The sequence below is a fragment of the Chrysochloris asiatica genome, unplaced genomic scaffold (genome assembly GCF_000296735.1).
Source record: "Chrysochloris asiatica unplaced genomic scaffold, ChrAsi1.0 scaffold00140, whole genome shotgun sequence".
NCBI classification, from domain to species: Eukaryota; Metazoa; Chordata; class Mammalia; order Afrosoricida; family Chrysochloridae; genus Chrysochloris; species Chrysochloris asiatica.
Window position 1 is genome coordinate 2302843 of NW_006408658.1, and position 69004 is coordinate 2371846.

The following is a 69004-nucleotide window of genomic DNA, read 5'->3' on the forward strand; positions in this document are numbered from 1 at the left end:
ACGAGTTCTGTTCCGGTTGTTCTGTTTCCATTAATCTGGTTTCCCTGCTGTCTTACATTTTTGTCTTTGTTTCAAAGTATACCTGTTGACTATTTAGTCTCATATACGTCGGTTTTTTGGTTTTTTTTAAATGAGCACAGTATTGATGGATGATGTTCATTATTTTTTTTAGCCAATTTGTTGTTTTAACTACAAGATGATGACCTCAGAGACAGTAAAGATTTTGGAAGAAGAGTAGTATCATTTTCATTTTCTCAAAAGATGTTTTTGTTAGAGTGTAGGACAGTCGTTCTGTAATGGGGTGATTTTGTCCCCCAGAGTCCATTTTTTGTCATGACTGGCAGAATGATACTGGCATCTAGTGGGTAGAGACCAGGAATGCTGCTCAACATCCTACAACAAAGAATTATCCAGTCTAAAATGTAAATAGTGCTGAGGTTGTAAAACCATGGTGTAAAGGATGGATTGGAGGGTCAGACACTACAGGCAGAAAGACCTATGAGAAGGGAATTTAGTAGTCCAGGGGAGAGATAACACAGGCCTAAATCAGTACAGCGATAATGATGATGGAGAGGAGTAGACAAGTAGAAGAGATAATTAGGACTTACTTAGTCCCTGGTTGATTGATATAATGGGTGAGGAAAAGGGAGGAAGAGAGTTCTGGCTTGGGAGCTTTGTGGATGGAAGAGTCATTAAGAGCAGATTTGGAATGATCTTGAGTTTAGTTTGGGACAGTTTGAATTTAAGATGCCTGTGGGACATCTAAGTAGAGAAGTTGAACAGACATCTGGATATACAAGTCTGGAACTCAGAGGAGTGGTCCATGGTGAAAGTACAGATGATGGTTGAAGACAGGGAAATGGAAGTGAGGACCCTGAGGGAGGACTTTAAGCCTTTCCACAGTAAGAAGAGGCCAAGGAGAAATCACAGTAAACAACAATGTCTAAGGGCAGGCAGAGTAAGCAGAGAGCTCAGGAGTGGTAAAGCGGTGGGAAGAGAAGAAGAGTATCCTGTCACAAAGTCAAAGCAGGAAGTACACTGGGAAGGAAATCAGAATAGGTGGCTGCAGAAGTTTTGTGGTCTGGAGGGAATTTCAGAATTCATAGATAAGGCTCTTTATCTTTTCCTTCAAAATAGTACAGCCGCTGAAAACCAGGAGCGGGGTGAGAGCCACAGGAGAAAGGTGAGGTGTGTCATATTTTGTGGCTGAGTAGGAGAGAGCTGACCAAGGCTTGGGTGTGAAACCCGCCTGAGAGCCCTTTGAGATTGGAGACTGCTTTTGCAGTGAAACTGATGAGCAGGGGCTGCACAGGCCAGGAAAGTCACGTCTGCCTCGGTCATTTCCAGTCAGTGGCCCCTGTGCCTTTTGGGGTCACATCCTGACAACTTCCCCCGACTGCTATTTATTGCTTTCTTCCTGCAGTGAGTCAAAGGGCAAAGGTCTTTAGCAGCTTCTAGAGATGGTGCAGCAGCTGTGCAGCTGCCCGCCTGGATTGATGCCGGGGGAGGTTTGTCTCCTGGGATATGTGGGCCCATCGCCACAGCAAAGAGTTGGAGCAGGAGCTGTTTCCACGGCTCAGCCATGGCAGGAGTTTAGTGTCTCGTAGGAGGGTAAACAATGGCACAAATCACTTCTGTCAAGGGCCTAGGCAACAATTAGAAGTCCTTGGCTAGGCTTCTCTCAGAGCAACATTTTCTAGCTAAGGAAGGGGAACTCTCCAGCTTCCTCTTACAGCATATCATGACCCTGAGACCCATGTATCCACAAAGAGCACTTTGTCACCGGCTGAAGCAGCCAGCACCAGCTAACCCACTATTGAGGGCCTAATGTGCACCCAATGTTTAGAACTTAGTGTGAAAGAAGTTTTTGTTACAAGGCAGGGCAGTCAGAATGTCCGTTTACTCAATGAACAAATATGCATAGAGCACCCACTGTGTGCCTGGCCCTACCCTAGGTTTGAGAGCGCTCAGATGGTGTCTCCTGCTGACCTGGCTCTGAAATGATCAGAGGCTCTTGGCATGTTGTTCAATTGTTCAACTTTTCTGGGAGCTAACCAAAATTCAACTGGGAAAGCCTCTCTATACTAAGTTTTGGGGAGTTCCCATGACTTAATGACCTCAGTATTGCCCCATAGGCTTACAATTCTTCTTCCACTCCCAATGCTGTTCCTCTGGGAGGCTGGCTGGGGAGGGGAAGAATTGCTAAAGGTACGTAGAACAGACCCTGAGTGATCAATTTCCATAATAACAAGAATGTGTAATGATTAAACTCAGTAAAGATCAGACCCATAGCAGAAGACTAAATGATTCTATCAATCAGTTAAGATGATTATGAGAGGCGGTGATAGTGTTAATTTCTTGTGATCTACCAGGATTTTGTGGTCACCACCGTTAGCACTCTTTTTTGTTAAGTATTTGTTTGTGCATCTTGCTTCATCCCTTTACACGGAGCTCACTGGGAGCAAGGGTGCATCTTGGTCACTGTTATGTGTCCATGGTATTGAGGTTGGCATGGAGTTGGTGCTCAGTATTTGTTGAAAAAAAGATAAAGAGTGAGCTCTGGAGCAGCAAGCACATTCCTGGGGAGACCCACTTTTGCTGACTTAATGCAGTCATCTTTCAACAGAAGTTTATTGTACTCCTACTACGTGTGCCAGGCATCACAATGACAACAGTGATCAAAAGAATCTAGCCCCTGCTTTCAGTCTGGCCTCTGGAATACAGGGCTAGCTGCTCAGTGTCAGAGCACAAGGCTCTGTGGAAGCAGAAGAAAAAGGATTTGTCTGGGACTGGAGAGTTAGGGAAGACCTCATGGGGGGAAAGGTGACATCTGATCTGGTTAATGAAAGAAAGGGCAGGTCTTTAAAAAGAGTATGGAGTGGGTAGTATCCCATGCACAAAAAAACCCAAAGACATGGAAGTGTGACATATTTAAAAAGCACTTGTTTTTTCAGCATGACTAGAGCCTCTGATGCTGATGCGGGGGGGAAGTGGTGAGAAATCAGGCTGAAAAGGTGGATACAAATGTCAGATCATGCAGGGTCTTGTAGCCCAGGCTAGGGAGCTTGAGAATGGCCATCCAGAGATAGCCCATAGATGCAGAAAAGGTTGGGTAATGGAGGAAGAAACCATGACACGTGATGTCACAGAACCAAATAAAGACTATTTCAAGGAGGCAGGGATCTGTGAGGGAAATGCACATTGTTTAATAATATGGAGAAGCACTGTTATTCTTAGCAAAAGCAGTTTCACTTATTGTCTCAGGAAATGCAGAAGAGTCAGTGAATGTAGCCAAGATATTTAGCTTTGAAAGTGAGTAGAGAGCAAGGGCCTCAGCTGCAGAGGGATGTAAGATCCAGGGACGCTTTGCTCTTTTGCTTTTGGGAGTGTTTTGTGTGAAGAGGAAGAGAGCAGAGAGGGGCTGATCAAAAATGTGAAGACCTCAAGGAAGGAGGACATGGAAGCCTTAACATCAGAGAAGGATCGACAGTGACTGGCGGGAAGAAATGGATGGATGCAGACAGATGCAGATAGATGTGTGAATCTGTTTATGGAAAGTGGAGACAGTCCTTATTCTGCGGGTTGGCCACTTGTTCTTTCAGATCCTGGAAAGTAGGTCTCTAACACACAAGCGCCTCTGAGACATGTCCCTCATCCCATGCATTCATGCATGCATTTGGGGAATGGGCTGGCGGTGGCGTTCTCACTCGGTAACTAGAGGAATGAGGCTTGGGCACAGGTTGGGTTTTGGCCATGTCATACTAGTCCTGTCAGCTGTGTCCATCATCCAGAGACTGGGCATCAGCTGCACTAGGGCCTTCTAACTGCCACTTGCCTCTGGCCATCCTGTCCAAGAAGAGGTGGCATCACTCATCACAGCCTTTCCCCAGGTGACAGCCACAGATGCGGACAGTGGCCCATTTGGCCTCCTCTCCTATTCCTTGGGTGCTGGACTTGGGACTTCAGGGCCACCCCCATTCCGCATCGATGCTCACAGTGGTGACGTGTGCACAACCCGGACCCTGGACCGTGACCAGGGACCCTCAAGCTTCGACTTTACAGTGACAGCTGTAGATGGGGTGAGTGGGAACATCATGGGCAGGTGTGTAGGGTATTGGGATAAGGTGCTCACAAAGACTCACCTGACATGTGGGTGCATGTTCCATCAGGGCGGTCTCAAGTCCATGGTATATGTGAAGGTGTTTGTCTCCGATGAGAATGACAACCCACCTCAGTTTTATCCACGGGAGTATGCTACCAGTCTGAGTGCCCAGAGTACACCCGGCACAGCTGTGCTGAGGGTGCGTGCCCATGACCCTGACCAGGGACCTCATGGCCGGCTCTCCTACCATATCCTGGCTGGCAATAACCCCCCGCTGTTTGCCTTGGATGAGCATTCAGGTAAGGAGTCTCCCGTTCCCAGGACCTGCCCCCAGAGCCTGCCCCACTCCTGCCTGAATGATGTGCTACCTCCCCTCCCATAACCCTTTGCCTGTGCTGTTCTTCTATCCCTTCCCCCAGGACTGTTGTCAGTTGCCTGGCCCTTAGCCAGAAGGGCCAGCTCTGTGGTGCAGCTGGAGATCGGAGCTCAGGATGGAGGTGGTCTGCAGGCAGAACCCAGTGCCCGAGTCAACATCAGCATTGTGCCAGGAACTCCCACACCACCTGTATTTGAGCAACTACAATATGTCTTTTCTGTGCCAGAGGATGTGGCTCCAGGCACCAGTGTGGGCATAGTCCAGGCACACAACCCACCAGGTATTATTTGGCATTGTTCTCACTGGAAGCCACACCCAGATACCCCAATGTGACTCTCATGCAGCATCTCAAGGTAGCCTGGGTAGCCACAGAGAGCTCCAGTTAAAACACAACCTCTAACATCTCCTTTGGCACAGTCTTCCAGGCACACTGTCCATCCCAGGCATTATGAGTATCACCCCAGTACTACCTGGCTTCTCTACTAACACCTGGGAGCATATGATCCTACTAATGTGCTGAAAAGTACAGATGTGGGCATTGCCTAGTCCTTTTGGGGGATCAGATTCTGGGACCCAGCTCAATAGGTGCCCCCGCTTCTTTGCTGACCCCTCTCTTCCTTCCCAGGTCGCTTGGGACCTGTAACACTCGCCCTATCTGGTGGGGATCCCCGGGGACTCTTCTCCCTGGATGGGGCCTCAGGGCTGTTACAAACGCTTCGCCCTCTGGACCGGGAGCTGCTGGGACCAGTGTTGGAGCTGGAAGTGCGAGCGGGCAGTGGTGTGCCCCCGGCTTTTGCTATGGCTCGGGTGCGTGTACTGTTGGATGACGTGAATGACAATACACCTGCCTTTCCCGCACCTGAAGACACAGTGTTGCTGCCACCAAATACTGCCCCAGGAACCCCTATCTATACTCTGCGGGCTTTGGACCCTGACTCAGGTGTTAACAGTCGAGTCACCTTTAGTCTGCTTGCTGGAGGTGGTGGGGCCTTCACCGTAGACCCCAACACAGGCCATGTGCGGCTCATGAGACCTCTGGGGCTCCCAGGGGGGCCAGCCCATGAGCTGGAGCTAGAGGCCCGGGATGGGGGCTCCCCACCACGCACCAGCCATTTTCGACTGAGGGTGGTGGTGCAGGACTTGGGGGCCCATGGGTTGGCTCCCCACTTTGACAGCACTACCTACCGTGTGGACCTACCCTCGGGCACTACCCCTGGGACCCAGGTCCTGCAAGTGCAAGCCCGAGCACCTGATGGGGGCCCCATCACCTACCACCTGGCAGCAGATGGAGCAAGTAGCCTCTTTGGCCTGGAGCCACAGAGTGGGTGGCTGTGGGTGCGTGCAGCATTGGACCGTGACGCCCAGGAGTTGTACACACTGAAGGTAATGGCAGTTTCTGGATCCAAAGCTGAGTTGGGGCAACAGACGGGCACGGCCACTGTGAGGATCAGCATCCTCAACCAGAATGACCACAGTCCCCGCTTGTCTGAGGAGCCCACCTTCCTAGCTGTGGCTGAAAACCAGCCCTCAGGGACCAGCGTGGGCCGGGTCTCTGCCACTGACCGAGACTCGGGTCCCAATGGACGTCTGACCTACAGTGTGCGACAACTGTCAGAAGACAGCAAGGCCTTCCACATCCACCCCCAAACTGGTGAGCTCTGGGACCCAAATCCTGAAGTCTCACAGCCCCATTCCCAGAAATGGTGAGCACCCAGACAGGATCTCCCAATCCAGAACCCTGGGCATTCCTGACATTCCCTCCCACACTCCGCAAACTCCAGGCCTCAGGCTACGCATCCCTAGCTATCTCATACATGATCCGCTTTCTGCACTCCCAGGAGAAGTGACCACACTACAAACCTTGGACCGAGAGCGACAGAGCAGCTACCAGCTCCTGGTTCAGGTGCAGGATGCGGGGAGCCCACCCCGCAGCACCACAGGCACTGTGCACGTTGCAGTGCTTGACCTCAATGACAACAGCCCCACCTTCCTGCAGGCCTCAGGGGCTGCTGGGGGTGGCCTTCCTGTACAGGTATGTAAAGCAGCTCATCTTTGCCCTGAAGTGTGAGAGGGAGTGGGCTCTTCCCATGGAGCTGAAGGCATAGGTAGGGAGACTGCTCCTGCAGTGTGTATGAGCCAAAAAGGGGCTTTGCCTGCAACGCAGAGGGACAACTCCATCTGGAGTTTTCTCCAGAATGGGAGGAGACAACTGTAGGTGAGTTGTATCCCCACAGGTCCCAGACCGTGTGCCTCCAGGAACACTGGTAACAACTCTGCAAGCCAAGGATCCGGATGAGGGGGAGAATGGAACCATCCTGTACACCCTAACAGGTATGTAGGGGTGGAGCAACCTAGCTGGTGAGTGATGGCGTGTCTTCGTGGCCTGTACAGCTTTGGAACCCAGCACTCCCCCTTGGCCCATTTCTAGGTCCTGGTGCAGAGCTTTTCTCTCTGCACCCTCATTCTGGGGAGCTGCTCACCGCAGCACCCCTAATCAGAGCAGAGAGGCCCCACTATGTGCTGACGCTGAGCGCTCATGACCAAGGGAGTCCCCCTCGAAGTGCCAGCCTCCAGCTGTTGGTGCAGGTATGGCTGCCCTTCCTACCCCTTCGCTAACCCTGTGGACCCCCTCCAGCGGCTTTATGAACCTTCTAGTCAGGTGACGCTGACCACTCTTCCCTCATACCCAGCGGGCCAGTCTGTACCTCATTTTACACGGGTCCCTCTGATTCAGCCCCTTTTGTACCACAGGTGCTTCCTTCTGCTCGCTCCGCTGAGCCCCTGCCGGATCCCGCTCTGCCGGACCCTGCCGCGCCGGTGCCTGTGGTGCTGACCGTGACAGCAGCGGAGGGGCTGAGGCCCGGTTCCCTTTTAGGGTCGGTGGCGCCGTCAGAACCTACGGGGGTGGGCGCACTCACTTACACACTGGTGGGCGGCGCCGATCCCGAGGGCACCTTCGCTCTGGACGCGGCCTCAGGTAGATTGTACTTGGCGCGGCCACTGGACTTCGAGGCAGGGCCGGCGTGGCGCGCGCTCACTGTGCGCGCCGAGGGCCCGGGAGGTGCGGGCGCTCGGCTGCTGCGAGTGCAGGTGCGCGTGCAGGATGAGAACGAGCACGCGCCCACCTTCGCACGCGACCCGCTGGCCCTGGCGCTGCCGGAGAACCCCGACCCAGGCGCTGCGCTTTACACGTTCCGCGCGTCGGACGCCGACGGCCCGGGCCCCAACAGTGACGTGCGCTACCGCCTGCTGCGCCAGGAACCGCCTGTGCCCGCGCTGCGCCTGGACGCGCGCACTGGGGCGCTTAGTGCTCCACGGGGCCTGGACCGAGAGACCACACCCGCGCTGTTGCTGCTTGTGGAAGCGACTGACCGGCCCACCAACGCCAGCAGCCGACGAGCAGTGCGAGTATCCGCGCGCGTGTTCGTCACGGATGAGAATGACAACTCGCCGGTCTTTGCTTCGCCCTCGCGGGTGCGCCTCTCAGAGGATCAGCCTCCTGGGTCCGCGGCGCTGCATGTGATAGCCCGGGACCCGGATCTGGGTGAGGCTGCACGAGTGACCTATCGCCTGGCAGCTGGCGGAGATGGCCACTTCCGGCTGCATTCGAGCACTGGTGAGAGCTGGGGTGGGTGTGGAGGGTGGGAGCAGAGAGGGTCTAATGTGAAGGAAATGTGGAGGTTTCCAGATGTCCAACCTGCCCTACCCTCATCTAGGAGCGCTGTCGGTGGTGCGGCCTTTGGACCGAGAGCAGCGAGCTGAACACGTCCTGACTGTGGTGGCCTCAGACCATGGCACCCCTCCGCGCTCGGCTACGCAGCTCCTGACTGTCAGCGTCGCTGATGTCAACGATGAGGCACCTGCTTTCCCGCAACAGGAATACAAGGTCCTTTTGCGTGAGAACAGCCCACCTGGCACAACTCTGCTCACTCTGAGGGCAACTGACCCAGATCTGGGTAAGCCCCAGGGAAGGGGGGATGAACTGAGGATGCTCTAGGCCAAGTAAGATACATTTACCCTCTAATCTTCCTCCATGTTTTCCTTCCTTAGGGGCCAACGGGCAGGTGACTTACGGAGGTATCTCAGAAGAAGGTTTCTCCCTGGACCCAGACACGGGAGTTCTCAGGACTCTTCGGATCTTGGATCGGGAGGAGCAGGAAGAAATCAACCTAACAGGTACAGGTTGATAAAACCACAAGGGCAGAAAGTGTTGTAAGCACCAGTGTTACATGGGCAGAACCTTCTAGAGGCCTCCATCTATTACAGCACAACAGTTAAATTTTAGGATGCCATTGGAGAGTCAGGCTTCCTGGGTGGGCTACTTGCTGAAAGTTTGGAGGTTCAAACCCTCCCAGTGATACCATAAAAGCAAGACTTGGCGATATACTTTTGTAAAGATTGTTGTAAGTACCGTCAAATTGGTTCCAACTTATAGCGACCCTGTATACGGTTTCTGAGGCGCCGTTGGTGAGTTTAAACCACGGATCTTGCAGTCCAGTGCTTATCCTACAGCACCACATCCCTGTAAATATTACAGCCAAGAAATTGGTGGAGCTCAATTCTATTCTGTAGCACGCAGGGTACCCATGAGGCAACTGACTAGATGACAATGTCTTGTTTTTTGTTTTTTGGGAGTCAAGAGTTTGGCAGGGTGCAAAATGAACTGACTTCTATATTGTCAACATGGTGACCACAGAAACTTCTCAAGTGCATAATCTCACAGCTACCCCCCCCCCCCAAGATTCCCTCAGAACAAATTGTCAAAGTAGTTAAGCAACTTGCTCAAACAAACACATCTTGAATGGGGCAGGTCTGGGACTCAAACTCAGATCTTTCGACACCTCATTTAGTGTCTTTTCTGCCCCACCACCATTCAGCCAAGATATATTTTGCATCCATCAAGCACGGGGAATGAGAAAGGAAAGAACATTTTCTGTCGCATGTATGTTTATGTTTGCTTATACATTGATGTGGCATTGTAGGATAAGCACTGAACTGCTAACCGCAAGGTTGACTATGAGTCAGAACTGATGTGATGGCACTTAACAACAACAACAACATTAACAACATAACAACAACAGCATGTGTGTGCCTTGTGAACATATATAAATACTGTGCAATATGGACTTCCCCGTGGGATGGAAGCAGACAACTCTTACTGATTTTGCGTCCTCACAGTGTATGCCCGGGACAGAGGCTCACCCCCCCTGTTAACCCATGTCACTGTTCGGGTGGCTGTGGAGGATGAAAATGACCATGCCCCAACCTTTGGGAGTACTCACCTTTCTCTGGAGGTGCCTGAGAGCCAGGATCCCCAGACTCTAACCACACTGCGGGCCTCTGACCCCGATGTGGGAGCCAACGGGCAGCTGCAGTACCGCATCCTGGGTGAGAACCGTCTCACATTTACTAATCCCTGTTCTTGTCCTCTTGTTGATCCTCATGGGCTTGTATCAGCCTCAATCAGGGTGTCTGGGTCTGTTTTCCCCCCTCTTCTTTCTTTCACACATGTATTTGTTTCTCTGGATATCTCTCTGTGTGACTCTCCGGTTCTTTATCTCCTTCTGGGTTTGTTTATGGCTCCCTTTTCCATTCTTTTCCACTCTCATTGTCTCTCCCTGAATAGCAGACATTCTCAAACTTGTTTTGGTCTCAAAACCCCTTAAAACTGTTAAAAGTTAATGAGAACTGCTGCAAAGAGCTTTTAATTATATGGGCTATAGCTACCAATATTTACTGTATTAGATTTTAAAACAGGAAATTCATAAATACCATTTCAAAACAAGGCAATGAAATACACTTTGGATGTTTCTGTGAAGGCATAAGACAGTTCCAGAATTTCAAATAATAAATTATTGGGCAGTAATGAAGTTGCAGATATTATAGCAGGTGTGACTAAAGGTAGCTAAAAAGAGCCTAAGAGTACCTCTCTAGAAACATGCCTATTTAGATTCAAAACCTATTACCTGGAATATTTTAGAAAACATGAGTACTTACTTTTGTGTTTGAATGATGACATAGTCATGTGTTATGCAACATCTGGAACTTTCACTGTACATTTGTGAGATAATGAGAAGGGAGGAGGCATATCATGTCCTAGTACTACTAAGAGTCTGCAGGGGAAAGTTGAGGCTTTCTGATCCTGTAAAGAGTCACAGGGTTGCCATGAGTCAGTACCGATTTGGTGGCACTCAATCACCACCACTGCTAAGAAAATAGTTTTGATCATATGAACTTCCTGAAAGGGTCTCAGGAGACCCCCAGACTAGAATAAGAATAGCTGTTTGTTGTACAGTATCTACCTTATAGGTTTCTCTTTCTTTGTCGTTATCTTTTTGTCTGTTCCTCTACCTTTCTCCCAGCTCTGTGTCTCTGCTGTTCACTGTATAGCCCCTCCACCTCAGTGAATGAACTGCCCTTCTTTGCAGATGGGGACCCCTCAGGAGCCTTTGTCCTAGATGTGACTTCTGGGGAGTTAGGTACCATGAGGCCACTAGACCGGGAGGTGGAGCCAGTATTCCAGTTGAAGATCGAGGCCCGGGACGGAGGCCAGCCAGCTCTCAGTGCCACTCTGCTGGTGACAGTGACAGTGCTGGATGCCAATGACCACGCACCAGCCTTCCCTGTGCCAGCGTATTCCGTGGAGGTGCCTGAGGACGCACCTGCAGGGAGCCTGCTGCTGCGGTTACAGGCTCATGACCCTGATGCTGGGCCCAATGGCCGCGTGACATACTACTTGGGTGCGGGGGCAGCAGGAGCCTTCTCACTGGAGCCAGGCTCTGGGGAACTGCGCACAGCTGTGGCCTTGGATCGAGAGCAGTGTCCCAGCTATGCCTTTTCTGTGAGTGCTGTAGATGGTGCAGCTGCTGGGCCGCTGAGCACCACAGTGCCTGTCACCATCACAGTGCGTGATGTCAATGACCACGCCCCCACCTTCCCCACCAGTCCCCTGAGGCTGCGTCTGCCCCGCCCAGGCCCCAGCCTCAGCACTCCATCCTTGGCTCTGGCCACACTTCGAGCTGAAGACCGTGATGCGGGTGCCAATGCCTCCATCCTATACCGCCTGGCGGGCACACCGCCGCCTGGCACAACTGTGGACTCTTACACTGGTGAGATCCGTGTGGCTCGCTCCCCTGCAGCTCTGAGCCCTCGGGATCGAGTCCTCTTCATCGTGGCCACTGACCTTGGACGTCCAGCTCGCTCTGCCACTGGCGTGGTAGTGGTTGGGCTGCAGGGAGAGTCTGAGCGTGGACCCCGCTTTCCCCGGGCTAGTAGCGAGGCCATGCTCCGTGAGAATGCACCACCAGGTGGGTCCCCAGCCATGTCCCCAGCTTTGTATCCTGGATAAGCTGGGGTTACTCACAGAAAATGCCACCCTAGTGCTTAGAGTCCCACCAATATGTTTTTTGCAGGGACTCCCATCGTCTCCCCAAAGGCTGTCCATGCAGGGGGCTCAACTGGACTGATCACCTACAGCATTCTTAGTGGGAATGAGAGAGGGGTATTCTCCATCCAGCCTAGCACAGGTAAGGGGCAGGAACAGGGGGACTGTTGGGGGGTGGGGGCAAACTTCCAGGAGGGAACAGATACTTTGGCTCAGAGGAGGCTTGGATGGGGATGGGGAGCGGGGGCAGGCTGCTGTTAGTGAGAGGCCTCAGGGAGGGAGGCTGCAGGGCGAGCAAGCTGGCTGTCACTGATGCATCTACTTCTCTGGCAGGTGTCATCACAGTTCGCTCAGCAGAGGGATTGGACTTTGAGGCAAGTCCACGGCTGCGGCTGGTGTTGCAGGCAGAGAGTGGAGGAGCCTTTGCCTTCTCAGTACTAACCCTGACACTGCAAGATGCCAATGACAATGCTCCCCGCTTCCTTCGGCCCCACTATGTGGCCTTTCTGCCTGAGTCCCGGCCATTGGAGGGGCCCCTGCTGCAGGTATGGTGATAGGAGGATGGGGACAGGGACTGGTAGGACTTGTTTATGGCCAGGCCAGTGCCTAGCAGCCTCCTACCCCCACCAGGTGGAGGCAGATGACCTGGACCAAGGCTCCAGTGGACAGATCTCCTATAGCCTGGCTGCATCCCAGCCAGCCCGGGGATTGTTCCATGTAGACCCAGCCACAGGCACCATCACTACCACTGCCATCCTGGATCGTGAGATCTGGGCGGAAACACGGTGAGGTCTGGCCCCATAGACCCCAAGAGCCCATCAGTCGAGTTCTAAACCTGATCCTAAATGGCCCTCAATCCCTAAGCCACGTTCTAAGTCTTCTCATCTTTAGGCTCTGCTCTGTGCTGAGCCCTCCTAATCTTGCCCAGGATTCCCCCTTATGCTTAGTCCTTGCTTCTACTCCTTGATTGTGCTCTGTGTCCAGGCTTGTACTGATGGCCACAGACAGAGGAAGCCCAGCCCTAGTGGGTTCAGCTACCCTGACAGTGATGGTCATCGATACCAATGATAATAGCCCCACCATTCCTCAGCCTTGGGAGCTCCGAGTGCCAGAGGGTGAGGACTGGGGAAAGTGAGAGGGCCAAAGGGTGGCAGGGAGACATGGATTCCTACCCAAAGGCTCAGAAGTACCTTGGATTTGCCAAGCACACTCATTCATTTGTTGCAGATGCACTGTTGGGCTCAGAGATTGCCCAGGTTACAGGGAATGATGTGGATTCAGGACCAGTGCTGTGGTATGTGTTAAGCCCATCTGGGCCCCAGGATCCTTTCAGCGTTGGTCGCTATGGGGGCCGCGTCTCCCTCACAGGCCCCCTGGACTTCGAGCAGCACGATCGCTACTATCTGCAGCTGCTGGCACACGATGGCCCTCACGAGGGTCGTGCCAACCTCACAGTGCTTGTAGAGGATGTCAATGACAATGCACCTGCCTTCTCTCAGAGCCTCTACCAGGTACCAATGGCCCTGAGCATCCCCACCCCTGGGCCTAGGGTTGTTCCCATTGGGTTAAAGTAACCAGGCTAGAAGGATCTAGGATGGGCTGGACTTTGGAACTGAACTAGGGATGGCACTCTGGAAATGAGAGGTCCTTTCTCAGACCAGCCTCGCCAAGTCCTCCAAGTGGACTGTGTCCAGTCTCTGCACCCTGAGCACAGAAAGGGAGGAAGGGGGGATGCTTTTATTTGAATGTTGAGTATGCTTAGCAGGGATCAGGAGGCAAACTCCAGGCTGAGTGAGTGCCAGAGCAGCTGGACAGCTTGACCATAAATGCTTCCTTCACACCCCAGGTGACCCTGCTGGAGCAGACACCTCCAGGCAGTGCCATTCTCTCTGTCTCTGCCACTGACCGGGACTCGGGTGCAAATGGTCACATCTCCTACCACCTGGCTTCCTCTGCTGAGGGTTTCAGTGTTGACCCCAACAACGGTGCGTCTTTCCTAGGATCTGACTCTAACTTTTTACCATGTTGGGCCCTATCCTGACCTCATGTCTTGAATTTGTAGCCCAAACTCATAACCCCTGTATTTGACTCAGGAAGGACATTTCTTCTTCTCTGTAATATAAGCTTTTTCCTGATTGCTTGGCTAAACGTCAGTCCCTGAACTTTGAGTCCTGCAGGCCATTTCCTGGACCCCCAGTCTCCTGTTCCCCAGAGCTTCTGCTGAATGCCTATTTCTTTCTATCCCCTTCTTATCTCAGGGACCTTGTTCATGACAGTGGGAACGGTGGCCTTGGTCCAGGAGGGACCAGGAGTGGTGGATGTCGTGCTGGAAGCACGCGACCATGGGATGCCTGGCCGGGCAGCACGCGCCACAGTGCATGTGCAGTTGCAGGACCAGAATGACCATGCCCCCAGCTTCACATTGCCACACTACCGCGTGTCTGTGACCGAAGACCTGCCCACTGGTTCTACTCTACTTACGCTGGAGGCTACTGATGCCGACGGAAGCCGCAGCCATGCCACTGTGGACTATAGCATCATCAGTGGCAACCGGGGCCGAATCTTCCAGCTGGAGCCCCGGCTGGCTGAGGCTGGGGAGGGTGCTGGACCAGGTCCCCGAGCACTGGGCTGCCTGGTGCTGCTTGAGCCTCTGGACTTTGAGAGCATGGCCCAGTACAATCTAACCGTGGCTGCAGCTGACCGGGGACAGCCACCCCGTAGCTCAGCAGTGCCGGTCACAGTCACTGTGCTGGATGTCAATGACAATCCACCCGTCTTCACCCGAGCTGCCTACCGCATGGCAGTACCTGAGGACACGCCTGTGGGGGCCGAGCTGCTGCATGTGGAGGCCTCCGATGCCGACCCTGGTCCTCATGGCCTTGTGCGCTTTACCCTCAGCTCTGGTGACCCATCAGGGCTCTTTGAGCTGGATGAGAACACAGGGGCCTTGCGCCTGGCCCGCCCCCTAGACTGTGAGACCCAGGTTCAGCATCAACTTGTAGTACAGGCTGCTGACCCAGCCGGGACACATTTCGCTTTAGCACCAGTGATAATCGAGGTCCAGGATGTGAATGACCATGGCCCAGCCTTCCCGCTGAACTTGCTCAGCACCAGCCTGGCAGAGAACCAGCCTCCAGGCACTCTTGTCACCACTTTGCATGCAATTGATGGGGATGCTGGGGCCTTTGGGAGGCTCCACTACAGCCTGTTGGAGGCTGGGCTGGGACCTGAGGGCAGGGAAGCATTTGCTCTGAACAGCTCAACTGGGGAGTTGCGAGCTCGAGTGCCCTTTGACTACGAGCACACAGGAGGCTTCCGGCTGCTGGTGGGGGCTGCTGATGCTGGGAATCTCTCAGCCTCGGTCACCGTATCAGTGCTGGTGACCGGTGAGGATGAGTATGACCCTGTATTCCTGGCTCCAGCTTTCCACTTCCAAGTGCCAGAAGGTGCCCGGCGTGGCCACAGCCTGGGTCATGTGCAAGCCACAGATGAGGATGGGGGTGCTGATGGACTGGTGCTCTATTCCCTTGCCACCTCTTCACCCTATTTTGGTATCAACCAGACCACAGGTGCCCTGTACCTGCGGGTGGACAGCAGGGCACCAGGTAGTGGGACAGGCACCTCTGCCGGTGGGGGTCGGTCCCGGCGTGAGGCACCACGGGAAATGAGGCTGGAGGTGGTGGCCCGGGGGCCACTGCCTGCCTCTCGAAGTGCCACAGTACCTGTGACCATAGATATCACCCATACTGCCCTGGGCCTGGCACCTGACCTCAACCTGTTATTGGTGGGGGCTGTGGCGGCTTCACTGGGAGTTGTGGTGGTGCTTGCAGTAGCAGCCCTGGTTTTAGGCCTGGTGCGGGCACGAAATCGAAAGGCTGAGGCAGCCCCTGGCCCAATGTCACAGGCAGCTCCCATGGCCGGTGGCTCCCTGCAGAAGCTGGGACGAGAGCCACCCAGCCCACCGCCCTCAGAGCACCTGTATCACCAGACTCTCCCCAGCTATGGTGGACCAGGAGCTGGCGGGCCCTACCCCCGTGGGGGCTCCCTGGACCCTTCACACTCAAGTGGCCGAGGCTCAGCAGAGGCTGCTGAGGATGACGAGATCCGCATGATCAACGAGTTCCCCCGCGTGGCTAGTGTGGCATCATCTCTGGCTGCCCGTGGCCCTGACTCGGGCATCCAGCAGGATGCTGATGGACTGAGTGATACATCCTGCGAGCCACCCGCCCCTGACACGTGGTATAAGGGCCGGAAGGCAGGGCTGCTGCTGCCAGGCTCAGGAGCCACTCTGTACCGAGAGGAGGGGCCCCCCACTACCGCCACGACATTCCTGGGGGGCTGCGGTCTAAGCCCTGCACCCACAGGGGACTATGGCTTCCCAGCAGATGGCAAACCATGTGTGGCCGGCGCGCTGACAGCCATTGTGGCTGGCGAGGAGGAGCTCCGCGGCAGCTATAACTGGGACTACCTGCTGAGCTGGTGCCCGCAGTTTCAGCCGTTAGCCAGTGTCTTCACAGAGATCGCCCGGCTCAAGGACGAAGCTCGACCATGTCCGCCGGCTCCCCGTATTGACCCACCACCCCTCATCACCGCCGTGGCCCATCCCGGAGCCAAGTCTGTGCCCCCCAAGCCAGCCAGCACAGCTGCAGCCCGGGCCATCTTTCCATCATCTTCTCACCGCTCCCCCATCAGCCATGAAGGCTCCCTGTCCTCAGCTGCCATGTCCCCCAGCTTCTCACCCTCGCTGTCTCCTCTGGCTGCTCGCTCACCTGTTGTCTCGCCATTTGGGGTGGCCCAGGGCCCCTCAGCCTCAGCACTCAGCTCAGAATCTGGCTTGGAGCCGCCTGATGACACAGAGCTGCACATCTAGCTGTGGCCCAGGCTGGGCCCCGACCTGGGATGCGCACAGTGTCCCCAATGCAGGCCCCACTCTGAGCCTGCCCTGAGCAGCCTCGGACTATGATTGACCACAGGGGAGGCCACCTTCAGGCCCCAGATCCCCACCCAAACTTCTCCAGTGGGGACAGGCCCCACATCCTAGCCCCTCAGAACACCAGCACCAGAGAGGCCCTGCTGGGCACTGACCTGAGGGGCTGATCTGATGTGAAGGAAATATGAAGGGGGCGGCAGCTCTGGGTTTCTCCCTGACAGCTTCCTGCCCTGCACCAGCTCCCTGGGATGGGGCTGAGACTTTATTTATTGGGGATAAGGGGTGGGAGAGGTTCCTCCAACCTATTTGGGCCCAGTTCCTTTGGGTTCCGCTGACACCCCCGCCCCTGCCCAGAACCAAGTGCCAATTCTCACTCTGGAGCCTTAATAAACTGCAGTTTGTATCCAGTCTCCGGCTCTGTTCTGTAAGGGTCATAGAGGCAGGGGGATGATTGGCAGTGGGCATCTCAGGAACCATAGAAGTGTGGTGGACATGGGGTGGGGTGGGGAAATCTATGGTGGAAGAGGTACTGGCGCTTAAGAGTGGCCTGAGTTGACCATATACCTTTGACAGCCAGTCTTTCCCTCTGATGTGGGCAGGAAGCCTAGGAGAAGACAGCCAATGGGGGGCGGGGGGCTTGGTTACAATACAAGGCTGGAGGGATTGGCTGGATGTGGTGCAATTTTGGAGATGACCAGCTTCAGGCCTAGAGGGGAGAGAGCATACAAGAAGAGCTAAGCAGTTTGTTTTTCTTGGGCCGAGGGTATCCACACTGTAATACTAGCTGACATTTGTTGCTTTGCTGACATGGCAAGCCATGTCACCAGTTTTATCTGTGTGAATTTTCACAGCACTTGCAAGGCAGATTGGTTTTATATGACAGTTGTGTGTGTTACAATGAAGAGACTGTGGTGGTGTAGGATAATCATTGGACTGATTATCCAAGGTCTGTGGTTCAAACAAGGTCGGTGTCTAAACCCACTAACCACTCCTTGGTAACCCTACACAGGGTCACTATGAGTCAGAACGAAATCGATGGCACTTAACAAGCTCAGTGATACCATATAGCCAGGGCGAACCCAGGTCCCCTACACCGTGTGATTTTCAGTACTGTGCCACACAGGACTCAGGGGAGCCCTGTTGGGAAGCTTACAGAGTTTGACCGCCAAGAAGGAGAAAACGAATGACACCTTTTACCCCTCATTCAGACCCACCCATCTGAGGGAGGAGCCAGCCCGTCACTAAGCCAAAGGGGTGGTAGTAAAGAGATATGGGGATCATGTGATCCATCACATGACAGCAGGTCGGCAGACAGGCGGAATGGGAATCCTAGTCTGGTGAGAAAATCAGAGGGAGGGGGTCCCGAGGGTGGGCTGGAAGGGCCTGGGAACAGAGAATGGAGGAATGCATGTTGGGAAATGGGAAACAATGACAGTCCAGCTCCTGTTGAAATCAGCCTGTCTCGTCCTCTGCAGCTTCTTCGGGCTCCTTGCCCTCATTGTCACTGGGAAATGCAGTTACAGCCCGGAACCTGACCAGCGACGGACGTGAGTGACTTAATACAGAACTCCTCGTGTCCTGTCCTGCACTCAAGTTCCCGGTCCTAGCCTCCGTCACCTCCTCACTAGCTCCTGGAACCCACGCGGTAGCTTCCTCCTCAGGTTCCCAGGCTCAACAACCCCCCTCCCCCCTCCCGCCGCCACCACCACCACCTCCTTTCACCTCCTGTGACCCATATATTGGCCGCTAGGAGCCCACACAAACTCTCAGCCTCTAATCCCGAAACTTCTAGAACCTGTAATTCCCACCCTCACTCTAACCAAGGCTTTGGCCCTGAACCTTGACCCCTGCCCTGCAGGCTGCCCCCAGGCTGGGTGTCCCTGGGCCGTTTGGACCCCGAGGAAGAGCTGGGTCTCACCTTTGCCCTGAGACAGCAGAACCTGGAGAAACTCTCAGAGGTGGTGCAGGCTGTATCGGATCCCCGCTCTCCTCTCTATGGTGCCTGCTGGGAATGGAGTGGGGGTGGGGGTGGGGGTGGGGCAGCAGGGAGGATGCGGTGGAGGAACTGGGTGGGGCGTGGGATGGTGCACATAATGTCAGAGTCATGTTCTTGTGGCTGTAGCTTTCATTGGAGACTTTCTGAACAGAAGAATGCCCTGTAACTTAGCTGTCCCAAACCAATGCATGCTCTCCCCCACAACATTTCCACCTGTGCTCCTCAGGCTAGCAATAGCAAAGTTGTAGATGTGGTTAAGAACACAGGTGTGTAAGCAGATATGGAATCAAATTCCTACTCTACTACCTACCAGCTACTAGACTAACGTGAAATAACATCTTGTGCTTGTCATCATAAGTTCCTCCCACAACTTTCGCTTCTCAGACACTAAAACTGTAGGTTCTAGCTCCTAACTTGTTGTTTGTAAGTGCAATCGAGTGGGTTCCGACTCATAGAGACCCTGTTTAGGATTTCCGAGGAGCAGCTTGTGGATTTGAACCGCCGACCTTGTGGTTAACATTCCGCTGTTTATCCTACAGCTCCACACCAGGACTCCTAAATAGCCTTTGCATTAGTCACTTCTCTCATCCCCCACCACGACTAACTCAGTTGATGATTCCCCATCTGGACTACTGCCCAGCACCCTGACTGGTCACTGCAGTTTCCTCCCCTTCACTCCACACCCCACTCTGCTCCAGAACAATCTCTACAGAATTGTCCCCTGCCCTATATAAAGCCCTTTACAGCAGTGGGGAACGCTGAGGGGAGGTGGTCTCGGATTCATCCAGGAGATGGGCACTCATGTGTGCTTCGCTCCACGCAGGAAACAGTGACTCACCATCACATTCAAATTAAAATAAAGAAGTATGAAGATTGCAGTTACATTTTATGCCATTTTATAATTGCCTCCAGATGGTTTTAAAATGAACTTAAAATGGAAATTCTTAACTTATTTGCCTCATTTGTTTTTCACTGTCATGGCAATGCAAACTATGATATATTCATGGCATTTAAAATCTCCCCAGCCTTTTCTTCCTCCATATACCCTGTACAGCCCTTTTTTGCTAGAAGATTCCTACTTATCTCTCAAGACCTTGTTCCAGGCTCCCTGGGAAGCCCTGATATCTCCTGATTGGGGTTTAAAAAGGCACCTTGGGAAAGCGATGAGTGAAGGTAAGAGCCTCTCTTGAATCCCTGCAGGAAAATACCTGACCCTTGAGGATGTGGCTGAACTGGTCCGACCATCACCGCTGACCCTCCACACCGTCCAAAAATGGCTCTTGGCAGCTGGAGCCCGGAACTGCCACTCAGTGACCACACAGGACTTTCTGACTTGCTGGCTTAATGTCCGGTGAGAGGACATAATTGTCCCATGGAGGTCTCAGTCGCCATCCAAAGGGAGGGAACCGAGAGCTTGCTGGGTGCTCATAGGTGGGAGCAGCCTAGTACATTGGGAGACAGCTGACTTCCCAGTGATACACAAGTGGCCTCCTGTGCTCTGTTCCCGTGATTTCTGACCTCCTTCTCTGGTATCTGTCCTCCAGACAGGCAGAGCTGCTGCTCCCTGGGGCTGAGTTTCATCGCTATGTAGGAGGACCTGCAGAGACCCGTGTTGTAAGGTCTCCATATCCCTACCGGCTCCCTCAGGCCTTGGCCTCCCATGTGGACTTTGGTAACACCCAGTGGAATTGGTGGGGGTAGAGGCAGGCAGGACCAGGGTCTAGGGATGTTTAGAGGCTGTGGGGGACTGGGGTAGGGTCAGCAGTAAAGTCGGGGTTGGTGTCTATAAGAGCTCCTCCTCAAGCCCGACCCCTCCCCACAGTGGGGGGGTTGCACCGCTTCCCTCCTACATCATCCCTGAGGAAACGCCCTGAGTCACAGGTGGCAGAGACTGTTGGCCTGCACCTGGGGGTGACTCCATCTGTGATCCGTGAGCGATACAACCTGACATCACGTGATGTGGGCTCTGGTACCACCAACAACAGCCAGGCTTGTGCCCAGGTGAGGCCTGCAGAAAAACCCAGGTCCTCACAGCCGCCCCAAGGTGTTCTTAGTGCCTTACCTCCCTGGAACTTGACTGGGCTCTCATCCCTTATCCCACACAGTGTCCTCAGTCCTGACTCTTTGGCTGTGATGTACCCTCTGCCCTATGATTCCTTTTCTGATTCCCTTTATAGTTCCTGGAGCAGTACTTCCATAACTCAGACCTGGCTGAGTTCATGCGCCTCTTTGGTGGAGACTTTGCCCACCAGGCATCAGTAACCCGAGTGATCGGAGAGCAGGGCCGGGGCCGGGCTGGGCTGGAGGCCAGTCTAGATGTGCAGTATCTGATGAGTGCTGGTGCCAACATCTCCACCTGGGTCTATAGCAGCCCTGGTATTACCAGAGGGATTGGATGGTGGGGAAGAGTCTGGGTGTGGGTGTTGAGCTTCGCTGCCTCAAGGGACTCCCACGATCTGGAGGGAGATCCTTACAACCCCACAGTGACTACCCTGTGCCCCACTCCCCCATAAATCCAGGCCGGCATGAGGCACAGGAGCCCTTCTTACAGTGGCTTCTCCTGCTCAGTAATGAGTCAGCCCTGCCGCAAGTACACACTGTGAGTTACGGGGACGACGAGGACTCCCTCAGCAGAGCCTACATCCAGCGGGTCAACACTGAATTCATGAAGGCCGCCACTCGGGGTCTCACCCTGCTCTTTGCTTCAGGTGACTTCCTACCCAAGACTTAGACCCACCCCTCATTCAACCCAACTTGAGACCTTTGGCCTACAGTGACCCCTCAAGCTGATCTCTTACTTAGAATCTGAACTCAGATCCTCAACAGGGGCCATTAACCTGACCTCTAAACTCTGATCTGCAATAAGAAATAACAACTGAATTTTCATTTTGAGTTTTGAACCCACATACCAAGCTCTGACAAAGTAATCTGATTGCTGAACTTGGTTTCTCTCTTAGGTGACAGTGGGGCTGGATGTTGGTCTGTCTCTGGAAGACACCAGTTCCGTCCCAGCTTCCCTGCTTCCAGGTAAGCATCGTAGCCCACCACTTGTGATCACATCCTTTCACCTGTGAGTTTGTGATCTGGAGACTTTGCCTTGACCCCATCAGGACCTTCTATTCTTCAACCTGACCTTCCCTGCCTGCTATACTGCTTTCTCTTTCTGTAGGACTCAGGTCCCAGGTCTGCTGGGTGAGAATCAGCTCCCAGTGCACTTTCTCCACAGCACCCAGGCATTTTAGTGGATGATTTGGTGGGTGCTCTGTAGAAAAAAGTGTTGAGAAAAGATGGCTATCTCACTCCGTGCCTTGAGATCTCAAAATAGAATTGAATCCCTCTAGCGAGATAGTCTCAGAAACCCTATACAATGTCACTCTGAGTCAAAACCGTCTTGACAGCACTTAACAGCATCAACAAGCAAGACTCAGGAGTGTGGTGTGGCACTGTAGCATAAGCACAGGACTGCTAACCACAGGTTGGTGGTTCAAACTGCTCCTTGGACATCCTATATGTGGTTGCTATGAGTTGGAATTGACTCGATGGCACTTAACAACAACAAAACAAAACTCAAGGGGCCCATTAAAGAAATATTTTCCAAAATAAGTAGCAGTGCTAGAATAAGCATGTGTCCTGTAGGATAAGCACTGGACTGTTAACCACAAGGCCAATGGTTAAAACCCACCAGCTACTCCTCAGAAATCCGATACAGAGTCCCTATTAGGTGGAACCGATTTGATGGCTTTTAACAGCAACAACAACAACAAATGTTATGATGGGAGTGTGGTGGCTCTGTAGGATAAACACTGGACTGTAAACCATAAAATTGGCAGTTTGAGCCCACCAGCTGAGCTAAGATGAGGCTTGCTGCTCTTGTAAAGATTTACAGCCTCAGAAACCCTCTACAGGGTTGCTGTGAATCAGAACCAACTCGATGACAGTAGGTATGGTTTTTTGGTTTAGCAAGACTCAAGGAGGCCTGGTGTTACGATGGGTTATGTGCTAGGCTGGTAACCACAAAGTTGATGGTCAAACCCACCCCTTGCTCCAGAGGAGAAAGATTAGGCTGTCTGCTCTCATAAAGATTTACCACCTCGGACACTATGGAGCATTTAACTCTGTCCAGTAGGATCATGAGTCACCGTTGATGGCAGTGGGGGTTTTTTGTTTTAGTAAGAACCAGGCCATACTGATTCAGCCACACACATCTTGGAGGTTCCCGACGATCCCCTTATAATCTGCATGTTGTCTTCTGCCTTTAGCCCCTATGTTACCACAGTGGGAGGCACATCCTTTCAGAATCCCTTCCGCGTAACAAATGAGGTTGTTGACTATATCAGTGGTGGTGGTTTCAGCAATGTGTTTCCACGGCCTTCATACCAGGTATGTGTATGTTTTTGTTGATGTCTTCAGTTCAACAGATTACTGGGAAGGCCACCAGCCGATGCTCATTCAATAATGCCTTTCAGGAGGAAGCTGTGGCCCAGTTTCTGAGCTCCAGCCCCCATCTGCCACCATCTAGTTACTTCAATGCTAGTGGTCGTGCCTACCCCGATGTGGCCGCACTCTCTGATGGCTACTGGGTAGTCAGCAACAGCGTGCCCATTCCATGGGTGTCTGGCACCTCGGTGAGAATCAGCCTGACTCCTGACTCCTCAGAGATGTCAGATCCTTTTAGATCACCCCTCCTCCCCTCAGTAATTCTAATCACTCTCAACCCCTGACCTCTACTTGTACCGTCATCCGATTCAGGCATCCACTCCAGTGTTTGGAGGACTCCTGTCCTTGATAAATGAGCATAGAATCCTCAGTGGCCACCCCCCTCTTGGCTTTCTCAATCCAAGGCTCTACCAGAAGTATGGAGCTGGACTCTTTGACGTGAGTGTGTTTTGAAGGGTGAGGGTGCTTTCATATCAGTATGAGGAATACTGAGTTGAACTCGGGACAGTTCTGATGTGGTAAGAGAGCCTCCGGGTTGTAAATACAGAGTGATGATGTGTAACCTAGCAGTATTGGAACCACCAAGTCCAGATCTCATGCCTACTTTCTTCTTAGGTCACCCGTGGCTGCCATGAGTCCTGTCTGAATGAAGAGGTGCAGGGCCAGGGGTTCTGCTCTGGCCCTGGATGGGATCCTGTGACAGGCTGGGGAACACCCAACTTTCCAGCTCTACTGAAGACACTACTTAATCCATGACCTTTTCTTGCTAGGAGAGCTGACCTGTCCTATCTTGCAGCTAGTGACTTGGTCTCTTATTTTGCCCTGTTGGGAACCCTGCTAAATCCTTAACCATTGACAGCTACAGGCAGCTTACTTCTCTAACCCTGTAATGCTGTGAGCTGAACTTGACTCCTAAACCTACCCTGCTCCATTATACTCAGGTGTCTACACTCCTGCCTCAAGTTTCCCTGCAAAATGCAATAACCAGCACTTTTCAACGCTCCTACCCTCATCTCTTCCTTGTCTTTTCACCCAGGCTTTTCCAAAGAGTGACTGCACTGATGGTGTGCACTATTTCACTTCATGGTCGTGCTTCAATCCACTGTAATGAGATCTCTGCTTTCACCTTTTACCCTCCTCTCCCAACACTGGGCTCTCTGAGAATCTGGCCTGCCTGGGACTTTATCCTGTGTGCATTTCTCATTCTTTGTTTTATGGACATTCTGTCATAGTTACCCACTCATTCCCTTTCTTTCCTTATTTCAGAACTTAACTTCTCTAATCCCGTGTGTCTCTGCCTTCATGGATTCCTCTTTCTCTGCTTACTCAGTGAGTGCTGGTGTTTGCCATTGCTCCAACTTGAGTTTTTGCATAAATTAATGCATTTGAGTTATGAATATTTTAATTACCATGGGCTGCCAGAAGAACAAACAAATCTGTGTTACAAGAGGTATAGCCAGAATTCTCCTTAGAAGCAAGGATGGTGAAACTTAGTTTCTCAGACTTTGAACATATTATCAGGAGGGGCCAGTCCCTGGAGATGGACATCATGCTTGGTAAAGTGCAGGGTCAGTAAAAAAGGAGGAAGACCCCCAACGAGATGGATTGGCACAGTGGTGGCAGCAATGGACTCGATATCTTAACAATTATGGCTGATGCAGGATTGGGTAGCACTTTGTTCTGTTGTGCATAGGGTTGCTATGAGTTGGAACTCACTAGACGACACCTATCAGCAACAACAACTATACCTATTGTCCCTTGGAACAAATCACTGACATCCACAGTCATCAGCATCTAACTTCATGAGACTTTCTATCCAATAGTGATTAATACTTCAAATGTAAAATGTGTGATAGGCAGCGTTGCATCTCCCTTCATTTCAACCTCAGAACTGTCCCATCTCGTTTGTTTCTTTTTGTTAACTGGCACTCTGCTTCTTCCAACCAAATGAGACACCTGGTATCCTAGACTCTCATTTCCTTCACACCTGTATACCACCACCATCTTCAATCAACAAATACTACTGACTTTACCTTTTAATATGCTTATATCAATCTATGGTGGTGGTGGTGATGTGCTGTGGAGTAGCTTCCAACTCATAGTGACCCTGTACACAGTTTCTGAGGCTGCAAATCTTTACAGGAGCAGAAAGCCTCATCTTTCTCCCTCAGAACAGCTGATAGTTTCGAACTACTGACCTTGTGGTTTGCAGCCCGATTCGTAACCACAGCGCTACCAGAGCTCCTTATCAAGCTATAAATTCTGTCAATTGTATTTCTTAAGTATAGAACTCATGTACTTCTCTCCATCACCACTGCTTCTATATTAGAGTCATATTCTCTGTCCTCTACTTTAGGAGGCCCTTGCAAAAACAGTGTCCTTGTCTTCCCTAAACCGTCTTCTAGAATAAAAGGCAAATCCCATCCGACCGTTGACTTGATTAAAACACTTCCAAGCCGTGTCCCTACCTCCATACTCTCACCTCCATCCACACCCCATACTTTCATATTGGCTCAAGCTTACTCCTACTGCTTACTCCTTGCTAACTCTCTTGCCTGGTTAATTTCCAGAATTGTTTCAAGACAGCCTGGAAGTTACCTTCTCTTGTGAACCTTTTTGCTTCCCTGAAGCTCAGTGAAGTGATTTAGGTACAGCAGCAAAATCCTAGATTTTACAAAAATCAAACGCATTTTATTCTTGGTTCTGATAAGGAACTGAGCCAAGATGTTTATCTCCCTGAGTCTGTTTCCTCATCTATTACGTGGAGATATCAATACTGACCTCTTAAAAATACCAGAAACAATGAAATGGAATAATGTTGACAAAGTGCCTGGCACACTGGAGTAAACAGCAGATGGTCTCGTCCTCCTTTGCACTACACATCCTGTGCCTACCTCTAGAATTGTAACTATCATATAGTATTGAAATCGCCATTTTGTTTGCCTTATTTTCTAAGAGGTCTACAGTTTTGTCCTCAATTTTGTATCCCCCAGCCCATGCTCAGAGGTTGTTAAACAGGAATTTAAAAAATAAATGTTTGCTGAATTGAGAATCCTGTGATTTCACTTGCTGTTGTTTGGTGTCTGTGTTTCTCTCAGACTGAAATACCTTTCTCGCTTTCTAAGGCACCTTTGTATGCCACCCTCCTTCTGCCCCTGCCTCTTGAGGGGTAGTTAGTTGGGAGGGGACAGAGGAGGATATAACTCCATTGTTGTTGTTGTTGTTGTTATGTGCCGTGGAGTTGGTTCCGACTCATAGCGACCCTGTATAGAGTTTCCAAGGTTGTCAATCTTTATGGGAGCAGAAAGCCACACCTTTCTCCCTCGGAACAGCTGGTAGTTTCGAACTGCTGACCTTGTGGTTCACAGCCTGATTCATAACTACTACGCTACCATAACTCCATTGTTGTTGTTGTTAAGTGTGGTCGAGTCGATTCCGACCCATAGCGACCCTATATAGGATTTCCAAGGAGCAGCTGGTGAGCTTGAACTACAGACCTTGCAGTTCAAACGATTTTGCAGTCTGACGCATTAGCCCACAGCGCCACACCAGGACTCCATATCTCCATTATGAACCCATAAAAGGCTGAAAAAGAACTAGAGGGGTTGCAAGGTGCCCCTCTGCAGGAGAAAGTTGTGGCAGTCTGCTTCTGTAAAAATGTATAGCCTTGAAAATCCTGGAGAGTTGTACTTTATCCTATAGGGTTTCAGTGAGTCTGAATCAATTAGAAAGCAACCAGTAGAAGGGATGTAGGATGGCAGATAACCCAGAGTCAAGGGATGTTGGGCCTTGTAATGCAGATGATGTATCTACCAAAAATATGGGAAGTACTGAAATTGCTCTTGCCCAAATACCTGATACCCATGTTTTAGATAACTTTACCATAATTGTTATTAAGTCAGTTCCTACTCATAGGGTTTGGTGAGCTTGAAACAGCAACCTTACCGTTCAAATTAACTTTTCAGTCCAGCACATCAACTCACAGCGTCACACCAGGACTCCATAATATATCAGTTCAGTTATATAAGTCAAGTTCATTAATCGTTTACTTAACACATAATGGCACTGTGTGACCATTACAGCTGCACTTTCCTTGCTTTCACTGATGAAAATTGGCCTAGAATTTGCTTTTTTAAAAAGTTTCTTCTTTATACACTCAATAAAAGCAAGACCACAACAGTCTGCCTTGACCCATGGAGGCTCTCAAATGTGCAAGGTCAGCAGTTCAAACCCACCAGCCATACCTCAGGAGAAAGATGAGGCTTTGGGCAGAAAAATGAGACTTTTTTTTTTTGAGCAGTGGGGTTTTTTTTTTCGTTTAATTTGCTCAATAATCTGTCACAGCTAGTGCTTGAAACTGCCAAGGCTAATAGAAACTTGCTCAGTGGCGCCCCCTTCCTTGTGGTGTGCTCTGGGCCTACGCTCTCCAAAGCAAAATCTTTTGTGACTAAATGAGGTCTCCAGAGTGTAGGACATACAGTGGTTCCCATCCAGGTGGAACCACTTGAAATATCGCGGGGCTGAAATGCAAATGGCCAGCATACTTCTCAATATGTTGGTCTCCAATTTACTCGGTGTGTCACCGGCCAGTCTGGAAAGAAGATGGGAGGGAGGGAGGGAAGATGGGGTGGGCGGGCCCAATTGTAGCGCGAGTGACGTCATCCGGTGTGTGCGTAAGTGAGCGGAAGCGGAAGCGGCTCTGTTCGCCGCCTCTCCTACCGGCCCGATGAGCTGCAGCGGCTCCGGCGCGGACCCCGAGGCGGCGCCGGCCAACGCCGCCTCGGCCCCGGGTCCCGCGACCCCAGTCGCACCCCCCGCCGCGCTGCCTGCTAGCAACGCTGCTGAAAACAAGGCCAGCCCCGCGGGGACCGCAGGGGGACCTGGGACTGGAGCCGCGTCTGTGGGCACGGGACCCGTGGCGGCGCGGGCCGGGGAGCCGGCAGAGCGGCGCGGGGCGGGTGAGGGCCAGACGGGTGAGGGCGGTGCCTCGCGCGGGTGTAGTTTGAGGATACAAATAAGAATTAGATAGTGTCCTGAGCCTTCCACCCCCGTGTCTGTTTGCTGGTTCCCCTGCAGCTCCGGTGTCGGCGGGCGGCGCGGCGGCTTCGGAAGGGGTCATGTCTAATGGAGTTTATGTATTGCCAAGTGCGGCCAACGGAGACGTGAAGCCAGTGATGTCCAGCATGCCTCTTGTAGACTTCCTGATGCAGCTGGAGGATTACACGCCTACGGTGGGCTTCCCGCCTGAATAAGGCCACAGGGCCTGCTGTCATACCAGCCTTCAGCCACATCGGACTTTTCTGCGTCCTCTTGTGTTTGCTCCTCTCCTGTGATTTACCCCTTTGCACACCCAAATTCTGAGTTTCCTGACCTCTTCCATTTCCCTTACTTTCCTCCAACTCAACCCAGTAGAATTCAGTCTGACAGTTCTTTATTTATCAGATCCCAGATGCAGTGACTGGCTACTACCTAAACCGAGCTGGTTTTGAGGCCTCGGACCCACGCATGTGAGTAAACTCTGGGCTGATTAACATCGGGTGCTTGCATGGAAGTTATCGGCCATTGCTTTCTCATACCAGTTTTTTGGGTTTTTTTTCTCTAGAATTCGGCTCATTTCCCTAGCTGCCCAGAAATTCATCTCAGATATTGCCAACGATGCCCTACAGCACTGCAAAATGAAGGGCACAGCCTCTGGCAGCTCGCGAAGCAAGAGCAAGGTGTGAGGGGAAGCTCAATGAATCAGTAATTACCCCCACAGCATGGAGCATAAATTTATCCTGAAACCCCTTTGGGGAAACTAAACTTTAGGGGAGGTTTAAGACCTACTCAGGGTCACCTGTCAGGGATTGAAATCTGCGATTCCTGTGCTCAGCAGGTGCTCTTCCCTCTTCCCTCAGGACCGCAAGTACACTCTAACCATGGAGGATTTGACCCCGGCCCTCAGCGAGTATGGCATCAATGTGAAGAAGCCGCACTACTTCACCTGAGCCACCCAACTTAAATGTACTTGTTTCTCCCCATGTCCCCACACCAGCCTGTTTTCATAATAAACTTTATTGTGACAGGTGGGGCTGATACCTCCCATGCCGGGAGACACAGTGTGACAAGTGGCAAAGCTTTGAGCCCAGCCCCTTTTGGGGCCACAGTGGTAGGGATGGGGACAAGGGATGGACCCCATGGCTGGGGTAGTACCATGACTGGAGGCAGGGGAGGCACCCAGAGGCCTGCTGCTTTGGGGAGGTGCACTCCCCCAACTGTGTCCTGATACCTCTGGAGTTTAGGCAGGAACTTTTCAGCCCTACTTATCCTGCATCTTCTCCAGGATAGGCACAATCATGTCAAACTTGGGCCGTTTAGCAGGGTCTTCATTCATGCATATCTTCATAAGCTTACACACATGGGGAGAAATGCCTGGTGGGATAGTAGGCCGGAGGCCTTCCAGTGCCACCTGTAAATGCAGGAGAAAGAAGGTGATAACAGGAATTGAATCAGTCCTGTGAAAAGAGGCTTCTGGCCGTTGGCACAGGATTACTGTGTAAACAAGTATGGGAAGAGCCCAGGCCCACTACAGTTATTGCCACCATTACCATCCCCCGACTCAAGGGTACACGGCTTTGTTCCCACCTTCATGCCAATCTCCATGTTGGAGAGGTCAGCAAAGGGTACCTCCCGTGTCACCAATTCCCAGAGAAGCACGGCAAAACTCCACATGTCTGCTGAGCGTCTGTTTGTGTCTTCAGGCTTTTTCTGCAGAGCTGGAGGGACAAGACTTGTTTGTTCCCACTGCCTGTCCTGTTTTGTCTCTGCCCCTTCCACCAATACTCAGATGGGTCTTCTCTACCTCCCAATACGACGTTCTCACCCACCTTCAGGGGCCACCCAGGCAGGTGCATACATGCGCCCAGGGCACTGGAAGGAGAACTTGACGTCAGCCATGCTTATTCGGGCAGTCATGTCCTCATCAATCTGAGGAAGAGAAGATAATGTGGAAGGAGGTGAGTTCTGTTAGGTGAAGAAGGGGTTTGGGGGGCCTGGGTCAGGAGTGGACTTGTGACCTCACCATTACACTCCGGCTATTGAGTGCATGTCGTGGGATGAGGGGTTCTAATGTGTGTAGGAAGGCCATGCCCCTTGCCATGTCCAATGCAAACTTTACAGCCTGGCTCTGGTCCACAACGAAGTCTACAAGAGGAGGTAAGAGTTAAAATGGATTTATAGGGTCATGTTCCATCCCAACCAAGGGCATCCACATCCCTACTCACTAGTGCCCTCATGTAGTACATTGTAGAGGGAACCATAAGGCATCCAGTGTGTGATGAGGGTGGGGTGAGGAGCAGGTGGAGACTGGCAGGCCCCTAGCACTGGGAGCACATTGGGATGCGAGAAGATCCTGAAAGGAGAGATTGACCCTAGCTGAGACTTAGCCAAAAATATTTCCCTCTCATTGCTATTCAGGATTCCTTGGAACCAGCAGTTTCTAGATTAGGTTTTGTCCTACCTGAGCCGGGGACACTCCTCATTGAAGTCCCTGCTCTTCCTTGTACTCCAGTCTCGAACTTTCAGCACCTTCACCACAATGTCATTCCCCTGCCAGCGGCCCTTCCATAGCTGAGGGACAGGTTGGGGTTAGGATGCTATAACAAGGGTCACACTTTCCTTGTACACTAACTGGAGAAGGAGCAGTTTAAAGCAAGTACACAGCAGGTAATATGCGAGGGCATGGGGAGGGAAGAAAATGAAGGGTGGGGTCACCTCTCCAGAGTGATTCTCGTTGAGCTTCGCCAAGAAGTTGAGCTGTTTGAAGTCAATGCCGGAGTGTTTGTTCAGTGTCCCATTTCCTGAGAGTGTGCGCAGGTCAGCTCCCCAGCTCTCCAGCTCCCCAGTTCCAGGAGCCCAAGATTATTCTCTACTACACCCCCCTCCCTCAACAACAGTGACTCACGGGGGCGAGTGCGGGTGGTCCCCTTCCAGAATGTGTCCTTGTATGGAATTCGGTTGAGATTCTGACCCATCTTCTCTGCCCGCTCTGTGGAAAATAGTCTTGGCCTCAGATGCCGTAATTGAGGGAGGAGACAGTCAGGGTGGGACAAATGGGACGATAGGGGATGGACCTCGGAGAAGCTCTCTCAAGGGTGCCTTGGCTTTGTCCACAGGCATCTCTCCATACTTGTTACAGATGCTGACAAGGGCTCCATTAGCTACCAGGTCCTGGAATGAGAAGGTGGTTTGTGATGAGGGTCCCTTGCTACCTCCCTGCAGATGCAGTACACACCCTGTAAGTGTCAAACACTCAGGATGGGTTGAGTGACTCAGAATCTCCCACTCAGGTTTAGACTTTGCTTCCCACCCATCCCAGGGCTTGGGGACCAAGTCCTTACCTCTGCCACCTGGTCTTGGCCCCAAAAGCAAGCATAGTGCAGGGGTACATTTCCATGCTCATTCACTGCATTGATGTCAGCTTTGTACTGCAACAGCTGGGCCCCAGGACCAGGCAGAAAAGGCAGAAGGCAGTCAGTCCCAAATGAGACATGGGTGTTGGGGGAGGGGGAAGGGAAGCGCACATAGATACTTCTATTGTATGTTTCAGTACTTGTGGTTGACATCATGGGGGATGAGGGGTTTCCACATACCTTCTGTACAATATCACGATGTCCATGACTGGCTGCCAGGTGCAGGGGAGTGTCGTCCCCACGATTCATTACATTTATCCGTGCGCCCCGCATGATCAGCATCTCTACCACAGCAGATCTGCCCTCTCGGCAAGCCCAGTGTAACGGGGAGAAGCCATGATCGTCCCTGTGAGGAAGGGGCATGGTCAGGGATCTGAAGGTAGGATGCAGTAGAGGCTTCCATCCAGGAGACACTGATGATAACTCTTTATATTGTTCTTGGGAAACCTTACCTCTCTGTGACTTCAGTTCTCATTCAGGCCAACAACTCCCAAGTCTGTCCAATTCAGATCTTGCCCTGAGCTTCAGACCCAACAAGGGGAACTTAAAATTCATAATGTTGTTGTTGTTGTTAAGTGCCATCGAGTCGGGTCCGACCCATAGCGACCCTGTACAGGGTTTCCGAGGGTGTAAATCTTTACGGGAGTAGAAAGCCTCATCTTTCTCCCGCGGAGCGGCTGGTAGTTTCGAACCGCTGACCTTAAGGTTCGCAGCCCGATTCCTAACCACTACGCTACCAGAGCAATATGATCCATTATTTTCACCTCATCCCACAACCATCTTTAATTCCCTGGTACTCCCTGTCTCATTAAATGGGAGTACTCTCCATCTGGTTTCCCATGCCATCCCCACCTCCATGACCATTAAACAAACTGCTGACCATTAAACAAACTGCTTTCATGAGTTGGGTTAAGGGTTATAGAGCAGCTATGGTTTTCACTCAACAATCCATACATACTTTGTTTCATCTCATTAATTGCAATCCCTGCAATGTAACAGCACTTTTTCCACTTCCTCCCTGTATTTTCTGTTTCCATTTCTCCCTTTATACACCTGAATTTTGTCTTTGGGTAAATGCTACCTTTTGATCTCAAATTGTTGATTATCCTAAGTGGTGCATACCTCCTTAGTGCTATTGTTCCTGTCTGTTGGTTTGCTGAAAACTGCCATGGGGCAGGTTCACTTTCAGACCCGAAGGGTGACTAAGGCCCCTGTCTTGGGGGTTCTACCAGTAACTGTCTAACCAGTAATGTCTAGTCTTTTTAATGATTTTGAATTTTGTTATACAATTTTTCTGCCACTCTATCTAGGACCTTCTAATATGATCCCTTCAGAACAATTGGTAGCTGGGAACCATCTTGCTGTTTGGTTTCAGGGTCGTCCAGACTGATGTTTGCATAGTCCATCAGTCCACTGGATTAATTATTTCCCCATGTCTTTGTTTTCTTCACTCTATTCCTCCAGACAGGCTGAGGCCAATAGTTGTACCTTTGATGATCACTTACAAGCTTTTGAAACCCCAGTTGCATCAAAGTAGGGTATACCTTTGTGGTCTATGTTATGCCAGATGACCTTGGTATCCCGACCTTGGTCCTGAACACCCAGCTCCCAGCTCCTGCAGTGTTGGTTCTTTTACCTTTCTGTTATGTACTGCACTTATCACACTGGGCTGTAAAAATCTTGTTATGTGGCTGTCTTGCCTATTAAACTGTATACAGCATCTTGAGGGACTGAATGACAGCAGGTAATTCAGCAAATGCTAATTAATGGGGGAGGGTGTCTTGGAGAAGGAAGACCACAACTGACTGGTTCTGGTACTGAAATAAAAATCTAAAAATGGATGGAATTTAAATAACGTTTTGGAAGGGTTTACCATTAAAAGGACAGCTGCTTTTGATGCCATTACTGATGAGGCAGATAACAAACCACCACATAAAACGGATTTCCCTACTCAACAATCCTAGGCACAGAAAACAGTGAAAAGAAATGAGAACTGCTGGTTTACTAAGAAAACTGTATCTGACTTTTTCTTGTCTTAAGGGCATGTGTTTTATAAAGAAAAAGCATATTAAAAACAAAGCAAATGGGTGGGAGCTGGGCCTGCCTGACAGCCTGGGGCCATAAAAGGAAATTCCCTCTAGTCCTAGGCTGCAGATCTAAGAGGCGGAGCAGGGGGCGGGCTGAGGTCTGTGCTGGCAGCTTCCAGATGCCTTACTGCTGCGGTCACTTCCCGTGCGGGGGCTCTAGGCGGGGCCTGGCAACCCCAATGGGCTCCTTAAACCCAGACACCCCCCCAACACACACACACCGCAGATGGGGGTGGAAAGTGTGGCCGCTAATTTACTGATCTCCCGCCCACAGCTTGCCCTCATCTGCCAACACAGCCGATAGCTTTCCCGGCGGCGGTGGGTATTCCCTCCCAAGCATTTCCCACCCCTTGCTTATCAGTTATTCTTGCCTCCCAGCTCTTTAATTTGTGCCCTGACTTAAGGGCTTCACGGCTTCACCGTATGTGGCCCCACGGCAGACCAGACTGAGCAAAAGTATGGACAACAGGTTCTGCCCAATGTCCAGCTGTCTGTCTCCTCAGAGTCGGTGCTTCCTATCCCAGAGATGCTCATAGGGAGTTAGGCCCCCCAAGTCCTCATACCCAATATATAACTTGTTTAGGACCCAAAGTCTACCCTTAAACCAGCACCAAAGCCTCCTGCTTCCCTCATGCCGCCCTTCCACCTTTTGGAACCAGAGTCCCTCTAGATGCCTAAGTCTCTGTTCAACAAAATAATACTGGTGCTTCCTGGTTTTTTAAAGCACCCTTTGTGAAATATGAAAAGTAAAACAAACATACTTCGCAAATTATGTGGTCTCACGGTAACCAGTAAAACTTGGAGCCTTCTAAACTTTCAAATGTAAAAACTAAACTCCCCCAACCTTTAAGAAAAAATGATAATCCTCTTTGAATCATCATTACTGCTTTTCTCGCCTCCCCATCTAAGATGATCTTAAGAACTTGTTTACATTACTTTCTCTTTTCTCACCTTCCATTCATTTTTTTTCTCACCTTCCATTCATTTTTAACCTGCCACAAGTGGGCTACCTTGAGGCAAAAATCACCATATCTGCATAGAGCACACAACACATGAAATATTCAGTACACTTTCTTAAAATGTATGAATCTAGTAGAGTGTTAATTTATTTTTCTTCAGAAATGGCTCTCACCAAGATCAGCACATACATCATACTTGTAAATTCAACTTACTTTAAAACAACCTATCTATAGAATTCCAGTGAACGGCAACACATCACTACTCTTCCCTGCTCATTGAAGCATTCTCTTCTAGAAGCTTTACTAACACACTTTTGTTTCTCTTTCAACCTTTGGTTGTTTCTTTTCAGTCTTGTTGCAAGCTTATCCTGGCCCTCTCATTTTCCCTTCCTCAAGGCTCTCTCCTTCTATGTCCTAATATCTTCTTAATTTATGTCACCAAGTTAGATCTCTCTTCTGAACACCAAATTTGCATAACCAACAACTTACTGTATTGTCATACTCAGAATGGAACTTTACTTCCTTAAGTCTTCTCCATTTCAATAAAAGGAGCTACTATCCAAGTGTCCAAGCCCAAACCCAAGACATCTTTGACTTTGTTCACTTCCCCAAGAAGCCCCACCGATTCTTCACCCTAAATAAATTTGGAATCTGATCACTTTTTTTCAACTGGTCCCATTCTATAGACTAACCACTGGCCACTTTTGGAATAGCTTCCCGAGATCCACTCTTGCCTGCCCTTTATGTATCACACAGGGGGCTTCAAAAAGTTGGTGGTTACTAAGTGCCATGGAGTTGGTTCCGACTCACAGTAACCCTGTATAGAATTTCGGAGGCAGTTAATCTTTGCAGAAGCAGAAAGCCTCATCTTTCTCTCGCAGAGCTGTTGGTGGACTCAAATCACCAACTTTGTGGTTCACAATCCAGTGCTTATACAGATCTCCCTCAAGAAGTTAAATGAAAAGACCACGGACTTTGAAGTGCCTTCAAAGCTTCAAATGCTTGCTTTTACATTAAAGACCTTGTCATGGCCTAAGTATCCTTGCATGATGACTGATCCCTCCAACCTTATCGCCTGTCATTCTCCTCTTGTAACCCAATGCTGGAGCCCACAGAAACAATACACTATGTTCCAGCCATATGGAATTCCAGACAATTTCTTGGAACTCTCTGGTTTGTGTTTTGGCTCTCCGCTGTTTGGCCGTGCAGCTCACCGGGGCTGGAAGGCTTGGGCCGACTTTGCCCGTGAAACTTAATCAGCTGTCAAGATTGAGCCGCAATACTGCAACTTTTGTGGAGCCCCTCTGCCCTCCACCAGCTGTGGTTAACACTACACTGGATAGCAAAACCAGCCACCCCCACAGACGTGAGCTCACCCCTGGTTGAGGTCGTTTTCGGTGTTGTCCAGCCACAGGCGCACCGCAACCGCGTTGCCTTCCCGGCATTGAGTGAAAATGTCGTCCATAGCAGCGTCCCGGCGTGGAGTTCCTGGGACTGGGTCAGCCTAGGGACTGTGGGAGGCCCCGGAGGAGAGGGGTGAGGGCCAAGCTTTGTCCCCCACGAGAAATACGTGTTGGGGGCTAGCGTCTGGGCGCAGCGGCCACGGCTCGTCGGATCAGAAAAGAGTTTGGAGCAACGGGATGATCCCAGGGACCCCTGGGCTTGAGGAGAAGGCAAGTCCAGGAGGGTTCGGGAGCAGGCAATGGTATCTCCCGCAGGAATCTCGCAGGGACAGCGCGGAGACCCCACCCGCAAGCCGACCTAGGGGTGGGAGCCAGATTGGTGAGGTCCGTACACCCTGCAGGAGGGAATCCCCGGGTGTGCCCCCCGGCTCCCGCCTCAGAATTCAGGCTGAGTGAGGGGTGACGAGCTGGCAGGGCCCGAGTTTTGGGGAAGGGCGCGGGTGGTCCCCGCACTCACCGGGACTCAGGCTTGAGGAACCTTCTCCGGGGAACTCCCGTCCGGCCGCGCCCGCCACCCGGCCCCGCCCCGCCCCTGGCCTTAGCCGGCCAGCGCGGGCCGCCCTCCCTCCCTTCCCGCCCCTCCCTGGCCCTTCTAGTTCTCTATTGTCGAAACTCGATGGTTTCCGGCGCTGCGCCGGCCGCTCTAGCCGCCTCTGGCTTGCGCTTCGGTTTCCGGCTCCGACCCGGCGTTGTAGGCACGCTGATTCCTGGAAACGCAATCGCACGTGGAGGGACGCGGTACTCCCCGACTCCGGCCCTCTACGCCCTCATGTTCGAGGAAGTCGAGTGGGCCGAGGAGGCCCTAATGCCCGCGGTCCTCGGGCCCCTAACCTCACGGCCCCGGCCCTCGGCGGGCTTACAAACCAAGGTGAGTGGGCCCTTCGGACGAGACGAACCCTTGGGGGAAATCCCTGAGTCTGGGCATGCCTGGGATGTATTGAGTGGGTAGGTGGGGTACTTGCCTCAATGTTGCGGGCAACATCTGATTGAAGTGCCATGTCGTTACAATTCTTTTAAATTTAAGTGGATGTCAAGTACCAGTATCTTCAATTGTAGACAGTAATTTTGTTGTTGTTAAGTGCCGTCGAGTGGATTCCAACCCATAGCGACCCTGTATAGGGTCTCCAAGGAGTCCCTGGTGAGCTTGAATTGCCGAAGTCCTGCTAATTCACAATTTAACATCGCACACACTTCACACTCAAATTTTTAACCTTTCACAGCAAATGACAATGTTAAGAGGAAAAGTGGATTGCAATGATCCAGAGCGCACCAAGATGAGTGAAACTATTCTACTAACAAACAGCATGGAAATACAATTGAAAATGTTCAAGTCATAGAAATTCATGACTCTGATTCCCAGTTACCATTAAGTATGCTCTGTGTTATGGGATATAAACTACTCCTCCCCTAGGGGAATGCTAAATTGACTCTAAAATTAATCAAAACTTCCCACAAGTCAACATCCCACTGTTTTCTGGTTGTACCAAAAAAGCAAACAAGCAAATGATTGCACCTCTGTAAAAAGAAGCATTTGCACTTTAAAAATGGCATGAAGTAGGATTTCTTCCTTTAAAAAAAATGTTTCTAGAACAACTAAAAAAGTTGCACTTATGAAATAGTTGATAAAAATATTGCTTTGGATTGTACAAGGGAGATACAGGACCCAACTCGGTTCTGACTCATAGTAACTTTGTATAAACTTTAATTCCTCCCGCCCGGGATTATATGATTGTACCCCATTTTATTGGGTTACATACATCTATCCATTGAATGCTTTCCAGCCAGATTCAATGTAGTTAGTTACATAGCTAAGGTTTTTGTATGTAATAATATTCACCACCTACAATTTAAAGTTTCCAAGTAATGAAGGCAGTTTTATGATATATGCATAAGTTACTGTAACAAAAAGGATACAGAAATCCTAACTCACTCTCATTCATTTAATATATGCAACAGTTCAAAAATTTTTATTTTTATGTACACAAGAACGCTCAGTAATATATAATTGTTTAAACAACTAAAGGGCACATTCTGCAAGCCTGCCTCTGGGCCGCCAGCACACAGCCTTTCTCTTTCCATGAGTCTAGAGTCCTCAGCTGCTCCCTCTCTCCATGTCCTCATCTTTACCTCCATCTCTGGTGTCACTGCTTCTCTGGATAGAGTCCCACATTCCGCTTATGCTCTTCTCTCTTGATGATCCTAGGTTCCTCTGTTCCTGGAATGTAAAATTAATTACTGCCCCCTTTTTGTTAACACAGCTTCTACCTGTACAGTTGTGACAGTTGTAATTAGTCATGATAACAGTTTACTCACTATTGAATCAAAAGAATACTATCTCCAACTCCTTTCACCAGACCTATCTAGACAAGAGGAAATCTATTCAGTGGGGAGTCTACCTTCCCCTGCACACTTTGAAACTAAACTCCCTCTTGAAAACTTGTAAGCCAGCCATTTCATGCCTTTATAGGTACCCCCCCCCCCATTTTAGGTAGCCAGTGTCTAAGTTGCCTGTCCCTATTAACATTGTGTACAGAGGGGATAGGTTTGATCCTTGATATAGAGACTCCTTCCCTCTCAGTTGGTATTTTTAGCTACTACATCCGTAAATGTAGGTCGAGTTCATCAAATTGTAGTGATTTACACTTATTTCCTTTATCAAATTTCTTTGTTGTTGTTGTTGTTAAGTGCCATCGAGTCGGGTCCGACCCATAGCGACCCTGTACAGGGTTTCCGAGGGTGTAAATCTTTACGGGAGTAGAAAGCCTCATCTTTCTCCCGCGGAGCGGCTGGTAGTTTTGAACCGCTGACCTTAAGGTTCGCAGCCCGATTCGTAACCACTACGCTACCAGAGCTCCTTTCTTTAGCTACCTCTTATTTGAGTTCTGATCATCAAGCCATCAAAGCTAGGTCAAATGGGTACTATCTGCAAGTTTGGGTGTTCTTGGACCTCTCCCCTCACTTCATATAAGTTGAACGCTTCACTCAGCTTTAGCCCTCTATGTCTAGGTCCATAGACTTAGGAGTTCCCGTCTCCCCAAGCTTCAGACTAATCTTAAGGGAGGGCCCCTTCTTCTCTCTCTCATCTCAAGGCCGACAGGAATCTATGGAACATGGTTGAGCTCAGCCCATGTCTTTATTACTGCCTCTCCCTCACTTCCACTCACCAGACCACACAGTCACCAGTGAGTTTACATGCCTGCTTGTGTGTTCCCTTTGATTTTCAGTCTTGGAGAGGGGTTTGTCCTGAAGGGACTTTGAATGCTTGCCTTGATGGCTCTCCAGTGAACAGCTTGCTTGCCAAATAGACTGCCATTTTTGTTTTTGTATTTTTCTGCTGATCTTTCTTTCAAGACGTATCTTCTGTTCCTCGCTCTGGGCTGGTCTGCCTTCCTTTGGTTCTTGTTTACATTCCACCCTCTTTGGTACAACAACACTAGTAATGTAAATTCATTAAGGAATGGTCAGTCATTCAAGATCAAAAGGGCAACATTTACCTAAGAACAAAGTTCAGTAGAGCTGGCAAAGAGGGTGAATTCTTTTCCAGACCTGAAGAGTGGCTGAGGGTCATAGTCTTAGGTTCTTTCAGTCTCTTTCTGATCAGTAAGCCAGTCTTATTTATAATTTTGAGATTTATTATACATCTTCTCCCACTCTGTTAGGGGAGTCCTCATGTAGTGCTATAGGATAAGCACTGGACTGCTAACTGCAGGGTTGGCAGTTAAAACTCACCAATTGCTACCTGGAAATCCATACTGGGCCACTATGAGTTAGAACTGACTTGATGGCACTTACCATCCAGGACCTTCAAATGTGATCCCTTTCAGAACAGTAGTTTTGCATTTACATTGTAGCTGGATGCCATCTAGTTTTTCTGATCTCAAGACTTGTGGAGACTGATGTTTCATTAGTTTATTGAACTAATTAATTCCAAGTGTCTTAATTTTTATCATTCTTATCTCTGCACATGGAGAGACCAATAGTTGTACCTTTAGATGGCCACTCAAGAGCTTTTAGGTTCCCAGTCACTATACAACAAAGTAGGATGTAGGACATTATCTGTTCCAGTTGACCATGATGTCTTCTGAGTCTGCGGTCCCCCAGGCCCAGCAATTCGTTGCTTCAAGGTAGTTGATAATGTCTAAGAAGTTTTCATAATTTTCCTACCTGTATGCTCCACCACATTCATAGGTGTGTTTGCAACAAAGATAATACCCATGTACAAATATTGTCTGGCAAACACATATATTTGCACATATACTCCCGTTCTCCCTCCCATACCCATTCAGCCTGTATATCTGTCCATGTATCCACCCATAGAACACTGTTGTTGCAGAGTTGTGCATATAATAGTATTCACCTCTATCCCCTCTAGAATCCTTGTATTCTTCCCTGTCTTCATCATCTTCATCATCACCTGACTTAACATGTGGTGCTATGAGTGAATGCACTGGACTGCAAAGTCAGTTTGAACTGCAAGGTCGGCGGTTCAAGCTCACCAGCTGCTTCTTGGAAACTCTATACAGGGTTGCTATGGGTCGGAACCAACTTTGGCACTTAACAACAACAACCCTCTAGCCAGTGAATTGCTCTCCCTTCCCTCCCACTTCTGGTGCCATCAAAGAATGATTCTTTTAGCACGAAACCTTTTCTTAAGTTTTTACACTAGTGGTGTCATACAATATTTATCCTTTTGTGATCGACTAATTTCACTCAGCATAATGTCCTACAGGTTCAAACTTGTTGTGAGGTATTTCACAAACTCATCATTATTCTTCAGTGTTTTGCAGTATTCTATTCTGTGTATGTCAAGGAGCTCTGGTAGCATAGTGGTTACGAATCAGGCTGCTAACCTCACAGTCAGCAGTTCAAAACTACCAGCTGTTCCATGGGAGAAAGATGAGGCTTTCTGCACCCGTAAAGATTTACAGCCTTAGAAACCTTGTACAGGGTCTCTGTGAGTCAGAACCAACTCCATGGCACATAGTAACAACAACAATTTTGTGTATATGCTAAAGTTTGTTTATCCATTCTTCCATTGATGAGTATTTATATCGTCTCTGTCTTTTTGCTGTTGCGAATAGCGCTAAAATGGATGTGCACATATCTACTCAGGCCATGGCTCTTAATTCTTGGGGATATATACCAAGTGGAGTCCTGGCATGGCAGTATAGGATAATGCACTGGACCACAAGGTTGGTTTGAACCGCAAGGTCACCAGCTGCCCCTCGGAAACCCTACACAGGTTGCTGTGAGTCGGAATCAACTTGAAGGCACTTAACAACAACATATGCCAAGTAGAGCGATTGCTGGGTCATAAGGTATTACTGTTTCCAACTTTTTGAGGAAGCGTCATACTGTTTTCCACAGTGGTTGCATCATTTTACAGTCCCACCAGCAGGGTAGGAGGGACCCAGCTCTCCACATCCTTGCCAGCATTTGTTTTCAGTGTTTTGTTTTTTCCCCATAACTTTGCTATTAATACAGGAGTGAGATGATATCTCATTGTTGTCTTGACTTTCATCTTTATACAAATCAACAACAATGGCTAATGACCTTGAAATTTTTTTCATGTTTGTTAGCTTCCTTAATGTCTTCTTTGGTGAAGTGCCTGTTCATGTCCGGTGCCCATTTTTCATCTGGATTATTTGTCTTTTTATTCCTGGTGTGATGCTGTGGGTTAATGTGCTGGACTGCAAAATCAGTTCGAACCACAAGGTCAGCGGTTCAAGCTCACCGGTTGCTCCTTGGAAACGCTATACAGGGTTGCGATGAGTTGGAACTGACTCGATGGCACTTAGCAGCAACAATATTGAAGTTTTCTATAAATTTTAGAGATTAATTTTTTTTCTGATATGTCATTGCAAAAAAACAAACATTTTTTCCTAGACTGTGGGCTCTTTTTTTACTCTTTTGGTGAAATCTCTTGATGCACATAAGTGTCTTAATTTTCAAGAGGTGCCAGTTATCTATTTTGTCTTCTGCTGTTTATGTGTTTTAGTTGTGTTTGATAGTGTATTTATGCCATGTATCAAAGTCCTGGTGTAGCACTGTAGGATAAAGCACTAGGCCACAAGTTCTGCATGAGCTGTAAGGTTGGTGGTCATACGCACCAGCTGCTCCTCGGAAACCCTATACAGGGTCGCTATAAGTAGGAGCTGACTTGATGCACTTAATAACAACAACATCAGAGCCACTAAGTTTGTCCCTGTATTTTCATTGATAATCTTTATAGTTCTGGGTTTTCTATGTTGAATTTATATTTGGATACAGTGTGAAATAAGGGTCTCGTTTCGTTAGCCACAAATCGATTTCTAGTTTTGTGAGTACCATTTGTTTAAGAAACTATCTTTTCTCCATTGAATGTGTTGTGGTCCTTTGTCACTGACTGTATGTGGATGACTTTACTTCTGGATTTGATAGAGGCACCTTTAATGTCTGATCCTGTCACTCCTGCACTTGGAACCTTCTAGGACACTACTGATTATAGAATGGAATCAGCTGAGGGCAAAACCTGAATTTGAGAGCTGGAATTCCTGGTCTCTTTCCTTGTTCCCTGTTGCTTATGGCTTTAGCACATTCCTCTGGGGAACATCCCTTATCTCATCTGCACATTGAAGAAAGGGGAGTGAATGGTTTCTCTGCCCTCCACCCCCAAAGGTTGGCACTGGGTATGAACATTCTTCAGGGTCTGGCAGACTTTTGAAGCAAGTTAACTGGGAGGAATCTAGATAGCTCTGCCGGCATCTGAATCTGTCTTCCATCTCTCCATTCTTTCATTCCAGAACTTATCCTTCCTTCTCACCCCACTTTCATCCCTTGTTTACCCCCAGCATTCCAAGCACCGCCAACTCTTGGCCACCTTAAGGGCCCTAGAAGCTGCATCTCTCCCCCAGCAACCCCCCAGCTTACCTGGCAGTGACTCTGAGGAAGAGGAGGAGATAGAAAGGAAGAAGAAACAGCAAAAAAAGGCCTTGTTTGCCACTGCCTCTACTGAAACAAAGGAGAAAAGGAAGAAAAAACATCCAAAACAGGCTCCATCTCGGAGTGATTCTGAGGACGAGAAAGTAGAACTAAAGAAGAAAGACTGCAAAAGGTCTCATCTTGGTAGTGACTATGTTGAAGAGGAGAAAAGAAAGAGGAGACAGGTCCCTTCAAGCGGAGCCCAGCACCTAGACAGTGCTGACCAAACAGGTACTACTGGATACGTACATATGTATATGAGGAGAGCAAGGGAGATCAGCTAATCCTATATATGATTGGGGTTAAACCTGTCAGAACAGTATTGGAGCCGTGTCTGACTTTCTCTGACTTCATAAGGGGGAAAGAGAAACAAACTCAAAATCAGCCCAAGGCCTATTACTATGAAGTGATATAAGCTACAACCTTCTTTATTCTGACACCAACCATCTCAGCACTGTCTGCTTCACTTCTGGCTTCAATAATCCATTGCAATGGCCACACAGAACTCATAACAATACTCATGATTGTGGGGTTTATTAGGGAAGTGAACAGGGTACAATTCAGGATCAGAGACAATTCAGGACACAGCAGATCTCCAGTTAGGCACACCTCACTCTTGTCTTCGACTTCTCAGCCATGTGGCCCCTTGACTTCTGTCCTTCTTGGGCAAGTGTTACAAAGCTGTTTATCCAGTCTGTGAATGCAAACCAGCCTCCTGCTCCTAGGTGCTCAGGCTTCCTTGGTCCCTGGGCCTGGAAGCCTGCAGCTCCTCTGCTGCTCCGTGACGCCACCTCTGCTATCACTGCTTTTCTATCTAGGGAGCTCACACTCCACTCATACTTTTCTTTCTTGATGGTCCTGGGATCCTTTGTTCCTGTTGCCTAGCTGGATGGCAAAACTAACCAAGCCCTGCCACAGAGTCCTATACACCTTATTTACATGGCCCCACCTCAGTCATTTGGTGAGAATTCAAAAGACATTGGATAGAAAAGCCCTATCAAGTAAATCCAAGGTACCACAACCCAAAACCAAACCCACTGCCACTAAGTCTATTCCCACGCCTAGCCACCCTGTATAGGCATTCTGAGACTGTATATCTTTATGGGAGCAGAAAGCCTCATATTTCTCCTGCAGTGCAGCTAATGGGTCTGAACTGCCAGGCTTATAGTTAGCTGTCCAGTGCTTATCCTACAGTGCCGTCAGGGTACCTTAGGGTTAGGGCTAGACAATACAAACTATTTTTATTCAGGCTGAAGTCTGACTCAGGACAGGCATATGCTTGGGGAATGGCGAATTTATGTTAATGGACGTGCATTAAAGGATAGTAACATCGTTGCACAATATGAAGAATGTAATTCATGTTACTGAATTATTCATGTAGAAATTGGTGAATGTTTTGTTGTGTGTATTTTATCACAATTTAAAAAAACAAACAAGGACAGGATTGTGGCCAAGATGATTTTCCAAATGTCTGTGCAAAGGATCTTGCCCCAAGTACACCTTCCCATCTCCCTACCTGCAGGTTCCAAAGCCCAGAAAGGTAGTGCTACAGAAGACCCACACAAGCCAAACCCTGGGTCTACCTCCCCTCAATCACTCCATACCTTGAGTCGCAAGCAGTGGCGGAACCGGCAGAAGAACAAGCGGAGACACAAGAACAAGTTTCGGCCCCTTCAACCAGCAGCCCAGCCCCCAGCCCCAGCCCCAGCCCCGGCTTCAACAGAGGAATCAGAGGTACCTCCTGCTCCCAGGCCAGACAGCCATGAGGATCGAGCGGGTGCTCTACGAGCTCGCATGGCCCAACGACTAGATGGCGCCCGATTTCGCTATCTTAATGAGCAGCTGTACTCAGGACCCAGCAGTGCTGCACAGCGCCTGTTCCAGGAAGACCCAGAGGCTTTTCACCTCTACCACCGTGGTTTCCAGAGCCAAGTCAAAAAATGGCCGCTGCAGCCTGTGGACCGAATCATCAGGGATCTTCGCCAGCGGTGAATGAAGGGTGGGCGCTGTGAGAAGTCATGTGGGTCAGTCATGACTCTGAGCAGACCAGTGAGTGATCCTTCTTTCCCACTTGCAGGCCTGCATCCCTAGTGGTGGCTGACTTTGGCTGTGGAAACTGCCACTTGGCTGCCAGTATCCGGAACCCTGTGCACTGCTTTGACTTGGTCTCTTTGGACCCCAGGGTCACTGTGTGTGACATGGCCCAGGTAAATTTCTCTATGCATCTGGCCTGTGCACTAGGTCCTTGTGCTCCTTTCTTTAAACCCCTCCCCACTGCTCTTTCTCTCGCCCTCCCAGGTGCCCGCCTCTACCTTGAACTCAATGTTGGCTGTCTCCTTCCCACACTATGTGCCTGCCCCTGTGTGCCCAGCTGTGTGCTTCATTCAGCAGTTCCTCCTTCCACAGGTGCCTCTGGAGGATGGGTCTGTGGATGTGGCTGTGTTCTGCCTGTCGCTGATGGGAACCAACCTCAGGGACTTCCTGGAAGAGGCAAATCGAGTGCTGAAACCAGGGGGTCTCCTGAAAGTGGCTGAGAGGAATGATGTATAGGAAGGAGGCTATGAGCACAGAACAATCATTTGTTCTCTAAGGCACAACTCATGAGAAGCTTTCTGAACAAGGGCAGGAAATGGACCGAGGTATTCTGAGCAGCTACGATGAGAATTTGGATCTCACTGAGTCTTCTCTGCCCCTAGGACCTGAGCAACAGCCACTTCTTCATGTTTGACTTCCAAAAGACTGGACCCCCTCGTGTGGGGCCCAAGGCTGAACTCTCAGGCCTGAAGCTTCAGCCATGTCTCTACAAGCGCAGGTGACTGCTGGACCTCCCTTCGAGGGGGAGATGTGGTTCGAACTCCTGGCTCAAAGCCTTGAAGACTGTACAAAGTGTGATAAGGTCCTGGCTCAGCCCCTGAGCTAATGGAGGCTTCCTTAGTTGAAAGAAGCATGAAGTCACTCATACAAGCTGGAGACTAAGGGGTTCATTCAGAGCGTAAGGATGTCTAGGAATTATGGATCCCCTTAGGTGTTGTGGAAACTAGATGATTTTGTATTCAAGGACTCTCTGGACATTCCATCTCTCTCCCTCTCTCAGGAGCCATGCGAGCTTTCTGTGTTGCTGTCTCTACCCTGCAGACCAGCTCCTCTGCTCACTCATAGCTTCTACTCGTTCCACTTCAGTTTTCCCAGGCCTTCAAGGCTGTAGAGGAGCAGTGTTGCTTCTTTTCTCTAGGGCACCTTGTACCCCACCAGCATCTTGGCTCAACATGCCAATCTGGGATTCTGGGTGAATGTAGACTGCCTCCACAGCTGTGTGGTAAGTCAAGACTGCTGGGACTGTACCCTGCACTGTGCATGTATGTCTCTAGTGGTTCCTCTCAGAGCCCTCTGTCATCTTTAACTTGGGTACTATATGGACTAAACCACTCCCAGCACCTATTTTCCTGTGGGGCTCTGATGTATGACTGGACAAAAGATTTCAGAGCCAAGCAGACCTGGGTGTGAATCCCAGCCTGCCGCTTAAGAGCTGAGAGTCATTTAATCTCTGAATGTCACATTCCTCAATTGGAAAATATTGAGGATTCTTGTCTTAAGTGGTGGCTATGTGGGTTAACTGAGGAAGTCTATGGCCCTGGCTCAGAACATAGGAGGTGCTCAGTAAAACTTAACTATAGAAATTATGTATTGTAAGCTTTATTCTTTGAAGTTTTTCCTTAGTGAGGAATGGAACTTGAACAATAAAGAATAGGTTTGTTGACTGAGTAAGGCTCTGGGAGAGCTCAAGATAGGCCCTTCAACAAACTCATTTCATAAAATATTTATAGATTTTTGATAGATTCTGAGCTGTCCTTGGCGGGCGTTTAGGAGGGAACTAGGTCTGTGTTCATAAATTACTGATAGATGCAGTGTTGTGGTTGGCAGGATTGGAGTGTTCACTGACAAAAGTGTCCATTTCTTCCAAAGACAGCACATCCTGGGAAATTGTGGGCAAGGAAGATTAGTGCCAGGAGAAGGAGGAGTTGGATGATATAACCCAGGTTTTACGTGAATGCATCTGCCATAAGCTTGGTAAAAATGTTCAACTGAGAGTAGCCACTGGTAGGACATAGTTTCAAGGGCTCTAAGCCAGTGGATGCCTCCAATAAAGGGACAGATTTTGGGAACTGGGCTGTGAACCTTTTGGCAGACAGTGTATAGTGCATTTACACGTGCAGTCTGCTGAAATGTAATCTGGTGTGGCATTGTAGGATGAGCACTGGACCTGGAGGTCAGTTTGAACCACAAGGTCAGTGATTCAGACTCAGCAGCTGCTCCTCAGAAACTCTGTACAGGGTCACTGTGAGTTGGTACCAACTCTATGGCACTTAACAACATCAATCTGCTGAAATATAGGTGACTCTCATTATTAGTAGTCATTATGATCTGTAAAGTCACTGTGAACACCAAATTATTGAATACTGAACCATTGCTTCCAGGAGAAAGGCAGAGTTAGGCTTCCTGTGAACCTCTAGTTAGAATACTTTCATCATGTGAAACATAATCCTGTTTACATAAATGGGTTTCTGTTTAAATATATATACCTTATTTAATATACAAGGGGGCTTACAAAAAAAGTTTGTGGAAAAATGGAACTGAAAGGTAAGAATAAAAAAATTTTTTAACTAAATAAAAACTTTATTTTTCAGCATAAGCTCCATCAAGGTCAAGACACTTTTTCTAAAGTGCTGAATCCAGCCATTTAGACCATCACTATAGAATGGAAGGTTCTGGGAATTGAACCGAATCAACACAATTTTTTTTATGTTATTAACAAAGAAAAATGGGCACACCTTTAAAGATTTTTTTTTAAGGTTAGGAAACAAAAAAAAAGCCAGAAAGAGACAAATCAGGACTGTGTAAGGTAGATGCCTATTGCAACTCTTGCAAAATTTCCCTTGTTTGATGAGGAGAATAAGCAGGAGTGTTGTGGTGGAGAAGGACTCTGGTGAAGCTTTACTGGGTGTTGTCCTTCTATAGCTTTGGCTGACTTTCTCAAGATACCCTCATAAAAAGCAGATGGTACTGTTCTTTGGCCCTCTAGAAAGTCAACGTGCAAAGTGCTTTGAACGTCCCAAAAAACTTGCCGTGATCTTTGCTCTTTGACTAGACCACTTCCAAATCTTGGTAGCCATTGCTTTGATTTTGCTTTGTCTTCAGGATCATATTAGTAAAGTCATGTTTCATCTCCTGTTTACAGTTGTTCCACGAAATGCTTTTGCATCTTGATCCCACTGTTTAAAATTTTTCATTGAAAGCTCTGCTCTTGTGTACAGCTGATCTGAATGCAACAGTAGTGGTACCCAGTGATTAGAATGTTTGCTCAACTTCCATTTTTCAATCGGAACTGAACAGTTGAGTTGAGTAGGATATCGTATGTTGTTTCTGCTGTTAATTATCAGTCCTGTTCAATTAAGGTGTCAACAAGCTGGTTTCCTCAAACACTGTAGGCTTTATCTTCAACATTGTTTTATCCATTCTTAAAACAAGCGATTCATTTGTAAACTGTTTCTTTCTTTGGGGCATTGTCCATAAGGCATCAGTGATTTCACCAGTCTTCCACCCAACCTTCAATATAAATTTGATGCTTATACTTGCCTCCATTTTAGTAGAATTTATGCTGCTCTGTTTGGGGATCTTTTCAAACTGATATTTTGACCTTCTTAATGTCTCAAACTAGGTCCTGTTCAGACAACTTATGACAAGTTAGTTATGAATTTATTTTGGTACAAAAAATATTTGAAATCCATGCATAGTTTTTTCAACTTGCATTTTCCATTAACTTTTTAAAGTCCCTTTGATTGTTAACTCATTAGCATTGACCCCACAGCCAACAGCACTGTAACTTATGCCTGTATAAAGTTTATATAACACATGTGTTTTCTCCTTAAGGCACATCACAGCCTTCATGTGCTTGGGAACATTAGCCAACACTTCAGCACTGTACTTTGTGACCATTTTAAAGCAGCAAAATCAACAAAAAGCACAGAAATGCAAAACACATGGCACTAAATAGATCCTAAAAAAAATACTGTTTTTTTTTTTTTAAGCCAGATTTACTGGTCAGAAAGAAACTATAGAGGGACAGGGACTCAAGATGATGATCCTTGGTCACCCTTAAGGTCTGGAACTGAACTCACCCTTGTGGATCAGTTTCCAGCCAAGCAGTATATAGGTGTATGTTGTTGTTACGTAGCATTGAGTTGATTCCTACTCATAGCAACCCTGTGTAGGGTTTCCAAGCATAAGCTGGTGGTTTGAATCACCGACTTGGTGGATAACAGTCCAGTGCTTATCCTACATTGCCACACCAGTGTTTCAGTAGGTATATAAAGGGGGCAACAGCACTATTGGGAATGCGCATCATGGAATGGTCAGCCATTCAGGATCAAAAGGGCAGCAGTTACCTAAGACCAAAATTCAGAAGGGGTAGAAAAGAAGGTTGAATAGAAAACAATCAGAGGGAGGAAGTGGGATAGCCGTGTTTCAAGGAGGGGATTGCAATCACTGAAATGAAATGAAGTGTTAACAAATAGTGCTTGACTGCTAACCTAAAGGTCCGTAGTTCAGTTCCCTCTAGAATAAAATACTTGATCTGCTCTCATAAAGATTTCACCCTAGGGAACCCTTTGGTGGCAGTTCTATTTGGTCCCAATGAGTTAGAATTGACACAACGCTTCACAACAACAGGCAGTTTCACAAATCAGGACTTAATGAATAAGGAGGATCAGCTGTATCTATCTTGGAACGTTTTCTTCATCTGAACTCTCAAAGCACTGTGTGAAGAGTACTTCTTCAGCATTTCCATACTAAATTGTGACTGCCCTGTCCATTTGTCTGTGAACTTCTCGAGCACTGTCTTGTCATTATATTCCCAGAGCTTTCACTTTCTCACCTATGGACAGGGTCTGATCGAGTGGGATTAATGAGAGCAATGGTATTGTAGGAGCCCAGAGTGCAAGATGAGGACATTGAACTAGTGAGGATGGAAGGAAATGGGTTGACAGGAGAACTTTGGTAGCGTATTGGAGGTGGACTAGTATTGGAGGTGGACTAGAAAGAAAAGAGTCTAAAGTAAGTCCCAGGTTTCTGGCTTGAGCAATTGCTTGTGATGCCTGTTGGAATTTAGATATTTTTGTAGGTATTCATTTGAAAGTGGGACATAACAAATCCCACAAGAGTTTTGTGGTAAGTGATGGTAATTAAAGTTACAGGAGTAGATGCAATATCCAGGGTAAGATAATAAGATGACATAGTGGCTCCAAAAAGAACTCTGAGGAGCTTTTAATGTATGGGTAAAGAAAAAATGAACCTGCGAGAGTAAAGTAAAGTTAGAAGATGGGGTCTGATATAATACATATTTTTATGTAGGAAGAATGGGAAGGTTGTCAGTCATCAAATGCTTTTAAGATGAGGTAGCAGTTAGATTGCATTCTAATGAGGATTGGTGAGTAATATTGGGGACCTGCTTGAATTCATAATAGTATTGTTTGTGAATTTATAGTTACACCAATCAACTTGATGTGGTTTTCTCACTTTCTAAGGAATCTAAGTGTATCCGTGGAAGGGGTGAGTACTAAGAGATCATCCAGAGTTGGTATGAAATAAGTAAAACCGTTTCAGACCATTAGTAAGATATGGATTACTTTAGTGGACCAGGAGATTTTGTAGAAAGGGTAGGAAAGCCAACACAGAGTAGGCTGATACACTGATATCCATTGAACAGATTACTTGGGAGGATGGGAGAGACTAATAGTTGATCTTAGATGGACCCTCATGAGCTTTTAAGAACCTAGTTGTTACTCACCAGAGTAAGATGTAGAACATTGTCTTTGTAGACTTTATGCCAGTTGAGCTTGGTGTCTCCTGAGCCCATGGTCCTAAGCCTACAAGCCCAGTGACTCATTCCCCTCAGGATATTAGGTTATGTCTCAGATGCTCTCATAATTGTGGCTCCTATATGCTCCACCACATTCATGAATGTATTTGGAACAAAGGTACATACTCAGGTAAAAATACCCTTTTTCAAACCTGTATATATTCATGGGTATAGTCCCATTCTCCCATTCACACTCAGTCAGCCTGCATGTCTATCCATGCATCAGTATTTGTCTCTGCTGCTTTTTTAACTCTTTAACACGCCTCTCAGTGTCTTACCCTCCCACTACCATCTTTTTTTAAAATTGATTTCCCTCTTACTTTATATTGCCTTCCCCTTCACCCAAGTTAATATAAATTTACTCTCCCTTCCCCTCCCACCCCTGGTGACCATTAAAGAATATTTCTTATAGTGTGAAAACCTTTTCTTGTCTTCTTACAGTAGTCTCTTACAGTATTTGTATTATAGCCTTCAGGTTCATCCATTCATGTGAGATGTTCCAGCTACATAATTTTCTTTAGTGGTGCATAGTATTCCATTGTGTGTATGTATCATAGTGTGTCTCTCCCATCTACTGATGGATATTGTTTTCCCTTTTTTTTGGGCATTTTGAATAGTGCTGCGATGAACATTGATGTACATATCTGTTTATATGTGTCACAGCTTTTATTTCCCTAGGATATATATCAATTAGAGGGATTCCTGAGCCATGTGGTATTTCTATTTCCAACTTTTTAAGGAAACACCATCCATATCATTTCCACAGTGACTGCACCATTTTACAGTCCCACAAACAGTGTATGAGGGTTCTAGTTTCTCCACACCATCAGCAGCATTTGCTGTTTTCTGTTTTCATAGAATTTTACTATTAATGAGCAGGGAGAGAGAAGTTAGGGAGTAGTTTTGTGTGTTGATTTGTGTTCCTAAAAAGGTATGTTGCAGTCAGTCCTAATTCCCAATAACTGTGAGTGTGACCTTATTTGGAAATACCATCTTGGCAGATGTAATTAGCTAACCAGAGGTCCTGTTAGACTAGAGCAAAGCCTCTAGTAGGACTGGTGTCCTTAGAAGAAGAGAAGAGATGTAGACGAAGACAGAATGAAGACATCCCTGTGAAGACAGAGGTCACGATTGAAGTTATGCTGCCAGAAGCAGGAAGAAATAAGGATGTTCCTCTGGAGCCTTGAATTTGGACTTGTAGCCTCCAGCAGTGTGAGAGAATAATTGCTGTTGTTTTAAGCCATGTACTTTGTTGTAATTTGCTTTAGAAGCCCTGGGAACCTAAACATATAGTAGGATTATTGGCAGCACACTGAGGTTCAAGGTCATTAAGAGGTGAGAGAGGATGGTATGCGGAGACAAGTACAAGATTACTTTGCAGGACAGTTGTGACTGTGAGACAGGACACAGCTAGGCTCCACTGGGGCCATTGAGGGAAGTATATTCCTACAGTTGGAGAATGATGAGCTGGGAGTGTGACTCCTGCCTTGGCAATGTGGAGGGAAAGGGAAAGCAAAAGCTCACCAACTATTTACATGATGGAGCCAGAAAAGTGCTGCTGGTTTTGCATTGGCCAGCCTGCAATTCAAGAATTTGCCTAGACAAGAGGTGCCTGAGTGTATCCTATATACCATGTAGCGGGGTTGTGGGGGAGCATGGGGTGGTCCTGGGTCCACATGAAGATGCAAGAAGACTTAAGTGCAAAGAAACTAGCAGAGCAGTGTGTAATGTGGCTGAGGAAGGAATTGTAGGGGACCTCCCAGAATAGAGTGGCATCTCCTAAAATCCAGGGAATTACAGGAGAGGGGATGGCAGAGATGCTCTTTTTAGCTACCTTCTTGGCCCAGAAAGCACAGAGCCACCAAGTTAAGCAATTACTGCTTTATCCCTTTACCTCTCTTCTTTCTGCACTTCAAGCTAGAACATCCAGAGCTATTACATAGGAGGTGAGGAGAGCAGGACATAGGGACCGTGACTGACCCCTTGTTGCAGTACAGCCTTCTTGACTTCAGTGGGTCAGAGTTGGGCAGGGAAGATACTGAAAACTAAAGACAGCTGCAGATGTTTTATTATATAGAATAATTTATGATTGTGTCTATATTAAATTGACAGTCAATTAAGAATGAGCTGGGAAACCACATGCTTGTTGCAACTTTTCACCCAGGCTAAGGGAATAAAAAGTTTGCAGGGGTGATGAGACACAAAAATAAATTTTGGTTTGGCTATCAAGCTGTGCTTCATTATGCTTGTTCAGCCTCCCTTTTAGAGTTCTCCAAGTAAATGTTTATTGTTTCTGCAGCTCTTGGTGTGCTCCAGCTTTCGTTCCTGTAAGAGTCCACAGGGAGCATAGTTCCAAAAGAAACACCATGATCTTGGCAGAGACACACTCAGCTTCAAATACTCCACCATTTATGTAATTGCACAAAGGCCTTTACAGCTTTTCAGACACTGACCAGTAATTAGAGCCTTTCCTCCCCAGGCCGCCTTCCTTTCCTGGTGACTTCTCTGACTAGACACCTGATTCTGTGATATTTGACTGCTAAAATCGGCTGCTTACTGGGTTTAATTGCTTCCACTGCTAACCCCAAAGTAATTCATATTCCACACAGCAACGTGATCTTTTTAAAATGTAAATCAGATTGTCACTTCTCTGCTTCAAATCATTCAGTAAAGCCTCATAGCTCTGGAAGTAGTAATACGGACTCCTTCCTAGGCTGTATGTGATCTGGCCCAGGCCTCCCTCTCCGAATGCATCACAGTTCACTGCCTTCCTTTCTCACAGAACTCCAGCCACTTAAGCTTTTGGTTTTTTGTTTGTGTATGTGTTTGTGTTAGGCTTTCATTTTAATACTGCAAGCATTCCAAGTTTTTTTGTGTGTGTTTCTGAGTCTATGCATCCTGCTCCATCTTCCTAGAATACTTTTTCTTGTTGAGCTCATTTTCATCTTCCAGATCTTCACATGAGCACGACCTTTTCTTATGTGGAAGAAACTAGCTGGGTGCTCACCAAACTTTCTTCTTCTGAAAAAGCTTGCAAACATTCTGAGCCGACCCTCTGCAACAAAGACATGGGAGATCAAGTAAAACAGATATGGATGGTGATCCTGGAACTCTGAACTTCAGAGGAAAGGATGGAGACATGGATTGAGTGCCAGCTAGTAGAGGAAGCTTCAGTAGGAGCTATGAGAGAGAAGACAGACGTGTGGGCTGCAGACTGGCCTGGGTGGTGTGACCATCTTGAGTTCTGCAGCAGTTGTCTGTTGGTCAGCGCAGTGACTTGAAGGCACAGGTGTGCTGGAGGTGGGCGGTGGGGAGGTGTGGTTCTCCCTTGTTCCTTGAGCCTACCTAGTGACTGGAGGTGTGACCAGCCACCAGCCTTGTCAATCTGGTGACCAGTGGCACCTTTCCTGTGCAGCCTCTGCTCGGCTTGGGGTTGTGTACTGGACATACCAACCCAATGTCTGGAGGCACATGAATTCTACCTTAGCAGATCTCTTTTGACTTTTTGTGGGGAGACAGCAGTGATGCCTATAAAGCCCAGCCACATCTGTACTTCTGTGGCTCCACACACTGGGCAAATGCCATTACTCATTCTTGTACCACTTAATCAATGATAATCAATAGTCAACACCAGACAAACCCACCCTGAACTATGCTACAAGGAGAACTATACACACCCTTCCACTCTATCATACCTACGTGCTTAAGAACACACTACATACAATCATAAATATAAATACAGTGACACCACAATGTTTCAGAGACAACAATTTCAGCTTACACAAAGAAATGACACAGTGACTCAAGTGACCTAAATCCAGAGCCAAAAAACATAATACCAGAAATGGTATTGGATGCACCTGATAGAATGCAAAAGAATGATATTTAGGTACTTTGACAGATTGAGAGAAAGCTGCAGATGAAATTAAGGGAAACACAGACAACTTTAGAAGAATTCAGGAAAACAAGATCAGACAGACAAATGAAAAATTAGAAACCATACAAAACAGCAAATAGTAGTTCAGAATATTAATAACTAATAATAAATAGCATATAGAAAGCAAAGGAGTAGAATCAGCGAAAGGCTGAATTAGTATGCTGGAAGACAAATCTGAAGAAAGCCTAAGAATTATGTGAGACACCATTAAGAGACATAATGTGTGATCTGAATTTTAGAACAGGAAGAGACAGGAAAAAAAAAAAAAAAAAACCTAGAAAACTGTCGAAGAGGTGTTTGAAGAGAAGCTACACATTCAGAAAGATGAACAAACCCCATAGAGGATAGACATAAAAATAAGATCAAGACATCAATTGTCAAAAACCAAAGACAAGGAAAGAAAACTGAGAGGAGCAGTTTGGGAAAAACAAAGTTAACTACAAAGGGAAATCAGTAAAACTAAACTTGATTTCGCAGCAGAAATCAGGCAGGCAAGAAGATGATTGTAAGGTGTTGTCTACTCGATTGCAGCTTATGAACAATGGAATGAAACACTGCCAGGTTCTGCACTACCCTTAAAATTGTTATGCTTGAGCTCATTACTCCTGCCACTGTGCCAATCCATCTTGTTGAGTGTCTTCCTATTTTTCTGCTGACTCGTGTACTAACCACGGTGTCCTTCTCTAGGGACTGGTCCCTCCTGATAATATGTCTGAAGTATGAGAGATGAAGTCTGGCTATCCTGGCTTCGGAGCATCCTGGCTGTACTTCCAACACAGATTTGTGTTTTGTTCTGGCAGACCATGGTATATAACTCTTCTCCAATACCATAATACAAATGCATCATTTCTTCTACAGTCTTCCTTATTCATTGTCCAACTTTCACATGCATATGAGGAAATTGAAAATACCATGGCTTAGGTCAGGTGCATCTTAATACTCAAACTGACATCTTTGTTCTTGAACATTTTAAAGAGGTCTTGTGTAGTAGATTCACTTAATGCAGTATGTTATTTGATTTCATGACTGCAGCTTCCATGAGTGTCTACAGTGGAGCCAAGCAAAATGAAGTCTTTGACAACTCCAGTCTTTTCTTCATTTATTTATTTATTGGTCTAGTACTGAGAGGATTTGTGTTTTCTGTACATTGAGGTGCAACCCATACTAAAGGCTGTGCTCTTTGATCTTCACGGGAAATACTTAACATCCTCTGCTGCTAGAAAGCGAGGTTGTATCATCTGAATATCGCAGATTGGTAATGAGTCTTCCCCAATACTGAGCCACATTCTTTGTACAATCCAGTTTCTCGAATTATTTGTTCAGCACACAAATTTAGTAGGGTGAAACAACAGAACTTTGGCACATACCATTCCTGATTTTAAGCCATTCAGTGTCCCCTTGTTCTGTTTGAGCAACTGCCTCTTGATCTTTGTACAGGTTCTTCATGAGCATAATTAAGTGCTCTAGAGTACTCATTCTTCACAATGTTATCCATAGTTTGTCATGATCCACACTTGTCAAAAGCCTTTGCCTAGTCAATAAAGTACAGGTAAACATCTTTCTGGTATTTACTTTCAGCCAAGCTCCATCTGGTGTCAGCAGTGAGATCCTTCATTCCATGTCCTTTGTCTGAATCTGGCTTGAACCTTTGACAGTTCCCTGTCAATGTAGCTTTTTTTTTTCTTGAAGTTTTTATGAATGAGTGAAGGTTTACAGAGCACAATATCAACTTTACATTCAACAAATCATATACTTGGCTTCCTTACAGTGATTGCAATCCCCGCCATGTACCAACAAGTAAAAGTGTTCACTTTAACTATTGCATTCCTCTCTGTCTCCCACTACCTTCATCTTTCCTCTGTTAACCTACCTCATGTATTGCCTCCCCTGTCACCTATGTTAATGTGTGTCTATCCTCTTGCCCATGAATAATTTTCCCTCATTCCTTCCCTTGTAACTATCATTGGTTGTTTCTTTTATTGAGAAAACCTTAACTTTGTATAACATTGGTCTCATGCAGTATTTGTCCTTTTGTGATTGATTTATTGTAGCATAACGCCCTCCAGGTTCATCCATGTTGTAAGAAGTTTCGCAGATTCTTTATTTTTCAGCATTGCATAGTATTCCATCGTGTGTGCATGCCAAAGTTTGTTTAACCATTCTTCTGTTGTTGAGTTAGGCTGTCTGTATCTTTTTGATGTCTCTTGTAGACAGCTTATTGAAGGATACTGTTACTCATTTTTCTCTGTCTTTTACTTGACTCATGTATTTAATCCATTTACATTCAGTGTAATTCTCAATTGGTATGAATTGATTGCTGTCTGTTTTGTTTTTGTGGTGCTTCTGGTTTGTTTGTTCCAAACAATTTTCTGTGCTGAGTTTATTTTGTTTGTGGGTTTTCTTTTCATGTTATTTATTTCTCTTGTTTTAATGTTTGCTTAATCTGTTTGTTTTTTATGTGCAGGTATATTAATTTTCTTTGAGGTTAACTTGTAATTAATTTTTTACCTATGTAAAACAAACTTTTTTCCAGAAATCTTGATTTCCTAGCTACTTGGAAGTTCTGTATCTACACTATTCCTTCTTTTTGCTTTGTAGTTGACTTCATTATAAATTGATATCTCTGATTCCCTGTTTCCAGTCTTACAGGTTTGCTTGCATAGAGTTTCTGTTGAGATATCAGAGCTTAGTCTTACTGATTTATCTTTGTAGGTAACTTTTCATTTTTCCTGAACTGCTTTCAGGATTCTTGTCTTGTCTTTGGTTTTGAAAAGATTGATTATGGTGTGTCTTGGTGATTTTCTTTTGTTTGGGGTTCAGTCAGCTTCTTGTATGTTTATATTCTCATCTTTCATAATGTTAGGGAAGTTTTCTTCCAACAACTCTTCAGCAATTTCTCTGTTTTTTATTTTCTCTACCAGTTCTGGAATATCACCTATAAGCTGTTCCTTTTTATAGTGTCTCAGATATCTTGAGCTTTCTTTGGATTTTTTCATTCTTTTTTCCAGTTGTTTTTCTAGCACACTAGTATTGAGAGACTTATCTTCAAGCTCACTAATTTGAGCTTCCAATGCTTCAAATCTACTTCTTAGCCCTTTCAATGCATTTTCTATTTTTGATATCTTAGTATTAATCTTCTGGAGTTTTAATCACAGGTTTTGTATTAAATTTTGCGTTCATTTTGTCTGTTTGTACCTGTAGTGTTTTTCTGAATTCTTCTAAATATTTTTTTGTGTTCTCCTCACTTTCCTTAATCTTTCTGTCAATTCTTATAAGGTACCTAAATATTATTCTTTTGAATTCTTTTTTAGTTCCATTACCTTTTCTTCTTGCATCTTTATCATATGTTTCAGCCATTCTCTCTTGTTGCTGTGTGTAAGTTAAAGTTGTCTGTTGTCTGTGGGGCATTATTGGTTTGTCATAGTTGTATTTAATTGATTGTGTGTTGATGTGTTCTTAGGCTCTCACCAACTGCCTTTTGTGGGCATAGTTGTAAATTGGAAGCATGGTCACCATCTTGTTCACTGTTCATGCAATTCAGTTAAGGGTGGGTTTGACTTGATGTTTGTTGGCTTCTATCATTGAGTAGATAGTATAGGAGTCCTGGTGTGACACTGTGGGTTAATGTGCCAGACTTCAAAGCTGTTTGCACTGCTAGGTTGGTGGTTTAAGCTCACCAGCTGCTCCTCGGAAACCCTATACAGGATCGCTATGGGTCGGAATCATCTCAACACCACTTAACAACAACAACAATATAGGAGCTGGTATTAGCTTTTGTCCAATGGATGGAACTTCAGAGGGTATGGTTGTGACTGAGCTATATGGGCATGGTTGTTGTCTTGCTGTCTGGTGGGAAAGATGAAAACCCTCCTCCTCCCTCGCCATACACACAAGAAGACAACACAGAATAACAAACAGGAAATCAACAATGAAAAGAGAAAAAAATAAATAAGCACAGGTAGCAACCAGAAAAAAAGGATAACTAGAAAGACAAAATGTTGCTGTTAAGTGCAGTCAAGGCAGTTCTGACTCATAGAGACCCTGTATAGGCTTTCCAAGGAGCAGCTGGTTGAGTTTGAACTACTGACCTTTTGGTTCAAATTGAACTTGTGCTTTATCCCACAACACCACACAGGAAAATGGAGCTGCAGAAGAGAAAAAAGAGGAAATAAAAGGGAGAAGTTTTAAAGTTGCTTAAGAATAAATAAAAAGAGAAAAGGGAAAACAAAAATGAAGATTGTTGTTGTTAGGTGCCATCGAGTCAGTACCAACTCAGCGACCTTATGCACAGCAGAACCAAACACGGCCCGATCCTGGGCCAACCTCACTACTGTTGCCATGCTTGAGTCCATCGATGCTGCCACCTGCCCAATCCATCTCGTTGGGGGTCTTCCTCTTTTTCTCTGACCCTCCACCTTACCAAACATGATATCCCTTTCCAGCGACTGGTCCCTTCTGACAATATGTCTGAAGTATGAGAGATGAAATTTGGCCATTTTGGCCTCCAAGGAGCACTCTGGCTGCACTTCTTCCAAAACAGATCTATTGGTTCTTTTGGCAGCCCATGGCACTTTCAATATTCTCTTCCAACACCATAACTCAAATGCATCAATTCTATGGTTTTCCTTATTCACTCTCCAGCTTTCGCATGCATATGAGGTTATTGAAAATACCATGGCTTGGGTCAGGCGCACCTTAGTCCTCAAGCTGACATTTTTGCCCTTCAACACTTTAAAAAGGTCTTGTGCAGCAGATTTGCCTAATGAAATACATCATTTGATTTCTTGATTGCTGCTTCCATGAGTGTTGATAGTTGATCCAAGAAGAATGAAGTCCTTGACAACTTAAATCTTCGATGAAGATAGAAAGGATAAATTCAAGGGAATGGAAATAGGAGAAAGAATAGAAAAACAAAAACAGTGAAACAATATGAGTTAAAAAACAAACAATACAGCTATTGGACATGAAGTGGAGAAAACTCTGGGGTCTCCTATAAGCCAAGGAGGCTTATAAATTGGCTGTGGGGAGGGATATGACAACAGAGTTCCTGGCCCTAGATGGAGTTCCAGTTGCTCTTGGTGTTATCTGTGTTCAACACACTCAATCAGGAAGTAGTTTGTGGGGGCCCGTGATGGAGCTGGTTTCTTTGTCAGGACCACATGGCAGCAAGGGGAAGTATGACTGGTTAAATGCTGGTCTTGTAGCTCTCTTCATGTTCTATAGGTGTAGAGCTGATCCTTCTTGAATCCAGGCACCATAGTGTAGTGCACCAAAGCGGTGTAGCTGGTCCCTCCCTCACAGGCATGGCTCCCAAACAGCATGGCTTAGAACTCCCTGAGAGTAGGCCCTATGCTTGGGGTAGATGAGGGTGGGAGCTAGCCACATCTCTGGTCACATGGGGCGCATAGGGGAAAAGAAGGAATTGCACTTTTCCCAGTGCTGTGTGAATCTGCTCTGCCAGACCTTCTGTTGACAAAGCCACTCACAAGATGATTGCACTGCCTTTGGCCATCCATTCACAATTCTCCATTTCTCACTGTCTCTGCTTAGCTCTTTCTCTCAACAAGTACTCAATCCACTTCTCTAACCATTCCTCTGAAGTTCAGGGTTCCAGAATTTTCATCTATGTCTGTTTCATTTGGTCTTTAGTATCTTTGTTGTAAAGGGTATATGTAGTGCATTTGCCTAATCTGCCATCTTGTCAAAAGTCTCCCTGCCAATGTGCTTTTGCAGCTGTTTTTGAATTATTTTTAGCAAAATTTTACTTGCACATGATATTAATGATATTGTCTGATGATTTCCACATTCCATTGGTTCACTTCTCTTTGGAATAGGCACAAATATGGATCTCTTCCAATCAGTTGTCCAGGTAGCTGTCTTCCAAATTTCTTGGCAGAGATAAGTGAGTGCCTCCAGTCCTGTATCAGTTTGTTGAAAGATTTCAGTTTGTATTCCATCAATTCCTAGAGCCCTGTTCTTTGCCAATGCCCTCAGTGCACCTTGAACTCCTTCCTTCAGTACCATTGACTCTTGACCATTTGCTGCCTCTTGAAATGGTTGAACATTCACTATTTCTTTTTGGTACAGTGACTGTGTAATCTTTCCATCTTTTGATGCTTTCTGCCTCATTCAGTATTTAACCCATGGCATCCTTCAATATTGCAACTCGAGGCTTGAAGTTTTTCTTCAGTTCTTTTAGCTTGAGAAATTCTGAGTTTGTTCTTCCCTTTTGGTTTACCAACTCTAGATCTTTGCACATTTTATTATAATACTTGAATTTATCTTCTTGAGCTGCCCTTTGAATTTTTCTGTTCAACTCTTTTACCTCTTCATTTCTTCCATTTACTTTAGCATTTCTATGCTGGAGAACAAGTTTTAGAGTCTCTTGACATCCATTTTGGTCTTTTCTTTCTTTGTCTTCTTAACGACCTTTTGCTTTCTTCCTGTATGATCTTCTTGATGTCATCCCACAACTCTTCTGGTCTTTGGTCTCTAGTGTCTAATGCATCATATATGTTTTTGAGATGATCTCTAAATTCAGGTGGGATCTGTTCAAGGTCATATTTTGGTTCTTGACTTCAGCTTAAGACTGAACTTGCTGATGAGATTTTGATGGTCTTTTCCATAGTCTGTCCCTGGCCATGATTTGGCTGATGATATGAAACCTATCCACACTCTCCCCACCGATGTAGTCAGTTTGATTTCTGTGTATGCCATCTGGTGATGTCCATGTGTATACTCATCCTTTATGTTGTTAGAAACAGTATGCAATCTTCAGCATTGCTTCTATCACCAAGGCCATATTTTTCAACTATTGATCCTTCTTCTTGGTTTCCAACCTTTGCAGTTTAATCTTCAGTTGTTGTTGTTAAGTACTGTGGAGTCATACTTCTGACTCATAGTGACCCTGCACAGGGTTTTCGAGGCTGTAAATCTTTATGGGAACAGAAAGCCTCATCTTTCTTCCATGGAAGAGCTGGTAGTTTCAAACTGCTGACCTTGAAATTAGCAGCCCGATTAGTAACCACTACACTACCAGAGCTCCTTAAATCACCAGTAGTTATCATGATTGCATGCTTGATCAGTTTCGTAGTGAACAAGTTGCTTTTTTGTTGCTAAGTACCGTCAAGTTGGTTCAGACTCACAGTAACCCTGTATAGGGTTTCCAAGGAACGGTTTGCAGTTCAAACTGACTTTGCAGTTTAGTACTTACCATACATTGCCTCACCAAGACTCTGGTCTTCCTTACAGGTGTATGGATAGTATCCTTTCACAGATAACATACCTCAAGATAAATCTTGAAATATTCTTTTTGATGATGAATATGACACCATTCCTCTTCAATTTGTCATTCCCAGCACAGTAAACCATAAGATCAGATTGAAAATGGCCAATACCAGTACATTCCACATCCCTATTGCCCAGGATATCAATCTTTATGTATTAAATTTTTGACAACTTCCAATTTTTAGAGATTCATACTTTGTACATTTCATGTTCTGATTACTAGTGGATGTCTACAGCTGTTCCTCCTTATTTTAAGTTATGCCCCTGTCTTAGACTGTGTTTTCTAGAAAAGCAAAACCATTGAAACGTGTGTGTGTGTGTGTGTGTGTGTGTGTGTGTGTGTGTGTGTGTGTACACACAATGTTTGTTTGAACCTCAGGTTCGGTGGCTCAGTCTCATCAGCTGCTCTTAGGAAACCCTATATATGAGTTAATATCAACTCAACAGCACTTAACAACAACAAATATATGTGTATATATAAAGAGAAGTTTGTATCAAGGAAATGACTCACAACGGTAGAGTCCCAAGACCCCAGCAGAAAAAGAGAGCAAACTTTTCCTGTTTGTTCATTATATTAGTAGCAGGCCTGGAGTCCTGGTGTGGTGCTGTTAAGGTAAGCACTCAATCATAAGGTCGGTTTGAACTTGTAAGGTTGGCTGTTCAAACTCACCAGCTGCTCCTTGGGAACCCTGTACAGGGTTGCTATGAATCAGAACTGACTGGACAGCATTTAACAACAGCAACAATAAGACCACACGCCCAAGGACACATCCTTTCAGTTGATTGGCTGCTTAAGTCAATCATCATAGAGTTAACTAACTGTGCCTGTATTAGGTTTCATTATTGGGAAAATCACATCACAACTGCCAGACCACTGGACATCCTGCCCCAGTCAAGTTGGTACAAAACCTTAATTTTCACAGCTCCATCGCAAATTAAGGCCCCGAAGTCTTTACTCCATTCACATCATCACAGTTAACTCTACTTTCAGGACGCAGCTCTTTCCCAGTTGCATTTTGAGTGGCATCCAACCTGTAGTGCTTGTCTTCTGGCACTATGTCTGATAGTATTCTGGGGCTGTTCACAGTGTTTTGGTATGTTTCAACATCCAGTGCTCTGATGCTAGCTGAGTGTTCCACTGCTTATGCATATGATTTTAGTGGCTAAACATTCAGAAGTAGTCTGCCTTTCCTTCTCCCTAGTCTGTTTTAGTCTGGAAGCTCAACTGAAACTTGTCTACCATGGGTAATCCTCCTGGTATTTAAAATACTGGGGGCGTAGCTTCTAGTATCACAGCAATACACAAGCCACCAAAGTATGACAAACTGACAGAGGAGTGGTAGAGGATGACAATGGGATGACAAATATAAAACGCTGGATGAAAAAATTGCCAACTAAGAATCATATGCCCAGCAAATTATCTCTCAAATATGATGTTGAAATTAGGACATTTTCAGATAAACAGAAATTGAAGGAATTATAAAAACCAGACCAACCTTAGAAAAATATGAAAGGGAGTTCTTTGGATGGAGGACCAACAATAGCAGACAGTAACGTGAGAGTAGCATATGACAGTATCACCCAGAACTCAGTCTAGGTATATTTTGGCGTTAGGTGCTATAGAGTCGGCACCAACTCATATAGCGACCTCATGCACAGCAGAACGAAACACTGCCCGATCCTGGGCCAACCGTACCACTGTTGGCCATACTTGAGTCCATGGATGCTGCTACCTGGCCAATCCGTCTTGTTAGGGATCTTCCTCTTTTTCTCTGACCCTCCACCTTACCCAACATGATATCCTTCTCCAGCGACTGGGCCTTCCTGACAACATGTCCGAAGTATGAGAGACAAAGTGTGGCCATCCTGGCCTCCAAGGAGCACTCTGGCTGCACTTCTTCCAAAACAGATCTATTAGTTCTTTTGGCAGCCCACGGCACTTTCAATATTCTACTCCAACACCATAACTCAAAAGCATCAATTCTCTACGGTATGCTTATTTGCTGTCCAGCATATAGAATTGGTCAAAGTACAACCAGATAATCAACTTGTAACAAAAGAAGTCAAAGTTAAAAGAATCAATAATATAGTTACAGAACTTCTAAATATAGAGTAGAACAAGTAGATTTCAAGACAGAACAGACTCAAACTTGAGAAGACATTAATAAATTATAGGATAATCTCAAAGAGCATTAATAAATTATCTCCTGAAAATAAAAATAGGAAAATCATGAACATTTAGTCAACTCTAAAACAACAGCAATGAAAGAGAGACACACACAAAAACAGCCCAGAAGTAAAATGAAATCACAGAAAATTATGTGGAACAAAGAAACCACTTGTTTGACATTAAGTGACCCTATGCACAACAGGAGGAAACTCTGCCCAGTCCAACACCATCCTCACAAATGTCTGAGCCCAATGCTGTTGCCAGTATGTCACTCCATCCAATAAAAAATATCAGTAATCAATTTATACCTATTGATCATTACAGTAAAGGCAAATGGACTAAAGCACCAATCATGAGACAGAATAGCAGACTAGATAAGAAAATCAGACCTAATGATGGACTGTATACAAGCGACACACCTTAGACATAAGGACAAAAATAGACTCTGAATGGATGAAAACAAATGCAATAGTAATCGCTCTAAAATGGAATTTGAGGTAAAACCTAGCATAGGAGACAAAGACACTGTTTCCTTACGTTAAACGGCAATTGAACAAGAGGAAATAACCATAATAAATTTTCTCAAAATATGCAAATCAGTCTCTAACCGAATTGAGAGATGGACAACTACACAATAATGCTATATATATATATATATTTAAGTTTTTATTGTGAATTGAGTGATAGTTTACGTGCAAGAATATTGGTTTTACACTCATCCTATCGTCCTTCACCTCGTTGGCAATGATTACAATCCCCTGCTTGCATCATCATTCAACAGTGTTTGCTTCTATTCCCTCTGGTTTGTTGTTATTTTTTGGATGTACACTGAAACACTCAGGAATATATAATCATTCAAACAACCAAAGGGCATACCCTGCAAGCTTGCCCCCTGCTGGCACACAGCCCCTCTCTCTTCATGAATCTAGAGTTCCCAGCTGCTCCATCTCTCCACGTCATCATCTCTGCCTCCATCTCTGGCATCACCACTTCTCTGAATAGGGTCCCACACTCTGCCCCTGCTCTTCTCCCTTGATGGTCCCAGGGTCCTCCGCTTCTGGACTGCAACATCAACCACTACCCCCTCACTCGAAACAATGCTTCCATTCATGTTGTTATACCTACCTGTGGCTCATTGTTTTCCTCTCAGAATACTCCTAACTTCTCATCACATACTTAAGTGCAGTGTCCTGGCAGTGGCTTACAAGCCTCTGTATTCTTTGGGTTCCAATCAATTCTCTGACCTCAGCTCTTTAATACTTGCCTCTTTCACTCAAATCTCTCCACCTGTGCTACTTACTTAGCATTGAAAGCCTGCTCATTATACTTACTCTTTCATCTACCTGGAATACTATTTCCCCAGATACCTACATGGCTTCCTTTGTCATTTCTTGTAGGTCTCTGTTCAAATGTCAATTCTCCAAAGAACTTAATACCTTTTTTGTTGTATATTTATATAATTATTGTGTATCTCCAGTAGCGTAGTGGTTACGAACCAGGCTTGCTAACCTCAGGACCTGCAGTTTGAAACTACCAGCGGTTCTGCAGGTGAAAGATGAGGCTTTCTGCTCCCGTAAAGATTTACAGCCTTGGAAACCCTGTGCAGGGTCGCTATGAGTGGGAACCAACTCCACGGCACATAACCACCAACCCTTCCCCCCCCCACCTAGAATGTAAATTCTGAGAGAGCAAAGACTTGATCTGTTTCACTCAGTGCTGTGTCCCTAGAATCTAGTACATAACTGGCATATATTAGGTGAATTAATTGTATGTGATGTCTGTTTAGTATTCCAAAGTGTGTAGTGATAATTTACACATTTACTTTTCGTTTCCTCAGTTAAGGACATCTAAATTACCTATAAATTCTTGCTACCACAAAAGATTATGGGAAAGTTTTTCCTACTGATGTTCCCTTACAGATGTAAATGTGAATCTTGGTTCCTGATTCCAAGTGAATTTATCAGCCCAGTTAACTATAAAATCTGGACAAAGTAGAAACTCAAAAACTATTTGCAGGCACTGGAATTTCATTAAAAGCAGATTTGATCAAAAGGATCACTTTGACTGGATAAGAATTTACCCTTGAAAGACCTCATCTGCAGTGGATAAGAATTGTGACTTTGTGATCATGTGAAGGTGCTTCTCAACTCCACCCATCCCTCAACTCCAAGGTAGAAAAGCACAGCCTTATTGGCTCAAAGTAGCGCTGGGTATTTAGGAGAGGAACTCCTGGAAGTGAGAATGCCCTTATAGATAAAGCACACTTCAACTACTAGGAAAATTACCAAGTTTTAGAGGTTAAACTTCTCTCAAGAACTAAGGACAGAGACCAAATTCTCAAACCCAATTATTTACCCAACTTCATCTGAATTATATTAACTGCTCTCTTCTAGCTACTCTTTAACACATTACCCTGTTTTCTTTATAGTACTTAAAAACAAAGCTAAGTTTTTTATATGTTGACCTTTTATTACATGTCTTCCTATATTCTCAACAGCTCCTGGAGAAACACCTGACCCAGGAGTACTTAATAAAGACTTGTTGAATCATCATAAGACCTTGTATCTTATTTTGTAACTCACTCAGAGAATAGGGATGGAATGATGAGTAGAACAGGATGGGACATTATCAGTAATACCATTACCTACTGCCATTGAGTAACAACCCCAACAACAACTGCTATCGTGTAGATTTCTCCTCATAGCTACCCTATAGGACAGAGTAGAACTGCTCCATTGGGTTTTGAGACTAAATAAGGGAGCAGACAACTTCATCTTTCTGAGACCACCAGTGGAGTTGGAAGAGGATTAAGGGTTCTGAGTGATGGTCATTGTCCCCTCTTCTTCCTCTTGGATACATGACAAACACCAGGACCGTCTCTTCAGTGTACCCACTCTCCCTCTCCTTAGTTGTCAGATATAACCCTTTTTTAGCTCCTCTCCCATATGCATGTCCCCCTGTCACTTCAGTTGTGCCCACACTGGGCTCTTCCCTCAGTGCCTCACCTAGGTGTGCGCATACCCTACACTCTGCAAATCTCAGAAGCCTTTCACGGAATCACTCCAGCTTTATTTTGGTTGAGGACTCAGGGCAGGGGTGGACTGCATGCATAAACTCTCCGTTGGGCACAGATGGTGGGGCTGAGCTTCGTGGGCAGGGGCAGGTGTATCAGGATGTTTCTGCTGTGCAGCCTAGTGATGCCAAGCGGTCCTTCCATGTACAAAGGGCAGGAGTACACAGCCAGGCCACCTGTAGGGGGCAGGTCATTGGGGCCCCAAGTCTGCGCACTGACGCTGACTGGAGGCAAAGGGCTGGGCTGGCTGGAAGTACTGTCCTGCAAGGCCCCGGCTATTGGGTCCCACTCGGCATTCAGGATCTGTAGCCCAGTCAGCAGCAGCCCCATCTCTGGAACGGTGGGATTTGGCCCATTCTCCACCTGCGAGCAGAGGAGATCCGTCAGCCAAAAGTAGGAAGCCAGGGATTTTGGTGGAGTCAGATGGGACTATGGGGTGGAGTCAAAGATAGTCAAGATCTTAAAGAAGCACTTTGGGATAACTGTGAGGGGGGAGTGGGGGCAAGGGCTTTGAGGTGTGGACTCAGAAATGGAAGGTTAGCGCCAATACCCTGAGATGCAGAGGATTGCTGTTCAGCTCCTGACGTTTAAGCGGGCAGTGACTGGAGCCGGAACCTTGGCTACCAGGGAAATTCTGGCTGGGCGAATGCGGGTCCAGGACAGCTTCCCAACGCAGTGCCAGAAGTAGGCGGCGCGGGTGGCAAAAGGCGGACAGGTGGAAGACACGCTTTGGTACCTCGGTGCCAGCACTCTCGCATAAGTAGCGGGTCAACAGCTGCCCACGACGTGACAATTGTCGCAGCCAATGCCAGGGTGGTTGAGGGCCGGCGGGCGCATGGAGTCGCCAAGGTGGCGGTAGGCGGCCAGTCCAGAGAGCCTGGGCCACCGCGGTACAGCGCCGAGAGGAGCACAGTGGCGCTCCCTTTAGCTGCTGCAACAGGCAGTCTAGGTCGCGTTGCAGTGCGCCCACCAGTTCGCTCAACTCCTGTGCCTCGGTCTCTAGGAAGCCCTCTAGAGGCCGCCTAGCTTTCGGCCCCAGCACTGGCCCCAGGGCTCCAAGCTCGTCTTGGTGAGTGCTCGCTGTTAGCAGAGCCTGCAGTGACTCCAGTCTCCGCGCGGCTTGCGCTAGGCGTTGCCGCAGCCGCCTTTCCTTGCGCCGGGCGCCTTGGTGAACCACGGGGACCCAAGTAGTTGAACTGCGTTGCAATGCGCTTAGGAGAGCACGACTTTGGCGTCGCAACAGCCAGGCCTGGGAGCCCACACTTAGTCCACAGATCCGGGGTTCTGGTGGTGTGGGCATTAGGTGCATCTGGGCCTTGAACTCTGCCATGGCATCCAGTTCCTCTAGCTCTTTGGGGTGAAGGTGAGATGATAGATGGACTCCCTCCACCCCAAACGAAGAGAGTAGGTCATCTGGCCCTTTACCCCATCATTCCTAAATATAACCTCGTTGGCAATGATTACAATCCCCTGCTTGC

The 69004-nt window shown here is 47.3% G+C and overlaps 6 protein-coding genes across 9 annotated transcripts in view; 4 read left to right on the plus strand and 2 right to left on the minus strand.

The window, feature by feature from the left end:
• The window catches only part of DCHS1 (dachsous cadherin-related 1), a 59422-nt gene extending 42221 nt beyond the window's left edge, over positions 1-17201 (plus strand). The window contains exons 3-21 of the mRNA XM_006870173.1: positions 3891-4079; positions 4170-4401; positions 4522-4758; positions 5104-6129; positions 6317-6510; positions 6713-6809; positions 6907-7064; positions 7230-8094; positions 8195-8434; positions 8529-8654; positions 9657-9866; positions 10907-11785; positions 11891-12004; positions 12196-12407; positions 12493-12647; positions 12847-12977; positions 13090-13373; positions 13709-13847; positions 14121-17201. Of these exons, the coding sequence (XP_006870235.1) occupies positions 3891-4079; positions 4170-4401; positions 4522-4758; positions 5104-6129; positions 6317-6510; positions 6713-6809; positions 6907-7064; positions 7230-8094; positions 8195-8434; positions 8529-8654; positions 9657-9866; positions 10907-11785; positions 11891-12004; positions 12196-12407; positions 12493-12647; positions 12847-12977; positions 13090-13373; positions 13709-13847; positions 14121-16732 (8100 nt within the window). The 3' untranslated portion in view covers positions 16733-17201. The remainder of the gene's footprint in view (positions 1-3890; positions 4080-4169; positions 4402-4521; positions 4759-5103; positions 6130-6316; positions 6511-6712; positions 6810-6906; positions 7065-7229; positions 8095-8194; positions 8435-8528; positions 8655-9656; positions 9867-10906; positions 11786-11890; positions 12005-12195; positions 12408-12492; positions 12648-12846; positions 12978-13089; positions 13374-13708; positions 13848-14120) is intronic.
• An 865-nt stretch (positions 17202-18066) lies between these two features.
• On the plus strand, positions 18067-24276 carry TPP1 (tripeptidyl peptidase I). Of its 2 annotated transcripts, XM_006870175.1 has the most exons (13): positions 18067-18129; positions 18268-18339; positions 18651-18790; positions 19989-20139; positions 20333-20460; positions 20611-20789; positions 20966-21164; positions 21308-21496; positions 21746-21815; positions 23048-23168; positions 23255-23413; positions 23538-23663; positions 23841-24276. In XM_006870175.1, exons 1-13 carry the CDS (start codon positions 18086-18088, stop codon positions 23979-23981), a joined length of 1719 nt encoding a protein of 572 aa, XP_006870237.1. In that variant the 5' UTR covers positions 18067-18085; the 3' UTR covers positions 23982-24276. The 2 variants fall into 2 exon arrangements, with proteins under 2 accessions (XP_006870237.1, XP_006870236.1); XM_006870174.1 differs by lacking the exon at positions 18067-18129 and having other exon boundaries at positions 18218-18339; positions 23841-23981.
• Positions 24277-27910: 3634 nt separating this feature from the next.
• Positions 27911-29317, plus strand: TAF10 (TAF10 RNA polymerase II, TATA box binding protein (TBP)-associated factor, 30kDa). Its single transcript, XM_006870179.1, has 5 exons — positions 27911-28183; positions 28302-28456; positions 28668-28732; positions 28828-28942; positions 29123-29317. Exons 1-5 carry the CDS (start codon positions 27952-27954, stop codon positions 29210-29212), a joined length of 657 nt encoding a protein of 218 aa, XP_006870241.1. The 5' UTR covers positions 27911-27951; the 3' UTR covers positions 29213-29317.
• Positions 29260-36751, minus strand: ILK (integrin-linked kinase). Of its 3 annotated transcripts, XM_006870176.1 has the most exons (13): positions 36642-36751; positions 36098-36232; positions 31856-32021; positions 31604-31699; positions 31337-31433; positions 31168-31251; positions 30978-31063; positions 30724-30833; positions 30488-30615; positions 30286-30407; positions 30092-30191; positions 29850-29980; positions 29260-29673 (listed from the first exon to the last, which is right to left on the minus strand). In XM_006870176.1, exons 2-13 carry the CDS (start codon positions 36184-36186, stop codon positions 29524-29526), a joined length of 1359 nt encoding a protein of 452 aa, XP_006870238.1. In that variant the 5' UTR covers positions 36187-36232; positions 36642-36751; the 3' UTR covers positions 29260-29523. The 3 variants fall into 3 exon arrangements, with proteins under 3 accessions (XP_006870238.1, XP_006870239.1, XP_006870240.1); XM_006870177.1 differs by lacking the exon at positions 31856-32021; XM_006870178.1 differs by lacking the exons at positions 30978-31063; positions 31337-31433; positions 36642-36751 and having other exon boundaries at positions 29524-29673; positions 36098-36186.
• A 190-nt stretch (positions 36752-36941) lies between these two features.
• On the plus strand, positions 36942-45960 carry RRP8 (ribosomal RNA processing 8, methyltransferase, homolog (yeast)). The gene is given in 6 exon segments (XM_006870180.1): positions 36942-37052; positions 43015-43375; positions 44667-45132; positions 45222-45351; positions 45551-45725; positions 45794-45960. Coding segments are annotated over 6 exon segments (1398 nt in total). The 5' UTR covers positions 36942-36953.
• A 21578-nt stretch (positions 45961-67538) lies between these two features.
• DNHD1 (dynein heavy chain domain 1) overlaps positions 67539-69004 on the minus strand; it is a 105838-nt gene continuing 104372 nt past the window's right edge. Inside the window, 2 exon segments of the mRNA XM_006870307.1 lie at positions 67539-67889; positions 68077-68876. Of these exon segments, the coding sequence (XP_006870369.1) occupies positions 67539-67889; positions 68077-68876 (1151 nt within the window).

Coding starts and splice junctions, on each gene's coding strand:
- TPP1 (XM_006870174.1), top strand. CDS start 18,221: ATGACAGTCCAGCTCCTGTTGAAATCAGCCTGTCTCGTCCTCTGCAGC. Junction 21,497..21,745: donor CACCCTGCTCTTTGCTTCAG/GTGACTTCCTAC, acceptor TTTCTCTCTTAG/GTGACAGTGGGGCTGGATGT. Junction 23,414..23,537: donor CATGGGTGTCTGGCACCTCG/GTGAGAATCAGC, acceptor CATCCGATTCAG/GCATCCACTCCAGTGTTTGG.
- TAF10 (XM_006870179.1), top strand. CDS start 27,952: ATGAGCTGCAGCGGCTCCGGCGCGGACCCCGAGGCGGCGCCGGCCAAC. Junction 28,184..28,301: donor GGCAGAGCGGCGCGGGGCGG/GTGAGGGCCAGA, acceptor GTTCCCCTGCAG/CTCCGGTGTCGGCGGGCGGC. Junction 28,733..28,827: donor GAGGCCTCGGACCCACGCAT/GTGAGTAAACTC, acceptor TTTTTTCTCTAG/AATTCGGCTCATTTCCCTAG.
- ILK (XM_006870176.1), bottom strand. CDS start 36,186: ATGGACGACATTTTCACTCAATGCCGGGAAGGCAACGCGGTTGCGGTG. Junction 32,022..36,097: donor GAAAACGACCTCAACCAGGG/GTGAGCTCACGT, acceptor CCTTCCTCACAG/GGACGATCATGGCTTCTCCC. Junction 29,981..30,091: donor TGCCTGGGTGGCCCCTGAAG/GTGGGTGAGAAC, acceptor TTGTCCCTCCAG/CTCTGCAGAAAAAGCCTGAA.